Genomic DNA, 72089 nt, shown 5'->3' with positions numbered 1-72089 from the left:
GCCATGCACAGCCGCCCCCAGGACAGCCACAGCCACCCCAGCACAGCCACAGCCATGCACAGCCGCCCCCAGCACAGCCACGCACAGCCGCCCCCAGCACAGCCACACACAGCCGCCCCCAGCACAGCCACAGCCATGCACAGCCGCCCCCAGCACAGCCACGCACAGCCGCCCCCAGCACAGCCACAGCCACGCACAGCCGCCCCCAGCACAGCCGCCCCCAGCACAGCCACAGCCACGCACAGCCGCCCCCAGCACAGCCACGCACAGCCGCCCCCAGCACAGCCACAGCCGCCCCCAGCACAGCCACACACAGCCGCCCCAGCACAGCCAGAGCCACGCACAGCCGCCCTCATCACAGCCACGCACAGCCGCCCCAGCACAGCCACGCACAGCTGCCCCCAGCACAGCCACGCACAGCCGCCCCCAGCACAGCCACGCACAGCCGCCCCCAGCATAGCCACGCACAGCCGCACCCCAGCACAGCCGCCCCAGCACAGCCACGCACAGCCGCCCCAGCACAGCCACGCACAGCCACCCCAGCACAGCCACGCACAGCCGCCCCCAGCACAGCCACGCACAGCCGCCCCCAGCACAGCCACGCACAGCCGCCCCAGCACAGCCACAGCCACGCACAGCCGCCCCAGCACAGCCACGCACAGCCACCCCAGCACAGCCACGCACAGCCGCCCCCAGCACAGCCGCCCCAGCACAGCCACAGCTACAGCCACGCCTAGCCGCCCCTAGCACAGCCGCCCCAGCACAGCCACCTCCAGCACAGCCACAGCCACGCACAGCCGCCCCAGCACAGCCACGCACAGCCACCCCAGCACAGCCACGCACAGCCGCCCCCAGCACAGCCACAGCCACGCACAGCCGCCCCCAGCACAGCCGCCTCCAGCACAGCCACAGCCACGCACAGCTGCCCCCAGCACAGCCACAGCCATGCACAGCCGCCCCCAGCAAAGCCACAGCCATGCACAGCCGCCCCCAGCACAGCCACAGCCACGCACAGCCGCCCCAGCACAGCCACAGCCACGCACAGCCGCCCCCAGCACAGCCACGCACAGCCGCCCCCAGCACAGCCACGCACAGCCGCCCCCAGCACAGCCACGCACAGCCTCCCCCAGCACAGCCACAGCCGCCCCCAGCACAGCCACACACAGCCGCCCCCAGCACAGCCAGAGCCACGCACAGCCGCCCTCATCACAGCCATGCACAGCCGCCCCAGCACAGCCACGCACAGCTGCCCCCAGCACAGCCACGCACAGCCGCCCCCAGCACAGCCACGCACAGCCGCCCCCAGCACAGCCACAGCCACGCACAGCCGCCCCCAGCACAGCCGCCCCAGCACAGCTGCCCCCAGCACTGCCACGCACAGCTGCCCCCAGCACAGCCACGCACAGCCGCCCCCAGCACAGCACGCACAGCCGCCCCCAGCACGCACAGCCGCCCCCAGCACAGCCGCCCCAGCACAGCCACGCCTAGCCGCCCCCAGCACAGCCGCCTCCAGCACAGCCACAGCCACGCACAGCCACCCCAGCACAGCCACGCACAGCCGCCCCCAGCACAGCCACAGCCACGCACAGCCGCCCCCAGCACAGCCGCCTCCAGCACAGCCACAGCCACGCAGAGCCGCCCCCAGCACAGCCGCCTCCAGCACAGCCACAGCCACGCACAGCCGCCCCCAGCACAGCCACGCACAGCTGCCCCCAGCACAGCCACAGCCATGCACAGCCGCCCCCAGCACAGCCACAGCCATGCACAGCCGCCCCCAGGACAGCCACAGCCACCCCAGCACAGCCACAGCCATGCACAGCCGCCCCCAACACAGCCACGCACAGCCGCCCCCAGCACAGCCACACACAGCCGCCCCCAGCACAGCCACAGCCATGCACAGCCGCCCTCAGCACAGCCACGCACAGCCGCCCCCAGCACAGCCACAGCCGCCCCCAGCACAGCCACACACAGCCGCCCCCAGCACAGCCAGAGCCACGCACAGCCGCCCCCAGCACAGCCGCCCCCAGCACAGCCACAGCCACGCACAGCCGCCCCCAGCACAGCCACGCACAGCCGCCCCCAGCACAGCCACAGCCGCCCCCAGCACAGCCACACACAGCCGCCCCAGCACAGCCAGAGCCACGCACAGCCGCCCTCATCACAGCCACGCACAGCCGCCCCAGCACAGCCACGCACAGCTGCCCCCAGCACAGCCACGCACAGCCGCCCCCAGCACAGCCGCCCCCAGCACAGCCGCCCCCAGCACAGCCGCCCCCAGCACAGCCACGCACAGCCGCCCCCAGCACAGCCACGCACAGCCGCCCCCAGCCGCCCCCAGCACAGCCGCCCCCCAGCACAGCCACAGCCATGCACAGCCGCCCCCAGCACAGCCACGCACAGCTGCCCCCAGCACAGCCACGCACAGCCACCCCCAGCACGGCCAAGCACAGCCGCCTCCAGCACAGCCACGCACAGCCGCCCCCAGCACAGCCACGCACAGCCGCCCCCGCCACGCACAGCCGCCCCCAGCACAGCCACGCACAGCCGCCCCCAGCCCCCAGCACAGCCACGCTCAGCCGCCCCCAGCACAGCCACGCACAGCTGCCCCCAGCACAGCCGCTCCCAGCACAGCCACGCACAGCCGCACCCAGCACAGCCGCCCCCAGCACAGCCGCCCCCAGCACAGCCGCCCCCAGCACAGCCACACACAGCAGCCCCATGCACAGCCACGCACAGCCGCACCCATGCACAGCCACGCACAGCCTCCCCCAGCACAGCTACACACAGCGCCCCCAAAACAGCCACGCACAGCCGCCCCCAGCACAGCCACGCACAGCCGCCCCCAGCACAGCCACAGCCGCCCCCAGCACAGCCACACACAGCCGCCCCAGCACAGCCAGAGCCACGCACAGCCGCCCTCATCACAGCCACGCACAGCCGCCCCAGCACAGCCACGCACAGCTGCCCCCAGCACAGCCACGCACAGCCGCCCCCAGCCCCCAGCACAGCCACGCCTAGCCGCCCCCAGCACAGCCGCCTCCAGCACAGCCACAGCCACGCACAGCCACCCCAGCACAGCCACGCACAGCCGCCCCCAGCACAGCCACAGCCACGCACAGCCGCCCCCAGCACAGCCGCCTCCAGCACAGCCACAGCCACGCAGAGCCGCCCCCAGCACAGCCGCCTCCAGCACAGCCACAGCCACGCACAGCCGCCCCCAGCACAGCCACGCACAGCTGCCCCCAGCACAGCCACAGCCATGCACAGCCGCCCCCAGCACAGCCACAGCCATGCACAGCCGCCCCCAGGACAGCCACAGCCACCCCAGCACAGCCACAGCCATGCACAGCCGCCCCCAGCACAGCCACGCACAGCCGCCCCCAGCACAGCCACACACAGCCGCCCCCAGCACAGCCACAGCCATGCACAGCCGCCCCCAGCACAGCCACGCACAGCCGCCCCCAGCACAGCCACAGCCGCCCCCAGCACAGCCACAGCCACGCACAGCCGCCCCCAGCACAGCCGCCCCCAGCACAGCCACAGCCACGCACAGCCGCCCCCAGCACAGCCACGCACAGCCGCCCCCAGCACAGCCACAGCCGCCCCCAGCACAGCCACACACAGCCGCCCCAGCACAGCCAGAGCCACGCACAGCCGCCCTCATCACAGCCACGCACAGCCGCCCCAGCACAGCCACGCACAGCTGCCCCCAGCACAGCCACGCACAGCCGCCCCCAGCACAGCCACGCACAGCCGCCCCCAGCACAGCCACGCACAGCCGCCCCCAGCACAGCCGCCCCCAGCACAGCCACGCACAGCCGCCCCCAGCACAGCCACGCACAGCCGCCCCCAGCCGCCCCCAGCACAGCCGCCCCCCAGCACAGCCACAGCCATGCACAGCCGCCCCCAGCACAGCCACGCACAGCTGCCCCCAGCACAGCCACCCCCAGCACAGCCAAGCACAGCCGCCTCCAGCACAGCCACGCACAGCCGCCCCCAGCACAGCCACGCACAGCCGCCCCCAGCACAGCCACGCACAGCCGCCCCCAGCACAGCCACGCACAGCCGCCCCCAGCACAGCCACGCACAGCTGCCCCCAGCACAGCCACGCACAGCCGCACCCAGCACAGCCGCCCCCAGCACAGCCGCCCCCAGCACAGCCGCCCCCAGCACAGCCACACACAGCAGCCCCATGCACAGCCACGCACAGCCGCACCCATGCACAGCCACGCACAGCCTCCCCCAGCACAGCTACACACAGCGCCCCCAAAACAGCCACGCACAGCCGCCCCCAGCACAGCCACGCACAGCCGCCCCCAGCACAGCCACAGCCGCCCCCAGCACAGCCACACACAGCCGCCCCAGCACAGCCAGAGCCACGCACAGCCGCCCTCATCACAGCCACGCACAGCCGCCCCAGCACAGCCACGCACAGCTGCCCCCAGCACAGCCACGCACAGCCGCCCCCAGCACAGCCACGCACAGCCGCCCCCAGCACAGCCACGCACAGCCGCCCCCAGCACAGCCACGCACAGCCGCCCCCAGCACAGCCGCCCCCAGCACAGCCACGCACAGCCGCCCCCAGCACAGCCACGCACAGCCGCCCCCAGCACAGCCGCCCCCCAGCACAGCCACAGCCATGCACAGCCGCCCCCAGCACAGCCACGCACAGCTGCCCCCAGCACAGCCACGCACAGCCACCCCCAGCACAGCCAAGCACAGCCGCCTCCAGCACAGCCACGCACAGCCGCCCCCAGCACAGCCACGCACAGCCGCCCCCAGCACAGCCGCTCCCAGCACAGCCGCCCCCAGCACAGCCGCCCCCAGCACAGCCGCCCCCAGCACAGCCACACACAGCAGCCCCATGCACAGCCACGCACAGCCTCCCCCAGCACAGCTACACACAGCGCCCCCAAAACAGCCACGCACACACAGCCACCCCAGCACAGCCACGCACAGCCGCCGCCAGCACAGCCACGCACAGCCGCCCCCAGCACAGCCACAGCCACGCACAGCCGCCCCAGCACAGCCACGCACAGCCACCCCAGCACAGCCACGCACAGCCGCCTCCAGCACAGCTACACACAGCGCCCCCAAAACAGCCACGCACAGCCGCCCCCAGCACAGCCACACACAGCGCCCCCAATACAGCTGCCCCCAGCACAGCCACGCACAGCCACCCCAGCACAGCCACGCACAGCCGCCGCCAGCACAGCCACGCACAGCCGCCCCCAGAACAGCCGCCCCCAGCACAGCCACAGCCACGCAGAGCCGCCCCCAGCACAGCCGCCTCCAGCACAGCCACAGCCACGCACAGCTGCCCCCAGCACAGCCACAGCCATGCACAGCCGCCCCCAGCACAGCCACAGCCATGCACAGCCGCCCCCAGCACAGCCACAGCCACGCACAGCCGCCCCAGCACAGCCACAGCCACGCACAGCCGCCCCCAGCACAGCCACGCACAGCCGCCCCCAGCACAGCCACGCACAGCCGCCCCCAGCACAGCCACAGCCGCCCCCAGCACAGCCACACACAGCCGCCCCCAGCACAGCCAGAGCCACGCACAGCCGCCCTCATCACAGCCACGCACAGCCGCCCCAGCACAGCCATGCACAGCTGCCCCCAGCACAGCCACGCACAGCCGCCCCCAGCACAGCCACAGCCACGCACAGCCGCCCCCAGCACAGCCACAGCCACGCACAGCCGCCCCCAGCCGCCCCCAGCACAGCCGCCCCCAGCACAGCCGCCCCCAGCACAGCCACGCACAGCCGCCCCCAGCACAGCCGCCCCCAGCACAGCCACCCCCCAGCACAGCCACGCACAGCCGCCCCCCAGCACAGCCACAGCCATGCACAGCCGCCCCCAGCACAGCCACGCACAGCCGCCCCCAGCACAGCCACGCCCAGCCACCCCCAGCACAGCCACGCACAGCCGCCCCCAGCACAGCCAAGCACAGCCACGCACAGCCGCCTCCAGTACAGCCACGCACAGCCGCCCCCAGCACAGCCACGCACAGCCGCCCCCAGCACAGCCACCCCCAGCCCCCAGCACAGCCACGCACAGCCGCCCCCAGCACAGCCACGCACAGCCGCCCCCAGCACAGCCACGCACAGCCGCCCCCAGCACAGCCGCTCCCAGCACAGCCACGCACAGCCGCACCCAGCACAGCCATGCACAGCCACCCCCAGCATAGCCACGCACAGCCGCCCCCAGCACAGCCGCCCCCAGCACAGCCACACACAGCAGCCCCCAGCACAGCCACGCACAGCCGCCCCATGCACAGCCACGCACAGCAGCCCCATGCACAGCCACGCACAGCCTCCCCCAGCACAGCTACACACAGCGCCCCCAAAACAGCCACGCACAGCCGCCCCCAGCACAGCCACACACAGCGCCCCCAGCACAGCTGCCCCCAGCACAGCCACGCACGCACAGCCACCCCAGCACAGCCACGCACAGCCGCCCCCAGCACAGCCACGCACAGCCGCCCCCAGCACAGCCATGCACAGCCACCCCAGCACAGCCACAGCCACGCACAGCCGCCTCCAGCACAGCCGCCCCAGCACAGCCGCCCCAGCACAGCCACAGCCACGCACAGCCGCCCCCAGCACAGCCGCCCCCCAGCACAGCCACAGCCACGCACAGCCGCCCCCAGCACAGCCGCCCCAGCACAGCCACAGCCATGCACAGCCGCCCCCAGCACAGCCACGCACAGCCGCCCCCAGCACAGCCACAGCCGCCCCCAGCACAGCCACGCACAGCCGCCCCCAGCACAGCCGCCCCCAGCACAGCCACAGCCACGCACAGCCGCCCCCAGCACAGCCACGCACAGCCGCCCCCAGCACAGCCACAGCCGCCCCCAGCACAGCCACACACAGCCGCCCCAGCACAGCCAGAGCCACGCACAGCCGCCCTCATCACAGCCACGCACAGCCGCCCCAGCACAGCCACGCACAGCTGCCCCCAGCACAGCCACGCACAGCCGCCCCCAGCACAGCCACGCACAGCCGCCCCCAGCACAGCCACGCACAGCCGCCCCCAGCACAGCCGCCCCCAGCACAGCCACGCACAGCCGCCCCCAGCACAGCCACGCACAGCCGCCCCCAGCCGCCCCCAGCACAGCCGCCCCCCAGCACAGCCACAGCCATGCACAGCCGCCCCCAGCACAGCCACGCACAGCTGCCCCCAGCACAGCCACCCCCAGCACAGCCAAGCACAGCCGCCTCCAGCACAGCCACGCACAGCCGCCCCCAGCACAGCCACGCACAGCCGCCCCCAGCACAGCCACGCACAGCCGCCCCCAGCACAGCCACGCACAGCCGCCCCCAGCACAGCCACGCTCAGCCGCCCCCAGCACAGCCACGCACAGCTGCCCCCAGCACAGCCACGCACAGCCGCACCCAGCACAGCCGCCCCCAGCACAGCCGCCCCCAGCACAGCCGCCCCCAGCACAGCCACACACAGCAGCCCCATGCACAGCCACGCACAGCCGCACCCATGCACAGCCACGCACAGCCTCCCCCAGCACAGCTACACACAGCGCCCCCAAAACAGCCACGCACAGCCGCCCCCAGCACAGCCACGCACAGCCGCCCCCAGCACAGCCACAGCCGCCCCCAGCACAGCCACACACAGCCGCCCCAGCACAGCCAGAGCCACGCACAGCCGCCCTCATCACAGCCACGCACAGCCGCCCCAGCACAGCCACGCACAGCTGCCCCCAGCACAGCCACGCACAGCCGCCCCCAGCACAGCCACGCACAGCCGCCCCCAGCACAGCCACGCACAGCCGCCCCCAGCACAGCCACGCACAGCCGCCCCCAGCACAGCCGCCCCCAGCACAGCCACGCACAGCCGCCCCCAGCACAGCCACGCACAGCCGCCCCCAGCACAGCCGCCCCCCAGCACAGCCACAGCCATGCACAGCCGCCCCCAGCACAGCCACGCACAGCTGCCCCCAGCACAGCCACGCACAGCCACCCCCAGCACAGCCAAGCACAGCCGCCTCCAGCACAGCCACGCACAGCCGCCCCCAGCACAGCCACGCACAGCCGCCCCCAGCACAGCCGCTCCCAGCACAGCCGCCCCCAGCACAGCCGCCCCCAGCACAGCCGCCCCCAGCACAGCCACACACAGCAGCCCCATGCACAGCCACGCACAGCCTCCCCCAGCACAGCTACACACAGCGCCCCCAAAACAGCCACGCACACACAGCCACCCCAGCACAGCCACGCACAGCCGCCGCCAGCACAGCCACGCACAGCCGCCCCCAGCACAGCCACAGCCACGCACAGCCGCCCCAGCACAGCCACGCACAGCCACCCCAGCACAGCCACGCACAGCCGCCTCCAGCACAGCTACACACAGCGCCCCCAAAACAGCCACGCACAGCCGCCCCCAGCACAGCCACACACAGCGCCCCCAATACAGCTGCCCCCAGCACAGCCACGCACAGCCACCCCAGCACAGCCACGCACAGCCGCCGCCAGCACAGCCACGCACAGCCGCCCCCAGAACAGCCGCCCCCAGCACAGCCACAGCCACGCAGAGCCGCCCCCAGCACAGCCGCCTCCAGCACAGCCACAGCCACGCACAGCTGCCCCCAGCACAGCCACAGCCATGCACAGCCGCCCCCAGCACAGCCACAGCCATGCACAGCCGCCCCCAGCACAGCCACAGCCACGCACAGCCGCCCCAGCACAGCCACAGCCACGCACAGCCGCCCCCAGCACAGCCACGCACAGCCGCCCCCAGCACAGCCACGCACAGCCGCCCCCAGCACAGCCACAGCCGCCCCCAGCACAGCCACACACAGCCGCCCCCAGCACAGCCAGAGCCACGCACAGCCGCCCTCATCACAGCCACGCACAGCCGCCCCAGCACAGCCATGCACAGCTGCCCCCAGCACAGCCACGCACAGCCGCCCCCAGCACAGCCACAGCCACGCACAGCCGCCCCCAGCACAGCCACAGCCACGCACAGCCGCCCCCAGCCGCCCCCAGCACAGCCGCCCCCAGCACAGCCGCCCCCAGCACAGCCACGCACAGCCGCCCCCAGCACAGCCGCCCCCAGCACAGCCACCCCCCAGCACAGCCACGCACAGCCGCCCCCCAGCACAGCCACAGCCATGCACAGCCGCCCCCAGCACAGCCACGCACAGCCGCCCCCAGCACAGCCACGCCCAGCCACCCCCAGCACAGCCACGCACAGCCGCCCCCAGCACAGCCAAGCACAGCCACGCACAGCCGCCTCCAGTACAGCCACGCACAGCCGCCCCCAGCACAGCCACGCACAGCCGCCCCCAGCACAGCCACCCCCAGCCCCCAGCACAGCCACGCACAGCCGCCCCCAGCACAGCCACGCACAGCCGTCCCCAGCACAGCCACGCACAGCCGCCCCCAGCACAGCCGCTCCCAGCACAGCCACGCACAGCCGCACCCAGCACAGCCATGCACAGCCACCCCCAGCATAGCCACGCACAGCCGCCCCCAGCACAGCCGCCCCCAGCACAGCCACACACAGCAGCCCCCAGCACAGCCACGCACAGCCGCCCCATGCACAGCCACGCACAGCAGCCCCATGCACAGCCACGCACAGCCTCCCCCAGCACAGCTACACACAGCGCCCCCAAAACAGCCACGCACAGCCGCCCCCAGCACAGCCACACACAGCGCCCCCAGCACAGCTGCCCCCAGCACAGCCACGCACGCACAGCCACCCCAGCACAGCCACGCACAGCCGCCCCCAGCACAGCCACGCACAGCCGCCCCCAGCACAGCCATGCACAGCCACCCCAGCACAGCCACAGCCACGCACAGCCGCCTCCAGCACAGCCGCCCCAGCACAGCCGCCCCAGCACAGCCACAGCCACGCACAGCCGCCCCCCAGCACAGCCACAGCCACGCACAGCCGCCCCCAGCACAGCCGCCCCAGCACAGCCACAGCTACAGCCACGCCTAGCCGCCCCCAGCACAGCCGCCCCAGCACAGCCGCCTCCAGCACAGCCACAGCCACGCACAGCTGCCCCAGCACAGCCACGCACAGCCACCCCAGCACAGCCACGCACAGCCGCCCCCAGCACAGCCACAGCCACGCACAGCCGCCCCCAGCACAGCCACGCACAGCCGCCCCCAGCACAGCCACGCACAGCCGCCCCCAGCACAGCCACGCACAGCCGCCCCCAGCACAGCCACGCACAGCCGCCCCCAGCACAGCCACGCACAGCCGCCCCCAGCACAGCCACGCACAGCCGCCCCCAGCACAGCCACGCACAGCCGCCCCCAGCACAGCCACGCACAGCCGCCCCCAGCACAGCCACAGCCATGCACAGCCGCCCCCAGCACAGCCACGCACAGCCGCCCCCAGCACAGCCACGCACAGCGGCCCAAGCACAGCCACGCACAGCCGCCCCCAGCACAGCCACGCGCAGCCACCCCCAGCACAGCCACGCACAGCCGCCCCCAGCACAGCCACGCACAGCCGCCCCCAGCACAGCCACGCACAGCCGCCCCCAGCACAGCCACAGCCGCCCCCAGCACAGCCACACACAGCCGCCCCCAGCACAGCCAGAGCCACGCACAGCCGCCCTCATCACAGCCACGCACAGCCGCCCCAGCACAGCCACGCACAGCTGCCCCCAGCACAGCCACGCACAGCCGCCCCCAGCCGCCCCCACGCACAGCCGCCCCCAGCACAGCCACCGCCCAGCACAGCCACGCACAGCCGCCCCCCAGCACAGCCACAGCCATGCACAGCCGCCCCCAGCACAGCCACGCACAGCCACCCCAGCACAGCCACGCACAGCCGCCCCCAGCACAGCCACGCACAGCCACCCCCCAGCACAGCCATGCACAGCCGCCCCCAGCACAGCCACCCCCAGCACAGCCACGCACAGCCGCCCCCAGCACAGCCACGCACAGCCGCCCCCAGCACAGCCGCAGCCACGCACAGCCGCCCCCAGCACAGCCACGCACAGCCGCCCCCAGTACAGCCACGCACAGCCACCCCCGTCACGCACAGCCGCCCCCAGCACAGCCACTCACAGCCGCCCCCAGCCTCCAGCACAGCCACGCTCAGCCGCCCCCAGCACAGCCACGCACAGCCGCCCCCAGCACAGCCACGCACAGCCGCCCCCAGCACAGCCACGCACAGCCGCTCCCAGCACAGCCACGCACAGCCGCACCCAGCACAGCCACGCACAGCCGCACCCAGCACAGCCACGCACAGCCGCCCCCAGCACAGCCACACACAGCAGCCCCCAGCACAGCCACGCACAGCCGCCCCATGCACAGCCACGCACAGCCTCCCCCAGCACAGCCACACACAGCGCCCCCAAAACAGCCACGCACAGCCGCCCCCAGCACAGCCACGCACAGCCGCCCCCAGCACAGCCACGCACAGCCGCTCCCAGCACAGCCACGCACAGCCGCACCCAGCACAGCCACGCACAGCCGCACCCAGCACAGCCACGCACAGCCGCCCCCAGCACAGCCACACACAGCAGCCCCCAGCACAGCCACGCACAGCCGCCCCATGCACAGCCACGCACAGCCTCCCCCAGCACAGCCACACACAGCGCCCCCAAAACAGCCACGCACAGCCGCCCCCAGCACAGCCACGCACAGCGCCCCCAGCACAGCTGCCCCCAGCACAGCCACGCACAGCCGCCCCCAGCACAGCCACCCGCACTCGGGCAGTAGAGCCAGAGAGAGAAAGATGGGAGCAACATATGGCAGAATGGAAACAGGAACAGGCAGAATGGGTGCAGCACATTACAACAGAATGGGGGCACAGGATGGCAATAGCACATGACAGAATGGTTGCGCACCATGGGAGCAGCACATGACAGAATGGGGGTGCACGATGGGAGCAGCATATGACAGAATGGGGGCGCACACATGACAGGATGGGGGTGCAGGATGGGAGCACATGACAGGATGGGGACGCAGGATGGGAGCATATGACAGGATGGGGACGCAGGATGGAGCAGCACATGACAGGATGGGGGTGCAGAATGGGAGCAGCCCATGACAGAATGGGGGCGCAGGATGGGAGCAGCACATGACAGGATGGGGGTGCAGGATGGGAACAGCCCATGACAGAATGGGGGCGCAGGATGGGAGCAGCACATGACAGAATGGGGGTGCAGGATGGGAACAGCACATGACAGGACGCAGGCGCAGGATGGGAGCAGCACATGACAGGATGGGGACGCAGGATGGGAGCAGCACGTCAGGATGGGGACGCAGGATGGAGCAGCACATGACAGGATGGAGACCATATACTAATATAAATGCTCGCCACCCGGGCATAGAACGGGTTCAATAGCTAGTATATATATATATATATATATATATATATATATATATATGTGTATATACAGTAAATAAAGTAATTTCTCATCAGTTCCTTGCATATGATCGTTCCTTTTTGGTAGGTTGATTTTTGACCATTAGTATACTGTGCACTATGCACTTTATATACCGTAATTCTACTTACATTTACTTCCCCACAGGGTCTCTCTAGGCCTGACCATATGATTATATACATGTAGGATTACCACCTATGTATTTTTTTATTTAACTCCTATTATACGCTTGCATAGATCTTTATGCCTATAACTTGCTCATACGTGGCACTAAGGTGTTGCTACCCTTTGTATTTTATATATCTGTTTAGATTTCTATTATATTAATTTTGTTTGTCAAAAACTTGTAGTAAAGCTATATAATATTTTTGGCACTGCTCTGTTATCCATTTTTCCTTTGGTTATCTACTTAATATTTATGGATGAGCCCCCCCTTTCATAAATATGCCTTTTTTGGGGTTAATACGATAGAATGGGACCCGGATAGTCCGCCATACAGTATAGTGAGCCCCAAATAGTCCTCCATACAGTATTATGGGCCCCATATAGCTATCCATACAGTATTATGGGCCCACAGTCCTCCATACAGTATTATGGGCCCATATAGCCATCTATACAGTATTATGGGCCCCATATAGTGCTCCATACAGTATTATGGGCCCCATATAGCCATCCATACAGTATTATGGGCCCCATATAGCCATCCATACAGTATTATGGGCCCACAGTCCTCCATACAGTATTATGGGCCCACAGTCCTCCATACAGTATTATGGGCCCCATATAGCCATCCATACAGTATTATGGACCCACAGACCTCCATACAGTATTATGAGTCCCAAATAGTGCTCCATACATTATTATGGGTCCCATATTGTTCTCCATACAGGTCATTTACTGGCTACAGTGGTCGAGGCAAAACAGGGTTCCCCAGTTATACCCAGTTATAGGTTTCAGATGGATCTCTGATTATCGATTCAGAAACTATTCTGTTGTAATTCTTCCATTTTTATGAACAGCTGTATTCCTCTATATTATCCAAGACCCCGGAGGCTATTGATAATTATCTTGGCCAATTCATTACTGCCATTGTCTGATGAACAAAGGGAGGCCCTAGATGCAACTCTTGGGGTGGAGGAATCAGATTAAGCTTGCCCTGGACATGGAGGGACCCCCTTCTGAGTTACACAAAGAGCTTGGGAAGGTATTGTTCTAGCTGTTGGAGGTTTTTTGAGAAAGTGGAGGTGGTGTGAAGATGCAATAGTTCTGACAACGTGTCGGTATAGGTGACAGCTGTGAGCATAGAGCATAAAGCCCCCGTCTCACATAGCGAGATCGCTAGCGAGATCGCTGCTGAGTCACAAGTTTTGTGAAGCAACAGTGACCTCAGTAGCAATCTCGCTATGTGTGACACGTAGCAGCGACCAGGCCCCTGCTGTGAGATCGCTGGTCGTGTCGGAATGGCCTGGACCATTTTTTGATCGTCGAGGTCCCGCTGGGTAGCACACATCGCTGTGTTTGACACCTTACCAACGACCTCGTTGACAGGACGTCCCATTGAATCATCATGAAATAGCATCGTTGTACAGGTCGCTACAGTTCGCCGCATCGCTGCTGCGTCGTTGGGGAGATCGCACTGTGTGACATCTCACCAGCGACCACATAGCGACGCAGCAACGATCCCTGACAGGTCGTATCGTTGTCGGGATCGCTTAAGCGTCGCTAAGTGTGACGGGGCCTTTAGACACACAGCAGTTGTTGTGAGCCCTGATCTCTAATGTGGACTGAAGACCCCTCTACCAGGTTGGGGTGCTGGAGCCGATAGTCACGCCTTTGCTGGACTATCCGCTGACACTATGGCGGTTTTCTCCTCCCACTTTGGGGCGACTCCTAAGATTTCGCTCATCCCTTTAAAAATTAAACTGACCCAATATAAACAATTTATTTCCATTTATTGTTAGAAATGTACATATTATTATTCTTGTCGTCTATGTACAATATTTATATATATATTTATTACTCTAATCCTACAATAAACAGCGAGTAGCGATGATGATGAAGAGGATGATGCAGAGGATGATGATGAGGATAATGAAGATGATAAAGATGATGATGAGGATGAAGATGATAACAGCATAGTAAGAGAATATAGTTTGTCTATCTTAGCTAAACATCATGTCTACCAAGCCAGAACAGCGAGCGCCGGGCCACAGCTGCTGGGTCGTGGTACGTTCCGTTCGTGCCAAGTCCACTGGAGTATGATGGAAAAGTAGTGAAAGTCGGATTGTGAGGATTACAGGTAATTTAGCTTAACACCCATGCATTCTTCACCGCCATGAAATTCTGGATGCGTCTATTTATTACCAATCTGGCAAAATAGCACAAGGGAGACGATCATGGCTGCCAGCTGGAAGGGAGAGACAAAGTTATGATCATGGTTAGAAGGTAACGGTTGCACAAAACGGTAGGCGAGTGATTCTGCATGCAACAGAGCATGAACAAGCAGGAGGCGCAGGAAGATTTGCACTCGGAATTGTCCATAGTGTACATTTCGGGGCACCTACCTCCAGTCCGCAGATTCCTAGGGCGACACCTCCTACAATTTTTCCATTTTGTGACAGAAAGTGTTCGAAAGCCTTAAAGCAACCCTGGAAAATGGGAGAACGAAATTGGACATGTACAAATGGGAGTTTTGAGCATATAGAGTAATCCAGTCCCAAATAAAAGGATTCCCAACCTCTCTATGATCTCTGATGGATCTGAGCATACTCTACCCATTTATCTGAGACTCAGGTGAGATCCCATGTGATGAATGTCTGGTGAGGACAGACCTCACTCATCGGTCTGGAGGACTGTTACCGGTTACAGACAATGGAACAACTCTGTGACGAAGCTTTGGCCACTGATCCACTGGATCAAATTTAGCTGATAAATTAGTGGATCACCGGGTTTAGATACTAAATCAATGGATTACCAGTTATAGTTTCTATACGGCTGGGTCATTAAGTTAGTATCTTACCCACTGGATCTATAACTGTAGACTCTAAACCAATGGATCTTGACGAAAATATTGAACATGGGTGGCTCATGAAGGAAAGACTAAACTAGTGGATGACTAGGTAGAATTTAAACCAATAGATCACAAGGTAGATTGTAAAAAAAGTGGATTATGAGGAAAAGACTCTATACCAAAGGCTAATTAAGTAGACTAAACCACTAGGCCACCAAGGGTAGACTCTAAACCAGTGGTTCACAGGCCGTAGGCTCTAAATCAGTAGATAAAACCAGTAGGCTGCATTATATAGATCTTAAATGAGTGGATCACCAGATTGACTATAAACCTCGAAGCACAGACTCTAAACCAGTCGATCCCGACTTTAAACTGGTGGATCATGATGCATAGACTCTAAACCAGTGGATCATCCGGTAAACTCTTAAGAAGTGAATCACCAGACTGACCATAAACCAGTAGTATTCAAAGCATAGTCATTAAACCAGTGCATAACAGGGCGTAAACGCAAAACCAGTGGATCACTATGTAGACTCTAAACCAGTGGAACTTGACACATAGACTAAACCAGTGGATCACAAAGTGTAAACTTGAAACCCGGGTATAAGATTTACTGCTACAGGGCACAGTGGCTGTTCTTCTGGGGCTGTCATTATGGGCACTACGGGTGATGGGCTATAGAGGCACTGTGTGACTACAGAGGTCCTATACCCAAATATTCAGGATGTAGTAACGGTTCTGGATAATATTTCTGCTATAAAGACAGAAAACAAGAATTGAAACCTTCTACCTTGACATCAGAGCTGATATTGTAGCGCTGGCAGGGGCTGACGTAGGCGCAGCACACCGGAGGGTATTCCTGGTGATCTCGGTAGTATGTGGAGTTGCTGAAATCTTCATAACCATGAAATCCGCAGCATTTGAGCTGAAAAGAAAACAACAAAAAGTCTAAATATTATTCTGTGGTGACGCTGATAACTGATTACAGCTCAGGTTTCAGTTTTTGAGATCTAAAAGAAAAATTTTAAATAGACGCTGCTTCTTATATAAAAGATAACTTTAGTGCCACTTCCTATGTAGAAAAATATAACTTACTAGATGGTGGTCCGATTCTAACGCATCGGGTATTCTAGAATATGTATGTATGTATGTACGTCGCGCTGTGAGTGGGGGTTAAATTCTGCGCCAATATCGCTGATTGGTCGCGCCCCGGCTGGCCGATCACCAAAGCGTGGTTCAAATCTGGCGCCAATTCGCGGCCGGACTGCACCGGTCGCTGATTGGCCGGGCACGACCAATCACCTAAGCGGTGTTTAAATCCAGCGCCAATATCGCTGATTGCGGTGAGAAACTGCACAGTACATACATACAGTATATGGTCTGCGGAGCAGCGGTGTACACCTAATATTACCATAATGGGGTCACTGTATGGCGGTAATATTCGCCTTAGTACAGCGGTTTTGATTAATGATTATTATGCCGGTATTATCACTACTAGATATGCTGGCTATATTCATTACGTTGCAATATTATTATTATTATTTAGTCTTATAAAGCGGTATTATTGGAAATAGAGGTGGTACCCTGCTGGCAGGATAATCTGGAGAAGAGGACGGAGGCGGCATGGACCTGTGTGCTTACAAATGCCAGGGCTGAATTTTAATGAGGCTGAAGTCTGTTTCTTATTCGTCAGTTTCTTATTAGGCATTTTTTTTTCTTTTCTGTTTTTTTTTTATAGGTTTAACAAGAAAAAAAATAGTCATCACAATAATAACACACGATGCAGCGAGGAGCCTGATGTGAATACACTTAAAAAGAGCTATAAAAAAATCATAAAACAGGCACAAAAATGGGCATCAAAGTGAGCATCAAAGGGCGTTAATCAAAGGGTTAAATGACTTTGGGCCACTGATATCACAGTGCAGACATACAGAACAGGGAGCCCCACATCAAAACCAGGTATGTCCAGCCTGGCCCAAATGGGTTCTGGGCATCAGAACTGGCATCAAAGTTGGCAAACAGCCCATTTTCACAGATTTTAATAAGTAACTGATGTTTTAAGGGGTTAAATGACTTTGGGCCACTGATCTCACACTATGAATACACAGATAGTGATGCCCTGCATCAAACCCACGTCCCTCCAGCGTGGCCTTAAAAACATTACTTACTTATTCAAATCTGTGAAAATCGGCTTTTTGCCCACTTTGATACCAGTTCTGGTGCCCAGGACCCATTTGGGCCAGGCTGGAGGGACCTGGGTTTGATGCAGGGCATCACTATCTGTGTATTCATAGTGAGATCAGTGGCCCAAAGTCATTTAACCCCTTAAAAACACCGGTTACTTATTCAAACGGCCAAAATCGACTGTCTGCCCACTTTGATGCCAGTTCTGATGCCCAGAACCCATTTGGGCCAGGCTATAGGGACCTGGTTTTGATGTGGGGCGCCCTGCTCTGTATGTCTGCACTGTGATATCAGTGGCCCGAGGTCATTTAACCCTTTCAACGCCCTTCGGTGCCCATTTTTGTGCCAGTTTAAGGCTATGTGCACACGCTGCGGATTCTCTGCGGATCCGCAGCGTTTTTTGCGGTGCAGAAACGCTGCAGATCCGCAATTGATTTACAGTACAATGTAAATCAATGAGAAAAAAAAAATGCTCTGCACACTTTGCGGAAAATGCGCTGCGGAAACGCTGCGGTTTAAAAGAAGTAGCATGTCACTTTTTTTTTTGTGAATCTGCAGCGTTTTTGTACCCATTCCATTATAGAAAACCGCAGGAGTAAAAAAACCTCAGCAAATCCGCAAAAAAAAACGCAGCAAAAACGCACAAAAAACGCTGCGGAACCGCACAAAAAAAACGCGACAAATCCGCAGGTGCGTTTTCTGCCAGAAGAGGCAGAATCCGCACCAGAAATTCCTAAGGCTAATCCGCAACGTGTGCACATAGCCTTAATGTTTTTTTAGCTGTTTTTAAGTGTATTCACCTCAGGCACCTCACTGCATTCTATGTTATTATTGTGATGATTATTTTTTGCTGTTAAACCTATAAAAAAAACAGAATAGAAAAAAATTGCCGAATAAGAAACCAACTTCAACCTCTTGAATTTTAATTTTCTTCTGCCACGGACTCCATGCTGTGAGCTCCTGTGTTTGTAGCTCTCAGGGAGGGTTCACACTGGGAGGAGAAGGCCTGAAGACCTCCTGCCAAGGCCCAGCCTCCAAGGCCAACATGTGGCAGCAGTTACCAAGTAATTATGGAAGGAAAAGTGATTGCTGGCAGTATGAAGCTGTGTGGTGACACCTCCTGCAGGTGATCAGTGCAGGAAGAGGAGGACTTCTCTGGAGGAGCAGCCATGAAGGAGGATCTGACTGTCTCTGGATCTGAAGGCCTCATGCAATCTGGGAGCAACAAGAAAGCTGTGAAGATGGAGACCAAGGGAGAACTATCAGAGAGGCCTCATGGTGCCACTAGTGAAGGACAAACACTGGATCCACAACCTGGAGTTTCTGACCCCACAGCAGTAAGTCAGGAGCCGCAGAGACTTGTGCCCAGCAGAGACACAGCTGGAAGGATGACAGACCACCTGGTAAATCATGGCACCCAGCAGTCCTATGCAAGACCAGTGCTGCAGCAACAGCAGAGATCCGCAGCCGTTTCTGGTGTGACACCACAAGTCCCAGCAGTAAGTACTCGAGCAAAACTGTACACCGTCACGTAAGGGTATGTGAACGCGATGCGTTTAATGAGGTGGGGTTTTTTTATGCGCAGAAATGCTCCAAAAACGCAATGGAATACTAAAGCGAGGTAATGCAATGACAATCCTGACGTGTTGTGCTCGTGGTCCGTAAGTTTCCGTCCGTATTTGCAGCGTTTTGTTTTCGGCAGCATGTTACTACTTTTTAAGTTTCTGTAGTGTTTTTGACTCATTGACTTCGTCAGTCAAATCTGCAGCAAAAAACGCAGATGTAAAAAGGTTTAAGTATGTGCTGCAGAATCCGCCAAAAACTCTGCGAATTGTCAAAGGGAAATGATGTCAGAAGGAGAAAGTGTGCGGGCGGAGGATGTGCGCGTGTCAGTGTGCGGGCGGAGGATGTGCGCGTGTCAGTGTGCGGGCGGAGGATGTGCGCGTGTCAGTGTGCGGGTGGAGGATGTGCGCGTGTCAGTGTGTGGCCGGAGGATGTGCGCGTGTGGGCGGAGGATGTGCGCGAGTCAGTGTGTGGGCGGAGAATGTGCGTGTGGGCGGAGAATGTGCGTGTGGGCGGAGAATGTACGTGTGGGCGGAGAATGTGCACGTCTCTGTGTGGGCGGAGAATGTGCGCGTCTCTGTGTGTGGGCGGAGAATGTGTGCGTGTGTCTCTGGGTGGAGAATATGATCATGGGTGTGGGCGGAGAATATGCGTGTGTGCGGAGAATACGTGTCTCTGGGTGGAGAATATGTGCGTTTCTGTGTGTGTGCGGAGAATACGTGTCTGTGGGCGGAGAATATGTGCGTTTCTGTGTTTGGGCGGATAATGTGCGTGTGTCTGGAGAATAAGTGTGTGTGAGCGGAGAATGCGTGCGTCAGTGTGTGTGTACTCATGCGACGTGTGTACCCAGGTATCGTCTGATGGGACTAGTACTCCCATCTGGCTATGTGTTTTGTCAAATAACAGACGGCATGAGCCGATGATGGGAGAATAGTCTCATCATCCGGCGCCTGTGTTCAATTGTAAAAAGAAAAAAAAAAAATCAAAACATTTACATTCACATACAAAATACATACTCACCGAACACCTAATCCCCAATGCCCGTGTCTCCTGCAAACAATCAAAAATAATAAACCAACATATACTCACCTGTCCGCTGTAGTCAATTTAACCCCTTTACCCCCAAGGGTGGTTTGCACGTTAATGACCAGGCCAATTTTTACAATTCTGACCACTGTCCCTTTATGAGGTTATAACTCTGGAACATTTCAACGGATCCCGGTGATTCTGACAATGTTTTCTCGTGACATATTGTCCTTCATGTTACTGGTAAAATTTATCTGATATTACCTGAGTTTATTTGTGGGAAAAAATGGAAATTTGGCGAAAATTTCGCAATTTTCCAACTTTGATTTTTTATGCAAGTAAATCACAGATATGTCACACAAAATACTTAATAAGTAACATTTCCCACATGTCTACTTTACATCAGCACAATTTTGGAACAAAAGAAATTCTTAGGGAGTTATAAGGGTTAAAAGTTGACCAGCAATTTCTCATTTTTACAACACCATTTTTTTTTAGGCACCACATCTCATTTGAAGTCATTTTGAGGGGTCTATATGATAGAAAATACCCAAGTGTGACACCATTCTAAAAACTGCACCCCTCAAGGTGCTCAAAACCACATTCAAGAAGTTTATTAACCCTTCAGGTGTTTCACAGGAATTTTTGGAATGTATAAATAAAAATTAACATTTAACTTTTTTTCACAAAAAATTTAATTCAGCTCCAATTTGTTTTATTTTACCAAGAGTAACAGGAGAAAATGGACCCCAAAAGTTGTTGTACAATTTGTCCTGAGTACACTGATACCCCACATGTGGGGGTAAATCACTGTTTGGGCGCATGGGAGGGCTCGGAAGGGAAGGAGCGCCATTTGGAATGCAGACTTGGATGGAATGGTCTGCAGGCGTCACATTGTGTTTGCAGAGCCCCTTATGTACCTAAACAGTAGAAATCCCCCACAAGTGACCCCATATTGGAAACTAGACCCCCCAAGGAACTTATCTAGATGTGTTGTGAGAAATTTGAACCCCCAAGTGTTTCACTACAGTTTATAATGCAGAGCCGTGAAAATAAAAACTTTTTTTTTTCCACAAATTATTTTTTAGCCCCCAGTATTGGATTTTTCCAAGGGTAACAGTTGAAATTGGACCCCAAAAGTTGTTGTCCAATTTGTCCTGAGTACGCCGATACCCCATATGTTAGGGTAAACCCCTGTTTGGGCACACGGGAGAGCTCGGAAGGGAAGGAGCGCGGTTTTACTTTTTCAACGTAGAATTGGCTGGAATTGAGATCGGACGCCATGTCGCGTTTGGAGAGCCCCTGATGTGCCGAAACAGTGGAAACCCCCCAATTATAACTGAAACCCTAATCCAAACACACCCCTAACCCTAATTCCAACGGTAACCCTAACCACACCTCTAACCCTGACACACCCCTAATTCTAATCCCAACCCTATTCCCAACCGTAAATGTAATCCTAAAGGTACCTTCACACATAACGATATCGTTGCTTTTTGTGACGTAGCAACGATATCGTTAAGGAAATCGTTGTGTGACAGCGACCAACGATCAGGCCCCTGCTGGGAGATCGTTGGTCGCTGAGGAAAGTCCAGAACTTTATTTCGTCGCTGGACTCCCTGCAGACATCGCTGGATCGGCGTGTGTGACACCGATCCAGCGATGTCTTCACTGGTAACCAGGGTAAACATCGGGTTACTAAGCACAGGGCCGCGCTTAGTAACCCGATGTTTACCCTGGTTACCAGCGTAAAAGTAAAAAAAAAAAAAATACTACATACTTACCTACCGCTGTCTGTCCCCGGCGCTCTGCTTCTCTGCACTCCTCCTGTATTGGCTGTGAGCGTCAGTCAGCCGGAAAGCAGAGCGGTGACATCACCGCTCTGCTTTCCGGCCGCTGTGCTCACAGTCAGTGCAGAGAAGCACAGCGCCGGGGGACAGACAGCGGAAGGTAAGTATGTAGTGTTTGTTTTTTTTACTTTTACGCTGGTAACCAGGGTAAACATCGGGTTACTAAGCGCGGCCCTGTGCTTAGCAACCCGATGTTTACCCTGGTTACCCGGGGACCTCGGGATCTTTGGTCGCTGGAGAGCTGTCGGTACATCGTTGTCGGTATCGCTGCAGCGTCGCTGAGTGTTGAAGGTACCTTAACCCTAACTTTAGCCCCAACCCTAACCCTAGCCCTAACAGTAATGGGAAAAATGGAAATAAATACATTTTTTTTATTTTTCCCTAACTAAGGGGGTGATGAAGTGGGGGTTGATTTACTTTTATAGCGGGTTTTTTAGCGGATTTTTATGATTGGCAGCCGTTACACACTGAAAGACGCTTTTTATTGCAAAAAATATTTTTTGCATTACTACATTTTGAGAGCTATAATTTTTCCATATTTTGGTCCACAGAGTCATGTGAGGTCTTGTTTTTTGCGGGACGAGTTGACGTTGTTATTGGTAACATTTTCGAGCACGTGACCTTTTTTGATCGCTTTTTATTCCGATTTTTGTGAGGCAGAATGACCAAAAACCAGCTATTCATGAATTTCTTTTGGGGGGGGGGAGGGGGTAGGGCGTTTATACCGTTCCACGTTTGGTAAAATGGATAAAGCAGTTTTATTCTTCGGGTCAGTACGATTACAGCGATACCTCATTTATATCTTTATGTTTAGGCGCTTTTATACGATAACTTATTTTATAGAAAAAATAATTTTTGCATCGCTTTATTCTGAGGACTATAACTTTTTTATTTATTCGCTGATGATGCTGTATGGCGGCTCAATTTTTGCAGGACGAGATGACGTTTTCAGCGGTACCATGGTTATTTATATCCGTCTTTGATTGCATGTTATTCCACTTTTTGTTTGGCGGTATGATAATAAAGCATTGTTTTTTAGCCTTTTTTTTTTTTTTTATGGTGTTCACTGAAGGGGTTAACTAGTGGGACAATTTTATAGGTTGGGTCGTTACGGACGCGGCGATACTAAATGTGTACTTTTATTTATTTTTTTTTTATTTAGATAAAGAAATGTATCTATGGAAAAAATTTTTTTTTTTTCCCGGAATCTTTAAATTATTTTTTTTTTACACATGGGAATTTTTTTTTACACTATAACATTGCCCCAGGGGGGGGATCATCATGTTATAGCGCAAGATCGCTGATCTGACACTTTGCTGTGCACTGTGTCAGATCAGCGATCTGACATGCACTCATAGAGGCTTCCCGGCGCCTGCTCTGAGCAGGCGCTGTGAAGCCACCTCCCTGCAGGACCCGGATGCAGCCCCGTGGCCATTTTGGATCCGAGGCCTGCAGGAAGAAGGAGGTAGGAGACCTCGGAGCAACGCAAACACATCGCGTTTCTCCAGGGATCTCAGGGAAGCCCGCAGGGAGCCCCCTCCCTGCACGATGCTTCCCTATACTGCCGGAACACTGCGATCATGTTTGATCACAGTGTGCCGGGGGTTAATGTGCCGGGGACGGTCTGTGACCGCTCCGGGCACATAGTGCCGGATGTCAGCTGCGATAGTCAGCTGACACCCGGCCGTGATCAGCCGCGCTTCCCCCGTGAGCGCAGCCGATCGCTATGATGTACTATCCAGTCGGTGGTCATACGGGCCCACCCCACCTCGACGGGATAGTACGTCACATGTCAGAAAGGGGTTAATACACGTCGATCTCACCTGGCCGCTGGCGATACACTGACAGGAGATGATCGTTTCCCGCAGTTTATCACTCACCGCTGTGAGTTTACCGGAGTTCATCAGCTGATCAGCTCTGATGCCCTCACTTATGGCACCGCTGCGTGGGAAAGTTCTCACATAGCAATAGTGCTCTAAGAAGGGGTGGGATTCGGTCTGTTCTCCCCGGTTTGATGGAACCGCTTGTTAAAGCAGCTAGTTCCCCGAACTTGGGAGATTCAGAGTCGTGATCCAGTACTTATGCACACCTACCAACCGTCCTGGATCCAGTGGGGCAGTCACGATTCTGATTTTGACAGTCTGCCCCGCAGTCACGGGCGGGACATTAGTTTTCCCGCACTGCAATGTCAGCCTCATCCATTCCCTCCACCTGCAGAGCAGCACACCACATATATGGCTGCTCTGTGCGCACAGGACCTGTGACGAGGTCACTGGGGGGGAGGAGTCAGGGGGTCACATGATGGCCTCAGTGTATTCATGCAGGACTTTGGTGGTTGTCATGGTGCTGGATGAGGGTAAGTTTGTGTGGAGTCACAAGGTGTTCTGTGGATGTAGCAGAGCTGTGTGTGTATGAAGTGTACGGAGTGGAGCCGCATGTGTGTGTACGAGGTGTATGGAGCGGAGCCGCATGTGTGTGTATAGGGTGTATGGAGCGGAGTCATGTGTGTACGAAGCGGACGCTAGCTGTGTCGGATCGGAGCAGATATTGCTCCAAGCTCTGACACTGAATGGCACAGGAGACACGGACAGGTCTTTCAGTGGCGTACCGGAGCTGCAGCGACGTGAGCAGTCAGCGGCGCGGCGTGGCTGGATGACATCATTCAGCGCCGCGGAAGTGGAAGCTGTCGGCTGCTGTGAGGGAGCGTGTTGAAAGGTGTGTGTGTGTGTGTGTGTGTGTGTGTGTGTGTGTGGTGATGGAGAAGGCAGTGATGGTGGTGTGAGGGAAATGATGGGGGTGGGGTAACCATGTGTGGCCATTATACTCTACCCAGCATCATGTGGGCCAATTATATAGTATGGAGCACTGTGTGGCACCAGGGTATCTGGCTGAAGAGGTTGAACAAGGAAGTGACATCACAATTTATTTATTTTTTTAAATATCTTTATTTAGCTTTATGGATTTACAAAAACGCATTAAAAAACACAAGAGTAAAATTCCACTGCGTTTTTCTGCCAATAGATGCAGAAACCTTGCAGAAAAGTCTGCAAGCAAATATGCAACATGCGCACATAGCCTAAAGGTAATGGTGTAACAGCACATCATAACTCACATGTTATAATTGTGCAGGACAACGTGGCCTCTGATGTGCAGGACAACGTGGCCTCTGACGTGCAGGATAACCCAGCTGGTAAGTGCACAGGTATTAGTATAGAGGTTGATGATGAGTGTGCAGTACACACCAATTTGCAAACTTTCTCCCCCTTTCAGTTACGGGAGTGGTGGCCAGCGGTCAGCAGGAGGAGATTGGTGGTGGTTCTTCTGGAAATGAATGGAGCCATGGGTCACCTTTCTCGTCAGACACCAGTGATACCGTCCAGGCCTTAAAGAGGAGGAATGTCGTACAGTTCAGACACAGAGGTGCCAGAGAAGAGCTACCCAACCGGAGCTTTGTTATCCGAGAGCTCCTGTGTAACCAGATGGGCTTCAGGCCCACCAACATCTTTGCTCTGATAAGCCTCCCGGACCGGCAGGGCTATGATGTCAGCTTTAAGGTTAGGTCTCAGCTGCGCCATTTCTGGGCGAACTTCTTCAAGTTTCGAGACGTGGACGGTTGGAACAAGTTCAGATTTATCCCCATTTCTAAGTCGGATACAGTAAGCGTGACCATAAACTTGTGGAATGAAGCAGTGCCTCCTCAGTACATTGTCATCTGGCTGCAGAGACATTGTGACCTCATGTCAGATCTGACTAAGGACAGGGATGCGGACGGTATCTGGACCGGAGGGTGGAGGGTCCTGGTTAAACTGCGTCAGAGCCAAAATTTCACCCATCATCTGCCAGTTTCCTTTTATATTGGTAGAGAGAAAGGCATCTGTTTCTATGCAGGTCAGCCGAGGGAATGCTATAAGTGTGGTCGGACCGGTCACCTGGCGAGCGCCTGCGCCTACTCCGTGGTAAAGTGCAGCCTGTGTGGGGAGGTCGGGCATGCAAAAGCCAAGTGCTGGAATGTCCAGTGTATTTTGTGTGGTCAGATCGGCTGTTCCCAGAGGGATTATCCCGATTCCTGGCATAATGAGGACCTGCCGGTGGCGGCAGAGGACCTGGAGGAGGAGGAGGCGCTGCTGTTAGGGTCGGTACTTAGGCCAGAGCCTCAGAGCGAGAGTAGCGATTCAGCACAGGGGGCTAGGGAGTCATCAGAGGGGTCTTGGTCTCCTGCCTCAGTGTCCAACAGGGAAAATAATGAGAGCGCGCAGATTAAGAGAAGGAAAAAAAGATAAATCCAGTCGTAAGTCTGAGGGCGAGAGGTGCACAGACCAAAGGCCAGCCAAAAAGAAAGCAACTAGCGAAACAGTTGATGGTTCTCGAACATAGTCACCGTGTCTTAACCCAGTCCGAAACTGAGGAGGAGATGGATAGAAAGAGTTACGGAAGATAGAGGAGCAGGTTAACTTCTATCGAGACGATAATCCTCCTACAAGGGCAGAAAACCCTCTAGGGGAACGCCAGTCCGAATCCGACACTGGAAAAAGCAGTCCGCAAAATATCTCCGATGCAGATCTATGATGATGAAAACATCTGCTCTTTAATTTTTTTTTATTTGAGGGTTCACACTTTTTTTGGCTGAGTTTTTGGATCGGGAACCATGAGGTTTGATGGTGGAGTTGTAGAGTTCCAGGTTTAAAATTTCAGCCGAAAAGTGTGTTAGTGAGTATTTACCATGGTGACTGAATGTAGTGTCCATTGATTGAGTCTTTGGTTTAAAAGGGTTTTCCAGAATTCTAATAACCCCTTCTGAGTGCCTGTGTTTCCCCCCCAGTGCCGGTGCACTTGCAGCGGTGTTGGCACTGGCTCTCCCGAGGCTTGCTTCACATTATGTCACGCAATCACTGCAGCCAATCGGCGCTGGCTTCAGTCTCTTCTCCTTCGGACCAATCAAGTCATCCAGAGTAAGAGCAGCCGCAGCTCTCACTTCCTCCCAATGTCAATTACATTCGTACAAAAGAAATGTGAAGCCAGCGAGAATTGTCCGCAATGATCCCCAGGAGGGCCAGTTCAAATACCGCTGCAACATCGCCAGCACTGGAGGGGAGTATAGCTGTTATTATTATATAACTGGGGGGAAAAAAGGATTCAGAAAGGGTAGTTTGAGTAATGTACAATCCCTTTAAAGCTGCAAAATGGATTTTGCCATAAGTTTTGTTCTTTGACATTGTAATTTACAACAACATTATGTATACTGCGGTGCAGTAATATTGATGTGCACTAGATTTCAGTTTTGTGTTAAACAGGTTGACCCATTGTGCTCCCAGATCAGTTCATTGTTAACAAATAAACCACCCTTTATTATTTACCCTTCGGGAGTCTGGCACTCGGCTCCCCGTATTGTCCTGGTCTCTGATATTTGAGTGCAGTGGTGACGACATGTTGGCACCGCTGCAGCCAATCACCAAACTCAGCGGCTTTTACCATCTTGATCAGCAGAGCCATTGAGCTCCGTGATTGGCTGACTGCAGCGCCGTGAGCAGGACGTCATGTCTGCAGCCTATAAACAATTACTGGAGCGGCTGCCAAGACACATCCTGGACTCAAGAAGGTAAGGAAATAGCAAGTACACGTAGTCTTAAAGGGAACCATTCCTTCTAATGATGAAATATAGTTTAACTTACTGGTAATAAGATTTTTATTTTTACAATAAAAAAAAATCCTATTTAAAGGGATTGTCCAGTCAAAACGGATAAGTCTGAAGTCACACAGAGTGACTGCAGACTTATCAGTTTTCACCGAACAAAACCAAACATTACAACACTACTACCCCCTGTGTAAAAGACTATAACTACTATAATACTGCTCCCTATGTACAAGAATATAACTACTATAATACTGCCTCTATGTACAAGAATATAGCTACTATAATACTGCTCCTATGTACAAGAATCACTACTATAATACTGCCCCTATGTACAAGAATATAACTACTATAATACTGCCCCTATGTACAAGAATATAACTACTATAATACTGCCCCTATGTACAAGAATATAGCTACTATAATACTGCTCCTATGTACAAGAATATCACTACTATAATACTGCCCCTATGTACAAGAATATAACTACTATAATACTGCCCCCTATGTACAAGAATATCACTACTATGATACACCCGCTATGTACAAGAATATAACTACTATAATACACCCGCTATGTACAAGAATATAACTACTATAATAACGCTGTAATGTTGGATGATGGTGAACTGACCTACTGCTAGCCAGCAAGAGCAGTGTGTTGGTCACACTTAGCGCTAGCCGTCGCCCTGTCTCGCACCCTTAAGGGCCGGGTATAGTCTTCACCCGCCTCCTAGTCCTGGTAAGGTGGGACTTTAGCAGAGCCCTTTCCAGGTGGCGAGCAGCATAGCGGCTGGTGACCGGACACAAATCAGCAGACAAGGTAAACACACCGGAACTAAAAATTGCAGTGCAACTGCAGGAACTAAGGTGAATGATGATAAACCAAGCACAGGCACCAAAGCATGAACCTCCTCAGGAGCACAGCAACACTGACCTTAACCTTAACCCCCCACCAGAACTGGAATAATCAACAAAAGGAGAAATTGGGAGGTTTAAATCTGCCTCCCAGCAGTCAACTGACCATGCTGGGGTAACGCTCAATCACCACCCCCAGACCACAGACACTGGAGGAGGGGAGAGAAGACTGGAGTGAGCCTTCCACCATTTGACTGCCACAGCAGGTATGGTATCCCGTACCCGCTAGCAGCAGCAAACACAGAGGAGCCCCGTACAGCATAATCGCCGGGAGCAGCGGCGTCCAGTCTCCCAGCGATGCTAGGAGTGCGTCTCCTAAAATGCGATACCTGGACTAAGCAAGCACTTCTGCAAGCTCAGCCCCCCGGAGGGGACACTACGCCCCTCATGAAATCTGACCACGCTATAAACACGTTTACCAAGTCATGAGAGTAAGGCAAATGTGCCAGAGGGATGATATGGCACTAGTGGGAGAAACGATTAACGATATCCCAGGTAACTACCATCCCACCGGTGGTAGGTAGATTCGTGATAAAATCCACAGATGTGCGACCAGGGTGGGAGGAGTTTACCAACCTGAATGGACCGCGGCACCTTACTCCTGGCGCACACCTCGTAGGACTGAGCAAATGTCTCCACATCCTGACCCAAGGAGGGCCACCAATACCATTATTTCACCAAGTGCGTGGTACCCTTGATCCATGGGTGGCCAGCCAGGGCTGAATTGTGACAGGAGCCCAAGGTTAGCAAGCTCAAACAACTTACCCTGCAGGGTATCAGGAGGGGCCAAATGCTGTGACTTAATCTCCCATTCTACACTGGTAGTGGTGACCACCATACCAAGGGAAAACATAGACGGAACCTCCACTTGCTGAGCAGGGCATAAACTCTGGGTGTTTTTAGACCCAGGAATGTAGGTCCTAGAAAAATGAAATTGTGAAAAAAACAAGGCCCATCTAGCCTGTCTTGGTTCTTGTCATTTTCCAAATAGATTACATTTTTATGGTCAGTGAGCACCAAAAACCGATTTCTTGCTCCCGCCAACAAGTGCCGCCACTCCTCAAGAACCCATTTAATGACCAACAACTCCCAGTTGCCCACATCATAATTTAACTCCATGTCAGAAAATTTCTTAGAAAAAAAGGCCGAATGTGAGTGAGAGAAGCAGATTCATGGGACAACACAGCGTCGACTTCAGAGGCATCCACCTCCACCACAAATGGTCTATTGAGGTCCGACTGGACCAGAAAAGGGGCAGAGAAAGGCCTCCTTGAGGCTAGACAATGCCCCATCAGCCTCAATCCCCCACCCAACTATATCAACCTCCTTGCGAGTAAGGTCCGTAAGGAGTTCCACAATTTTGGAAAAATCCCATGATGAACCTTCTGCAGTAGTTGGCAAAACCCCAAAAACCTTTGAAGAGCCTTGAGGTTCTTGGGTTGCACCCAGTCCTGTATGACCTGTACCTTAGCAGGGTCCATACGGAAACAGTGGAGGACAAAACTACCAAGAAATTCAATCTCCTCCATCTCTAAAAAGCATTTGGGCAGATTTACTGCATATAAAAAAAATTATCCTCAAGCCTATTGAGAACAATGGGAGGACACATCCTTAGAGAAAATAAGAATATCAATATATAGACAATAATGAAACGCCCCAGAATATCTCTGAAGAGGTCGTTAAAGCCTGAAATACTGCAGGGGCATAACAGAGACCAAATGGTATTACCAAATATTCATAATGTCCATCGGGAGTGTTCAAAACGGTCTTCCACTCATCTCCTGACTTGAAGCAAACAAGATCATAGGCCCTCTTAAAATCCAGTTTAGTAAAGATCTTGGCCCCAATGAGTTGGTTAAACTAGGAAGAGGATACTGTTTTTTAACAGTAATCTTATTAAACTCCCAGTAGTCATTGCATGGTTTTAGACCTCTGTCTTTTTTAGCCACAAAAAAAGAACTCAGCTCATGAAGGAGACTTAGAAAGATGGATGAACCCTTTAGATACATTCTCTCTGACATAATCCCTCATCGCTACCCTCTCAGGTTCATACAATTTAAAGATCCTTCCCTTGGTTAGTGGGGCATTGGTCATAAGATGTATCTCAAAGTCATAGGGCTGATTGAGAGGCAAAACCGAGCTCCCTTTTCAGAGAATACCTCTGGAAACCAAGTACGAAGGAATTTGAGTGGTAGAACACTCAAGGCAAGGAATAGTGTGGCTCCATATGCCCCAACACTTCTCCCCTGACTCAATGACATCCCCAGTAACCCAGTCAATATGGTGATTGTTTTCTAAGCCAAGGAAGACACAGTACCACAGAAGCTGGAAGGGTTTGAAGAGCCAAGAATGTTATCTCTTGCTTATGGAAGCACCCCACCCGCAGGGATACTGTATAATCAGTACAAGTTTTTACACACTAAAGGAAGGGAGTTATCCAGTGAGGGAAGTTTAATGATCGATTCCAAAGCCAGGAGGGGAAGCATGACCTTTAGCTTCCCTCCCCCAATAAGTCAATATAATGTGGGAAAAAAGCACTTATTTAAATGGGTACCTATGTGCCTAGTTGGGGCCCCCTGATCCAACTAGAAGTGGTTGTTTATCAGATGCTCCAGACAAAGGCAGTCACATACGAGAGGTTTAGCTGACCCGCAGAATAGGCCACTTTTCCCAGTTACATCGGCTCCTCCCCAGATGACAAAGGTAGTTCCTGAGATGGCACTACTCTCCTACCAGAGGCTTTGTCCCACAACCAATCTCGTCTCCTTCTGTCCAGATGCACGGCCACTCTGCCAGAATCATGGCGGCCTCCAAATTTTGAGGTGGTTAGTGGTGCACCAACACATCCTTTATGGAATCTGCCAGTCCATCCAGGAAAATGTTCCGTAAGGATGTGTCATTCGACCCCTCCTCAACAGACCACCATCTGAATTGAGAACAAATATTTCTCCACCAGGAAGCTACCCTGAATAAGTGCTCTGAGGTTAGATTCAGCAATGGCAGCTCTATCTGGTTCATCATAAATGAGTCCCAGTGGCCTAAAATAATTCAATGGAATTCTGGGCCAGGAAATCATCCGCCAGAGTAAAGGCCCATGTCTGCGGATCCTTCTTGAGTAAGTTGATAACCAGTCCCACCTGAGACCTCCCGTTTCCTGAAGATATGGGTCTAAGCTGAAAATAGAACTTGCAATTCTCCAAAAAATTAAGAAATTGCATGCGATCTCAAAAAGAAAATCTGACAATGGAACTTTATGCATACAAATTTCCGAGACCCCATCACTGGGACCGGTACATGGGATATAGAAGCTACCCCAGGAGAGGGCGCTTTAGTACTTAACTGAGCCACGGCTTGGGTATGATGTCCTCCATTAGCATCCAAAGCCTGAAACAAGCCAAGAAGATTCCACATCTACTTCACCAGCTGACGGGCTGGATCCATTCAATCTGGGCTGATTATTATGTTATGCTGGGTGATGGTGAACTGACCTACTGCTAGCCAGCAAGAGCAGTGTGTTGGTCACACTTGGCACTAGCCATCGCACTGCCGTGCACCCTTGGGGGCCGGGTATACTCTTCACCCACCTCCCGGTTCTGGCAAGGGGGGGGGGGGTTAGCAGAGCCCTTCCCAGGCGGCAAGCAGCACGGCGGCTGTTGACAAGCAGCAGACAGGGCAAACACACCAGAACCAAGAAACCGCAGTGCAACTGCAGAAACTAAGGTGAACAATGATAAACCAAGCACAGGGGCCAAAGCATGAACCTCCTCAGAAGCACAGCAACACTGACCTTAACCACCCACCAGAACCGAGAATAATCAGCAATAAAAAGGAGGAAATGGCATGTTTAAATCTGCCTCCCAGCAATCCCCTGACCACGCTGGGCCCAATCTCTTCTCCCAGGCCACAGATACAGCAGATGAGGGGAGAGAAGACTGGAGGGAACCTCCCACCATCTGACTGCCCCAGCAGGTATAGCGTCCCACACCTGACCTGCTGGCAGCAGCTAACACCAGGGTACCAGGGGTCCCCGCACAGCATAATCACTGGGAGCAACGGCGTCCCGTCTCCCGGCGATGCTAAGAGTCCTAGAATGTGATATCCGGACTGAGCAAACACCCCCGCAAGCTCTGCCCTGGGAGGTGACACCCTGCCCCTCATGGCCAGATAAAGGTGACTGGTGACCCGCCGGAGAGCTGGAGCCCGCTCAGGAGCATGAGGGGCCCACTCAGGTATGGAGCTACCATTCCTGACAAAAGCACCTACGTACAAGACTATAATAGCCTAACACTGCTCTTTTCTAATCTTTAAGGTTTCCAATGACAGTGTTTGCTTTGGCACAGGACATTTTTTTTTAAGTAATCTTGCCTGCCATACATTGTTAGCTGACTGTATACATCATACCTGTATACACTTCTGTAGTCTATTGCAAAGTGCATGAGAAAAACAAGTGACTTTGCCATCTTCTATGTTTTCTATGCAATAAACCCCACTAATCCCAAACCATTCAGGTCTGGAAGAGTTGATCTTTTCAATGTTTTGGATATATCTTTCAAATCGATTTGACTATACGTGCACACAATGGCTACAGTGGGCAGTAAAGGGTATATTTGGGACTTTAGGTAATTGCATCTTGCCTGCCTGTTGTGCACAGCACCGTTCTTTCTTGGCACAGAGAGGTCACAGACCGCTCCTGCCAGGTATTCAGCTGCCTCTGCTGACGTGATGGGGCTTGACTTCAGACGTAATTCTCATTGACAGCCAGAGGGGATCCCGTGTCATGCTGTGATGGTCTTCAGTAAGGAAGAGGGGCCTCAAACTGTCCCTGGAGCTGTGACCCTAACTATCCCTGTCCTGGGGATACGCTTAAACGGAGAGAGGCCCGAGTCTCCGACCTTACTATGCTCATGTAAAAGCCCTAATTTGTCACCCCCTCTGCCCATAAGGCATGGGTTAGAAAGAAAAGGTAAACCAGACAAAAAGACAAGCACAACAGCACTAACCAACAATAGGGAGGAGGATAGGGACAGGGAGGAATAAACTGAATGGGAAAAGGGAACAGGAGATAAACACACGTACTACAGAACACAACTCCAAACTTCAATTATTTAGTTTTAGTACACAGCACAGGAAGATAAATCTTTCACCGGCAGGGACTAAACATCCAGAGCCTGTATTGTTGTGAATTCTGTTGTCGAACTCCCTCCTGTGGTCGTGAATGGTACTTCGGTGAGTTCTGTCCATGGACTCCCTCTGGTGGCTGTGAGTGGAGCTGCTGCTTCTGAGGTTCCTTACACAGGTGACGTGGTTTAGCCTTTGGTTGGCTGCTCTATTTAACTCCACTTAGATCGTTACTCCATGCCAGCTGTCAATGTTTCTGCATTGGTTCAGTTCGCTCTTGGATCTTTCTGGTGACCTGTCTACTCCAGCAGAAGCTAAGTTCCTGATAGTATCTAATTCGTTCATTGTTTTCTTGTCCAGCTGGATATCATGATTTTGTCTTGCTAGCTGGAAGCTCTGGGATGCAGAGTGGCATCTCCGCACCGTTAGTCGGTGCAGAGGTCTTTTTGCACACTCTGCGTGGTCTTTTGTAGTTTTTGTGCTGATCGCGAAGTTACCTTTCCTATCCTCTGTCTATTTAGTAAGTCTGGCCTCCCTTTGCTGAAACCTGTTTCATTTCTGCGTTTGTGACTTTCATCTTTACTCACAGTCAATATATGTGGGGGGCTGCCTTTTCCTTTGGGGAATTTCTCTGAGGCAAGGTAGGCTTTATTTTCTATCTCTAGGGCTAGCTAGCTCTTAGGCTGTGACGAGGCGCCTAGGTAGAGTCAGGAGCGCTCCACGGCTATTTCTAGTGTGTGTGATAGGATTAGGGATTGCGGTCAGCAGAGCTCCCACATCCCAGAGCTTGTCCTGTGTGAGTTTTAACTATCAGGTCATTCCAGGTGCTCCTAACCACCAGGTCATAACACTGTATATCAGTGGTCCCCAACTCCAGGCCTTGAGGGCCGCCAACAGTGCAGGTTTTCAGGATTTCCTTAGTATTGCACAGGGGTTAGAATCATCACCTGTGCAGATGATCACATTACCACCGATGCAATACTAAGGAAATCCTGAAAACCTGCACTGTTGGCGGCCCTCGAGGCCTGGAGTTGGGGACCACTGCTGTATATAGAGGGAGTAAAAGGTAAGCAGTTGCAGCTGAGAACAAGCAGGCTGTATGGTCTCAGCCAGCATGGAAAGAGTCCTTAACCCTCTCGGCACTGAAGGAAATGGAAATCCATTTAAATTAGGAAATGAATCATACCACCTCTAAAGAGAACTGCCATTCATTACCCAACCGATGTGACCGTCTAACTCCAAGTCTTCCAAGGGGACGTGACACCCTCGTGACAGTACCCTACCCCCTTCTACGATGGGCAACTGGACCCCCCCGACCAGGTTTATCTGGATGGGCTGCATGGAAGGACCACATTAGTTTACCGGCATTAACCTCAGATGCTGGTACCCACATCCTTTCCTCACTGACATTACAGGAAGACACAGTCTGCTACATCCAGATGCAACCTTGACCACCACCAAAAACTACGACAAAGGAGGTCCAAGGTTGCTTTACTACCTGGATGATGAGCAAGAGCGGAGCTATGATGTGCCCCTAAAACTTTGAGACGCAGATGCAATGGTACAAATAATTTCCCTGAAGGACAAGCATAGGCATCCCCCTGAGCCTTCAATACTACTCCCTCCAGCTCAGAACACATGGCAGAGACTACCACCCCCTCCTGTAAAATAGGGACAGCGTCACCTGAACAAGCACCCCCAGTGAAACTTCAAGACAAAGCATCAGCTTTGACGTTCTTAATCCCAGGGCGGAAAGTAACAATAAAGTTAAAACTGGTAAAAAACAAAGACCATCTAGATTGTCTAGGATTAAGATGTTTAGCGGATTCGAGGTATAACAGATTTTTAGGATCTGTAGTGACCGTGACAGGGTGAACTGCCCCCTCCAAAAAGTGACACCACTCCTCAAAAGTCAACTTGATGGCCAAAAGTTTTTTTTAGAGAATAAGGCACATGGATGCCACTTGCCAGGGGGCGACCATTGAGACAAAACAGCCTCAACCACCACCTCAGATGCATCAACCTCAATAATAAAGGGTTGGGAAACTTCGGGTTGAATGAGTAGAGGAGCAGTGGAAAAACATTTCTTCAAAAAAGGAAATGCTTGACTGGCGCAGTCGGACCACCTTCAGAAGTCCATACCTTTCTGTGCCACGTCAGTGAGGGGTTTGACAGTCGATGAGAAGTTTTTGATAAACTTTCGATAGGAGTTAGCAGACCCCAAAAAATCTGCAGGGCTTTCAGATTTTCTGACAGATCCCATTCCACAACTGCACAGACTATCAGGATCCATCCGAAAACCTGCAGCAGACACGAGGAAACCAAGGAACTGAACCTCTTGTATGTCGAATACACATTTTTCTAATTTGAAGTAGTTTATTATCCTGCAAAATCTGTATACCCGCTGGACGTGTACCTGATGTCATTTGAGATCAGGTCAGTATATTAAAATATCGTCAATACACCACTTAAAATCTACCACAAGGTGATTAAAAAAGTAGTTAACAAAATGTTGGAAAACGGCGGGGCCATTAGTCAAACTAAAGGGCATGACTAGGTTTTCATAATGGCCTTCAAGAGTCTTAAGGTACCGTTACACTAAACGACTTACCAACGATCACGACCAGCGATATGACCTGGCCGTGATCGTTGGTAAGTCGTTGTGTGGTCGCTGGGGAGCTGTCACACAGACAGCTCTCTCCAGCGACCAACGATCAGGAGAACGACTTCGGCATCATTGAAACTGTCTTTAACGATGCCGAAGACCCCGGGTAACCAGGGTAAATATCGGGTTACTAAGCGCAGGGCCGCGCTTAGTAACCCGATATTTACCCTGGTTACCATTGTAAAAGTAAAAAAAAAAACAAGTACATACTCACATTCCGATGTCTGTCACGTCCCCCGCCGTCAGCTTCCTGCACTGACTGTCAGCGCCAGCCGTAAAGCAGAGCACAGCGGTGAAGTCACCGATGTGCTCTGCTTTACGGCCGGCGCTGACAGTCAGTGCGGGAAGCTGACGGCGGGGGACGTGACAGACATCGGAATGTGAGTATGTACTGTTTTTTTTTTTTTTTTACTTTTACAATGGTAACCAGGGTAAATATCGGGTTACTAAGCGCGGCCCTGCGCTTAGTAACCCGATATTTACCCTGGTTACAAGGGAACACATCGCTGGATCGGCGTCACACACACCGATCCAGCGATGACAGCGGGTGATCAGCGGCCAAAAAAAGGTCCTGATCATTCCCCAGCGACCAACGCTCTCCCAGCAGGGGCCTGATCATTGGCCGCTGTCACACATAACGAGATCGTTAGCAGGATCGTTGCTACGTCACAAAAAGCTGACGTTGCAACGATATCGTTAACAAAATCGTTATGTGTGAAGGTACCTTTAAAGGCAGTCTTCCACTCATCCCCTCCATGATCCTAATGAGATTATAGGCTCCCCTGAAGTCCAACTTGGAGAACCATTTTGCCCCAACAATCTGATTAAATAAGTCAGAAATGAGTGGGAGGGAATATGGGTCTCAGATAGTAATTCGATTTAACTCTTGAAAATCTAAAACAGGGAGGCAGGCCCACATCTTTCCTTTTAACAAATAAGAACCCCACCTGTTATGATCCGGTGACCTTGGAGCAACATGAAAACATTCACTGGAGTAGGTGGTAACTATACTGACCGCAAATCCTGATCTTAACACCGCAACTAGAAGTAGCCGTGGGGTGAGCCTAAGAAATCCTAGACACCTCGTCACAGCCGGAGGACTAGATACCCCTCTAGATGGAAATAGGAATACTATCTTGCCTCAGAGCAGAACCCCAAAGGATAGGCAGCCCCCCACAAATATTGGCTGTGAGTAGGAGAGGAAAGACAAACACAGGCAGAAAACAGGATTTAGCACAAGAGGCCACTCTAGCTAAAATAGGAAAGGATAGAACAGAGTCCTGTGCGGTCAGTATTAAAACCCATCCAAAAATATCCACAGCAGATTATACAAAAAATTCCTCCATCTAACTAAAGACGTGGAACGTATATCTGCAACTCCAGAGACTCCTACACTCAGAGCAGGAATACAATCAAAAAACAAGCACACAGCTTGTGTGCCATAGAAAAATAAACAGACACTTATCTTTGCTGAATTGGCAGCTAAGCAGGAGAAGCCAGACAGGGATCCAACACTTCCCAAGAAACATTGACAACTGGCAAGGACTAATGAGTCCTGCAAACCTAAATACCCCAGTCAGAATTGCAATTAGCAGATACACCTGTCCAGGACTGCAGGCCAGGGACAACTGCATTACCACCTACAACCACCGGAGGAAGCCCAAAAGCAGAATTCACAACAGTACCCCTCCTTGAGGAGGGGTCACCGAACCCTCACCAGAGCCCCCAGGCCGATCAGGATGAGCCAGATGAAAGGCACGAACCAAATTAGCTGCATGGACATCAGAGGCAAAAACCCAAGAATTATCCTCCTGGCCATAACCCTTCCATTTGACAAGGTACTGAAGCTTCCGCCTCGAAAAACGGGAATCCAAAATCTTCTCAACAACATATTCCAACTCCCCATCAACCAACACAGGGGCCGGAGGATCAACAGAGGGAACAACGGGCTCCACATATTTCCGCAATAAAGATCTAAGGAAGACATTATGGATCGCAAAAGAGGCCGGAAGCGCCAGTCGAAAAGACACCGGATTAATAATCTCAGAAATCCTATAAGGACCAATAAACCGAGGCTTAAACTTAGGAGAAGAAACCTTCATAGGAACATGACGGGAAGACAACCAGACCAGATCCCCAACCCAAAGCCGGGAACCAACACACCGACTGCGGTTAGCAAAACGTTGAGCCTCCTCCTGAGACAACACCAAATTGTCCACCACATGAGCCCAAATCTGCTGCAACCTGTCAACCACAGAATCCACACCAGGACAGTCAGAAGGCTCAACCTGCCCAGAAGAAAAACGAGGATGAAAACCAAAATTACAAAAGAAAGGCGAAACCAAAGTAGCCGAACTAGCCCGATTATTAAGGGCAAACTCGGCCAATGGCAAGAAAGCCACCCAATCATCCTGATCAGCAGACACAAAGCATCTCAAATAGGTCTCCAAAGTCTGATTAGTTCGCTCGGTCTGACCATTTGACTGAGGATGAAACGCAGAAGAAAAAGACAAATCAATGCCCAGCCTAGCACAAAAGGCCCACCAAAACCTAGAAACAAACTTGGAACCTCTGTCGGACACAATATTCTCCGGAATACCATGCAAACGGACCACATGCTGAAACAACAACGGAACCAAATCCGAAGAGGAAGGCAATTTAGGCAAAGGCACCAAATGAACCATCTTGGAGAACCAGTCACAAACAACCCAGATAACCGACATCCTCTGGGAAACCGGAAGATCGGAAATAAAATCCATAGAAATATGCGTCCAGGGCCTCTCAGGGACCGGCAATGGCAAAAGCAACCCACTAGCACGGGAACAACAAGGCTTGGCCCGCGCACAAGTTCCACAGGACTGCACAAAAGAACACACATCATGCGACAAAGAAGGCCACCAAAAGGACCTACCAACCAAGTCTCTGGTACCAAAAATGCCAGTATGACCAGCCAACACGGAATAGTGAACCTCAGAAATCACTCTACTAGTCCATCTGTCAGGAACAAACAGTTTCCCCACCCACCGGACAGCAGTCAGGTTTGTCAGCCTGAAATTCCTGAAGAACCCGTCGTAAATCAGGGGAAATGGCAGAAAGGACCACCCCTTCTTTCAGAATACCGACCGGTTCTAAGACCTCAGGAGAATCAGGCAAAAAACTCCTAGAGAGGGCATCAGCCTTAATGTTCTTAGAACCCGGAAGGTACGAGACCACGAAATCAAAACGGGGGAAAAAACAAGGCCCATCAAGCCTGTCTAGGATTCAGCCGTTTGGCAGACTCGAGGTAAATCAAATTCTTATGATCGGTCAAGACCACAATACGGTGCTTAGCTCCCTCAAGCCAATGTCGCCACTCCTCAAACGCCCACTTCATAGCCAACAACTCCCGATTGCCGACATCATAATTGCGTTCAGCAGGCGAAAACTTACGGGAAAAGAAGGCACACGGTTTCATTAAGGAACCAACAGGATCCCTCTGAGACAAAACGGCCCCTGCCCCAATCTCAGAAGCGTCAATCTCAACCTGAAACGGAAGAGAAACATCCGGTTGACGCAACACCGGAGCAGAAGTAAATCGACGTTTAAGCTCCTGAAAGGCAGAGACAGCCGCAGAGGACCAATTCGCCACATCAGCGCCTTTCTTTGTCAAATCGGTCAAGGGTTTAACCACGCTGGAAAAATTAGCAATGAAGCGGCGATAAAATTTTGCAAAACCCAAAAATTTCTGAAGGCTCTTCACGGATGTGGGCTGAATCCAATCATGAATGGCCTGAACCTTAACCGGATCCATCTCTATAGACTAGGGAGAAAAAATAAGCCCAAAAAGGAAACCTTTTGCACCCCAAAGAGACACTTAGACCCTTTCACAAACAGGGCATTGTCACGAAGGATCTGAAATACCATCCTGACGTGTTGCACATGAGACTCCCAATCATCGGAAAAAATCAAAATATCGTCCAAATATACAATCAAGAATTTATCAATATAAGTCCGGAAAATATCATGCATGAAGGACTGAAAAACAGATGGAGCATTAGTGAGCCCGAATGGCATCACAAGGTATTCAAAATGGCCTTCGGGCGTGTTAAACGCAGTTTTCCATTCATCACCCTGCTTAATACGAACAAGATTATATGCCCCCGAAGGTCAATCTTCGTAAACCAACTAGCTCCCTTAATCCTAGCAAACAATCGGTAAGCAAAGGTAAAGGGTATTGAAACTTGACCGTGATTTTATTCAAGAGGCGATAATCAATACAGGGTCTCAAGGAACCATCTTTTTTAGCAACAAAAAAGAACCCCGCTCCCAACGGTGAAGAAGATGGCCGAATATGCCCTTTCTCCAAAGACTCCTTAATATAGCTCCGCATGGCGGTATGTTCAGGCACAGACAGGAAAAGTCGACCCTTAGGAAACTTACAGCCTGGAATCAAGTCAATAGCACAATCGCAGTCCCTGTGCGGTGGGAGGAAACTGGACTTGCGCTCATCGAATACATCCTGAAAATCAGACAAAAACTCTGGAATTTCAGAAGAGGAAGAAGAGGAGATTGACATCAAAGGAACATTATGAACCCCCTGACAACCCCAACTAGTCACAGACATGGACTTCCAATCCAACACAGGATTATGTACCTGCAACCACGGAAAACCCAGCACGATAGCATCATGCAAATTATGCAACACCAGAAATCGACAATCTTCCTGATGGGCTGGCGCCATGCGCATGGTCACCTGTGTCCAAAACTGGGGCTTATTTTTAGCCAAGGGTGTAGCATCAATGCCCCTTAAAGGAATAGGGTTCTGCAAAGGCTACAAGGGAAAACCACAACGCCTGGCAAACTCAAAGTCCATTAAGTTCAAGGCAGCGCCTGAATCCACAAACGCTATGACAGAAAATGATGACAATGAGCAGATCAAGGACACAGATAACAGAAATTTAGGTTGTACAGTACTGATGGTAAATGAACTAGCGATCCTCTTTGTCCGCTTAGGGCAGACTGAAATGACATGAGAAGCGTCGCCACAATAATAACACAACCTATTCTTACGTCTGAATCCTTGTCGTTCCGTCCTAGACAGAATCCTATCACACTGCATTGGCTCAGGAATTTGCTCTGAGGACAACGCCACAGCGCACACAGTTCTGCGCTCCCGCAAGCGCCGGTAAATCTGAATGGCCAGAGACATAGAATCACTCAGACCGGAAGGCGTGGGAAACCCCACCATAACATCTTTAACGGATTCAGAAAGACCCTTTCTGAAAATTGCCGCCAAAGCATCATTATTCCATTTAGTCAACACCGACCATTTTCTGAATTTCTGACAATACAATTCTGCTGCCTCTTGACCCTGAGACAAGGCCAACAAGGTCTTCTCAGCTTGATCCACATAATTAGGTTCATCATATAATAATCCTAAAGCCTGAAAAAAGGATTCTACATTAAGCAAAGCCGGATTCCCAGATTCCAGGGAAAACGCCCAATCCTGCGGGTCGCCACGCAGCAGGGAGATGACGATTTTAACCTGCTGAATGGAATCACCGGAGGATCGAGGTCTCAAAGCAAAAAACAGTTTACAGTTGTTTTTAAAACTCAAATTTGGACCTGTCACCAAAAAAACAAATCAGGAGTAGGAATCTTCGGTTCTAAAACAGGAGTCTGAACAATATAATCAGAAATACCCTGTACCCTAGCAGCAAGCTGGTCTCCACGAGAAGCCAATTCCTGAACATTCATGCTAGCACTAGGCTCCTCAGCCACCCAGAGATAAAGAGGGAAGAGAAGATAAAGCAGACTGAAGAAAAAAAAAATGGCTCAACACCTTTCTTCCCTTCTTCTGAGATGCATTTAACTCATTATTGGCCAGTTGTACTGTTATGATCTGGTGACCTTGGAGCAGCATGAAAACTTTCACTGAAGTAGGTGGTAACTATACTGACCGCAAATCCTGATCTTAACACCTCAACTAGAAGTAGCTGTGGGGTGTACCTAACAAAACCTAGACACCTCGACACAGCCGGAGGACTAAATACCCCTATAGATGGAAATAGGAATACTATCTTGCCTCAGAGCAGAACCCCAAAGGATAGGCAGCCCCCCACAAATATTGGCTGTGAGTAGGAGAGGAAAGACAAACACAGGCAGAAAACAGGATTTAGCACAAGAGGCCACTCTAGCTAAAATAGGAAAGGATAGAACAGAGTCCTGTGCGGTCAGTATTAAAACCCTTCCAAAAATATCCACAGCAGGTTATACAAAAAATTCCTCCATCTAACTAAAGACGTGGAACGTATATCTGCAACTCCAGAGACTCCTACACTCAGAGCAGGAATACAATCAAAAAACAAGCACACCGCTTGTGTGCCATAGAAAAGAAACAGACACTTATCTTTGCTGAATTGGCAGCTAAGCAGGAGAAGCCAGACAAGGATCCAACACTTCCCAAGAAACATTGACAACTGGCAAGGACTAATGAGTCCTGCAAACCTAAATACCCCAGTCAGAATTGCAATTAGCAGATACACCTGTCCAGGACTGCAGGCCAGGGACAACTGCATTACCACCTACAACCACCGGAGGAAGCCCAAAAGCAGAATTCACAACAGTACCCCCCCCTTGAGGAGGGGTCACCGAACCCTCACCAGAGCCCCCAGGCCAATCAGGATGAGCCAGATGAAAGACACGAACCAAATTAGCGGCATGGACATCAGAGGCAAAAACCCAAGAATTATCCTCCTGGCCATAACCCTTCCATTTGACAAGGTACTGAAGCTTCCGCCTCGAAAAACGGGAATCCAAAATCTTCTCAACAACATATTCCAACTCCCCATCAACCAACACAGGGGTTAGAGGATCAACAGAGGGAACAACGGGCTCCACATATTTCCGCAATAAAGATCTATGGAAGACATTATGGATCGCAAAAGAGGCCGGAAGCGCCAATCGAAAAGACACCGGATTAATAATCTCAGAAATCACTATGGGTCAAGTGGAGGGTCTAATATGTCCCTTAGCAAGACTCTCAGATGTAATCCTTCAGGGCCTGCCTTTCAGGACCAGACAGATTGTATAACCTGGTCTTGGGTAATTTTGCTCCAGGGAGCAAGTTTACGGGGCAATCATACACACAGTGTGGCGGCAGTTCCTGGCACCCCTTTTCTGAAAACACATCCACAAAATCACACAGAAAAGAGGGTATGGTTTTAGTGGTAACAGTAGAAATGATCGTACACAAGCAATTATTTTTGCAGAAATCACTCCCATTTGACTTTCTCTGGACTGCCAGTCAATAGCTGGATTATGGCCTAACACAATAGGAATAGGGAGACCTTCTAAGACATAAGACAGGCGCTCCCTGTAAAAAACCCCTATGTGCAGGTTCACATTATGTACTATTTGCATAAAATTTCCCTGACTGAAAGATGTAGAGTCAATCGCAAATATGGGTATGGGCTTCGCCACAGTAATACAGGGAAGACCAAGGTCCCGAGCAAACTGAGCATCCACCATATTGGCTCCCACCTCACTATCCAAGAGGATAGATATTTTCTCAGTTTTCATACCAATAACCAGTTTTGCAGGTAAGAAAAACTGGAAAACATATGTGGAGGAGATGTATACACCCAGTTTGTTCTCCTCCACACAACCTGGGGTTCGAAGTTTTACAATAGCTTTTTGTGTTTTGGTAAAGAAGGACAGACCCCAATGAAATGTCCATTCAGACCACAGGAAAAAAAACAACTCCATCTAACTGCATCGGTTCATCAGAGCACACAAGGACAACTTTGGTTTTAGGGAGTACCATGGGGACAGAGTCACAACTGGTCTATCCCTAAGGCATCTATGTGTATGGCCAGAGCCATGGCAACCTCCAGTGACTCTTGAGTTTCGTAAAACACTAGTGCGGCTTTTAATCTTTCCGACAGGCCCTCACAAAACTGATTCCTCAGAGCAGGATCGGTCCACCGGGTGTCAAGTGGCCCATCTCCTGAACTATGAGCAGAATTCCTCTGATGGTTGGTCTCCTTGCTGGAGCTTACGTAGCTTAGACTCAGCAAGGGAGACACGGTCCAGATCATCATACACAAGGCCGAAAGCCTCAAAAAAACATCAACCGACTGGAGAGACAGGGAGTCTGACGGAAGTGAAAAGGCCCAGGATTGAGGATCTCCTTGAAGGAGAGAAATATCAATCTCAACCTTTTACTCTTCACTCCCAGATGAACGGCAACAAAGCCTAAAGTAAAGCTTGTAGGCTTCACGGAACACCACAAATTTGTCCCATGCTACAGAAAACTTTTTTTTTTACCTCTTTCATGGTTGTATTCCACACTGTTGTCAGTTCGTTGGCACCTCCATAATCTTGCCGCAGAAATTTTACCGCCACATTGCCAACGTACTCAATGAAGATGTTAGACTGAGAAAGAAAAACGCGTGTTACACTTTATCCTCAAGACCAATCTGTTGTGTAGCGATGCTATTTGATGCACCTGATCCAAATTCAGCCTTTATGGCCGGTATGTGCCATAGTAGCCATGTAGAGAACCCTGAAGTCCGAAATGGGTGACTGTTATGAAGTATGGACTAGCGGAAAGTAGTCACATGATCAACTCACCAATGCTGAAATGGTATGGCAGACAGATGATAGTTATCCAAACACTGATTTTGTTGAAAATTGGACCACCACCATATACAGTGTTGAGCATAAAGAGTACACCCCCTTTTGATTTTAATCATTTTCTCAATAAATACAAGAACAATTTCCAAAATTTTGACAAGACTGAGATTCAAAGAACAATTTTTAACCCATATCATGAAAGTAAGGCTAATCATATAACTAGATGATTACAAAGGATGGAAGGTCTCATGTGATGAGAGGTTGGAAAATTTGGGTTTGTTTAGCTTAGAAAAAAAAGCCTCAGAGGAGATCTCATTTACGGTGGCATGTAAAAGTTTGTGCACCCCTGGTCAAAATTACTGTTATTGTGAACACTTAAGCAAGTTGAAGATGAAATTATTTTCTCAGTACACATAATATTGCAGGTTATAGTTAATCTAGTAATAAAAAAAAATTGGAGAAAGTAGGAACTTGATGGTCCTAGGTCTTTTTTTCAACCTATGTAACTTTCATTACAAAATCTTCAATTTTACTCAAATTAGTTGATGTAAAAAAAAAAGTATCCCCCAAATCAAAGCCTCCTACATGCATTGTGTATGACCTCCATGATTATTAAGGACAGCACTGAATCTTCTAGGTCTGGAATGAACAAGTTGGCGACATATTACATCTATCTTTTTCCATTCTTCAAGGACGAGCTCAACGGAGAGAGCGATGACAACTTGTGTCTTCAGAGTTCCCCATAGGTGATCGGTTGGGGTCAGATCAGGAGACACTTGGCCGCCGAGTCACTTTCATCCTCTTCTTCTTCAGAAATGCAACAGATGTGCGTGTTGATCATGGTCATGTTGGAAGAGTTTACGTCTATCAAGGGCACAGAGTGATGGCGGCATCTTTACTGTCACTAAAGTGCAGCACAGCTATGAATTCATGATACCATCAATGACATGTAGCCCCCCGAACACCCACTCACCAAGACCAACGTGACAATCTTAATTTTTAAAAGGGGTGTACTCTCTTATGTTCAGCACTGTATATGACCATGGTCCAATATCAACAAAAATCAGTGTTTGGCCAACTTTATGCTAAGCTCTATAGGTATGGCGGTCTCTATTCCCCCATGCTCGGGGCAGGATGGATTTTAATATAAAAAGGTGTTTAATGGAGTTTTATTCTACCTTCTGCATTCAAATGAACATGTGCACTTCATCAATTCTCGGGATATAATCTGTGTATGTGTGAAAGTTCTGCAGCAAAGAAGTGTAAAGACGGACTCTTACCAAAGAAGAGAAAGCCAAAACTACTACTGCTCCTGCAATTTCCGCAATGAAAATAATGAGGATGATGCTGAAAAACTAGAAAAAAACAACAAACCATTTACCAAGAAATCACATGTAATAGGGGGAGATATAGGGGGATATATGGAGTAATAGGGGGAGATATAGGGGGATATATGGAGTAATAGGGGGAGATATAGGGGGATATATGGAGTAATAGGAGGAGATATAGGGAGGATATATGGAGTAATAGGAGGAGATATAGGAGGATATATGGAGTAATAGGAGGAGATATAGGAGGATATATGGAGTAATAGGAGGAGATATAGGGAGGATATATGGAGTCATAGGAGGAGATATAGGAGGATATATGGAGTAATAGGAGGAGATATAGGGAGGATATATGGAGTAATAGGAGGAGATATAGGAGGATATATGGAGTAATAGGAGGAGATATAGGGAGGATATATGGAGTAATAGGAGGAGATATAGGAGGATATATGGAATAATAGGGGGAGATATAGGGGGATATATGGAGTAATAGAAGGAGATATAGGGGGATATATGAAGTAATAGGAGGAGATATAGGAACATATATGGCGTAATAGGAGGAGATATAGGGGGATATATGGAGTAATAGGAGGAGATATAGGAGGATATATGGAGTAATAGGAGGAGATATAGGGGGATATATGGAGTAATAGGAGAAGATATAGGAGGATATATGGGGTAATAGGAGGAGATATAGGGGGATATATGGAGTAATAGGAGGAGATATAGGAGGATATATGGAGTAATAGGGGGAGATATAGGAGGATATATGGAGTAATAGGAGGAGATATAGGAGGATATATGGAGTAATAGGAGGAGATATAGGAAGGATATATGGAGTAATAGGAGGAGATATAGGAGGATATATGAGTAATAGGGGGAGATATAGGAGGATATATGGAGTAATAGGAGGAGATATAGGGAGGATATATGAGTAATAGGGGGAGAGATAGGAGGATATATGGAGTAATAGGGGGAGATATAGGAGGATATATGGAGTAATGGGAGGAGATATAGGAGGATATATGAGTAATAGGAGGAGATATAGGAGGATATATGAGTAATAGGGGGAGATATAGGAGGATATATGGAGTAATAGGGGGAGATATAGGAGGACATATGGAGTAATAGGAGGAGATATAGGGGGACATATGGGGTAATAGGAGGAGATATAGGAGGATATATGGAGTAATAGGGGGAGATATAGGGGGATATATGGGGTAATAGGAGGAGATATAGGAGGATATATGGAGTAATAGGGGGAGATATAGGAGGATATATGGAGTAATAGGAGGAGCTATAGGGAGGATATATGGAGTAATAGGAGGATATATGGAGTAATAGGAGGAGATATAGGAGGATATATGGAGATATAGGGAGGATATATGGAGTAATAGGAGGAGATATAGGAGGATATATGGAGTAATAGGGGGAGATATAGGAGGATATATGGAGTAATAGGAGGAGATATAGGAGGATATATGAGTAATGGGGGAGATATAGGAGGATATATGGAGTAATAGGGGGGGATATATGGGGTAATAGGGGGAGATATAGGAGGATATATGGGGTAATAGGAGGAGATATAGGAGGATATATGGAGTCATAGGAGGAGATATAGGAGGATATATGGGGTAATAGGAGGAGATATAGGAGGATATATGGGGTAATAGGGGGAGATATAGGAGGATATATGGAGTCATAGGAGGAGATATAGGAGGATATATGGGGTAATAGGGGGAGATATAGGAGGATATATGGAGTCATAGGAGGAGATATAGGGAGGATATATGTAGTAATAGGAAGAGATATAGGGAGGATATATGGGGTAATAGGAGGAGATATAGGAGGATATATGGGGTAATAGGAGGAGATATAGGAGGATATATGGAGTCATAGGAGATATAGGAGGATATATGGAGTAATAGGAGGAGATATAGGAGGATATATGGAGTAATAGGAGGAGATATAGGAGGATATATGGAGTAATAGGAGGAGATATAGGAGGATATATGGGGTAATAGGAGGAGATATAGGGAGGATATATGGAGTAATAGGAGGAGATATAGGGAGGATATATGGGGTAATAGGAGGAGATATAGGGAGGATATATGGAGTAATAGGAGGAGATATAGGAGGATATATGGAGTAATAGGGGGAGATGTAGGGGGATATATGGGGTAATAGGAGGAGATATAGGAGGATATATGGGGTAATAAGAGGAGATATAGGAGGATATATGGAGTAATAGGGGGAGATATAGGGGGATATATGGAGTAATAGGAGGAGATATAGGAGGATATATGGAGTAATAGGAGGAGATATAGGAGGACATATGGAGTATTAGGAGGAGATATAGGGAGGATATATGGAGTAATAGGAGGAGATATAGGAGGATATATGGAGTAATAGGAGGAGATATAGGGAGGATATATGGGGTAATAGGAGGAGATATAGGAGGATATATGGAGTAATAGGAGGATATATAGGGGGGATATATGGAGTAATAGGAGGAGATATAGGGAGGATATATGGAGTAATAGGAGGAGATATAGGGAGATATATGGGGTAATAGGAGGAGATATAGGGGGATATATGGAGTAATAGGAGGAGATATAGGGGGATATATGGATTAATAGGAGGAAATATAGGGGGATATATGGGGTAATAGGAGGAGATATAGGGGGATATATGGAGTAATAGGAGGAGATATAGGGGGATATATGGGGTAATAGGAGGAGATATAGGGAGGATATATGGAGTAATAGGAGGAGATATAGGGAGGATATATGGAGTAATAGGAGGATATATAGGGAGATATATGGGGTAATAGGAGGAGATATAGGGGGATATATGGAGTAATAGGAGGAGATATAGGGGGATATATGGGGTAATAGGAGGAGATATAGGAGGATATATGGAGTAATAGGAGGAGATATAGGGAGGATATATGGAGTAATAGGAGGAGATATAGGAGGATATATGGAGTAATAGGAGGAGATATAGGAGGATATATGGAGTAATAGGAGGAGATATAGGATGATATATGGAGTAAAAGGAGGAGATATAGGGAGGATATATGGAGTAATAGGAGGAGATATAGGAGGATATATGGAGTAATAGGAGGAGATATAGGAGGATATATGGAGTAATAGGAGGAGACATAGGGAGGATATATGGAGTAATAGGAGGAGATATAGGAGGATATATGGGGTAATAGGAGGAGATATAGGGAGGATATATGGAGTAATAGGAGGAGATATAGGAGGATACAGTTAGGTCCATATATATTTGGACAGAGACAACATTTTTTTAATTTTGGTTATAGACATCACCACAATGAATTTTAAACAAAACAATTCAGATGCAGTTGAAGTTCAGACTTTCAGCTTTCATTTGAGGGTATCCACATTAAAATTGGATGAAGAGTTTAGGAGTTTCAGCTCTTTAACATGTGCCACCCTGTTTTTAAATGGACCAAAAGTAATTGGATAATTGACTCCAAGGCTATTTCATGGACAGGTGTGGGCAATCCCTTCGTTATGTCATTCTCAATTAAGCAGATAAATGGGCTGGCATTGATTTGAGGTGTGCTGCTTGCATTTGGAAGGTTTTGCTGTGAAGTAAACATGAGGTCAAAGGAGCTCTCCATGCAGGTGAAACAAGCCATCCTTAAGCTGCGAAACCAGAAAAAACCCATCCGAGAAATTGCTACAATATTAGGAGAGGCTAAATCTACAGTTTGGTACATCCTGAGAAAGAAAGAAAGCACTGGTGAACTCCTCAATGCAAAAAGACCTGGGCGCCCACAGAAGACAACAGTGGTGGATGATCGCAGAATAATCTCCATGGTGAAGAGAAACCCCTTCACAACAGCCAACCAAGTGAACAACACTCTCCAGGAGGTCGGCGTATCAATATCCAAATCTACCATAAAGAGAAGACTGGATGAAAGTAAATACAGAGGGTCCACTGCACGGTGCAGCCACTCATAAGCATCAAGAAGAAAAAGGCTAGACTGGACTTTGCTAAAAAACATCCAAAAAAGCCGGCACAGTTCTGGAAGAACATTCTTTGGACAGATGAAACCAAGATCAACCTCTACCAGAATGATGGAAAGAGAAAAGTATGGTGAAGGCGTGGTACAGCTCATGATCCAAAGCATACCGCATCCAGAGGCGTAGCTAGAGCTTTTGCCGCCCGGGGCTGATCCCGAGTTTGGCGCCCCCCCCCCCATCCCCCCCCCCCCAGCTCAATACACACAAAGGTTACCAATAATGGTTTTCCTGTTTTGTAGAACTTAAACTGGGCCTAATGGTGTCACCCCCACATGCCACACCTGTGACTTAATACCACCACACCATGACCAGGCCACATAGTGACCGAATAATACTACATACAAGGGACAAATACCACCGCACCATTTCCAGACCACATATTACCACCACATAGTGACTGAATACTACAATACTGATCAGTAATAAAAAAAAAACCACAATACTATCACCATAAGTGCCAGTATTCACAGGAGATCTGTACTTAGTATGCAGTGTCTGTGTAGAGGTAATACAGAGATCACTGGTGACATTATACACAGGACCTCTATATAGTATACAGTGTATAGTGTCAGTGTATAGGTAACACTGACTCACCAGTGACGTCTCTAGGTGAAGTCCTTCATCTTTCATCCAGCACAGACCGCCATCATTCCTTCCAGCCAGGACTCGTTTCTGCAGGAAATAACACAGTTATCTCGAGCTCCGCTTGCAGAACACATTACTTAATTTTTCACAACTTCTACATTACACCACATGAAGAAAAAAAGGTGATATAGTGTCACTCTGCACAGTAACAGGACCGCCCCCCCATTTAAAACAGTATACTCAAAAAATAAAATAAATACATCACTGCAGTAATAATATCCCTTAATTATCCCCTATGGTAATAATATTCCCCACCCTGGCCCCGTTTATCTCATTCCTGGCTCCAGCCATATGTTGTCGTATCCTGCCCTCATGAGTATCCATTCTACCCCATATGATCTCCCCATCCTGCCCCACCAGCCTCCATCGTATCCGTCCTGCCCCATGATCCAATCCTGCCCCGTGTCTCCAATCATGCCCCGTATCTACATTCTGCCCATGCCTCAAGTCCTGCCCCCAGTGTGTCCAGCATATTACCCCCATGTTGTCCAGCAATCTGCCCCAGTGTGTCCAGCATATTACCCCATGTTGTCCAGCAATCTGCCCCAGTGTGTCCAGCATATTACCCCCAGTGTGTCCAGCAATCTGCCCCAGTATGTCCAGCATATTACCCCCAGTGTGTCCAGCAATCTGCCCTCAGTGTGTCCAGCAATCTGCCCCAGTGTCCAGCAGTCTGCCCCAGTGTGTCCAGCATATTACCCCCAGTGTCCAGCATTGCCCCAGTGTGTCCAGTATATTACCCCCAGTGTGTCCAGCAATCTGCCCCAGTGTCCAGCATTGCCCCAGTGTGTCCAGAAGTCTGCCCCAGGGTCTCCAGCATTGCCTCAATGTGTCCAGAAATCTGCCCCAGGGTCTCCAGTATTGCCCCAGTGTGTCCAGCAATCTGCCCTAGGGTCTCCAGTATTGCCCCAGTGTGTCCAGCAATCTGCCCCATGGTCTCCTGTATTGCCCCAGTGTGTCCAGCATTCTGCCCCATGGTCTCCAGTATTGCCCCGGTGTGTCCAGCAATCTGCCCCATGGTCTCCAGTATTGCCCCAGTATGTCCAGAAATCTGCCCCAGGGTCTCCAGTATTGCCCCAGTGTGTCCAGCAATCTGCCCCAGGGTCTCCAGTATTGCCCCAGTGTGACCAGCAATCTGCCCCATAGTCTCCTGTATTGCCCCAGTGTGTCCAGCAATCTGCCCCAGGGTCTCCAGTATTGCCCCAGTGTGTCCAGCAATCTGCCCCATGGTCTCCAGTATTGCCCCAGTGTGTCCAGCAATCTGCCCCATGGTCTCCTGTATTGCCCCAGTGTGTCCAGCAATCTGCCCCATAGTCTCCTGTATTGCCCCAGTGTGTCCAGCAATCTGCCCCATGGTCTCCTGTATTGCCCCAGTGTGTCCAGCATTCTGCCCCATGGTCTCCAGTACTGCCCCAGTGTGTCCAGCAATCTGCCCCATGGTCTCCAGTATTGCCCCAGTGTGTCCAGCATTGCCCCAGCCCCAGACATAAAGAAAAAAAAAAAAAAGTAAAATCCTCACCTCTCCCGTTCCCAGCGCAGGTCCGGTGCAGTCAGCGTCTCTCCGGCTCTGCGACGCTCAGGACAGAGAGGCAGAGCGGCGCGCACAGTAGTGACGTCATCGCGCCCTCTGCTCTGAGACGTCGCAGAGTCAGAGGACGCTGCAGCTGCCGGCGCCGCAGGAACCAGGAGAGGTGAGTATAGAGCGGGGGGCGGGGGCGGGGGCGGGACCCGGGGGTGGGGGGAGCTGGCCCTGGTCGTGGCGGCGGACGGCGCCGCCCGAAGATTTAAAGGGGCGTCTTTTTTTTTTTTTTTTTTTTTTATCTTCTCCTGCAGCGCCGGCCGCCCCCAGCATTGTGCCGCCCGGGGCGGACCGCCCCCCCCCCACACCCCCCTTCCTACGCCACTGACCGCATCATGTGTAAAACACGGCGGAGGCAGTGTGATGGCTTGGGCATGCATGGCTGCCAGTGGCACTGGGTCACTAGTGTTTATTGATGATGTGACACAGGACAGAAGCAGCCGAATGAATTCTGAGGTATTCAGAGCCGCCATACTGTGTGCTCAGATCCAGCCAAATGCAGCCAAACTGATTGGTCGTCATTTCATACTACAGATGGACAATGACCCAAAACACAAAGCCAAAGCAACCCAGGAGTTTATTAAAGCAAAGAAGTGGAATATTCTAGAATGGCCAAGTCAGTCACCTGATCTCAACCCAATTGAGCATGCATTTCACTTGTAAAAGACTAAACTTCAGACAGAAAGGCCCAGAAACAAACAGCAACTGAAAACCACCGCAGTGAAGGCCTGGCAGAGCATCAAAAAGGAGGAAACACAGCGTCGGGTGATGTCCATAAGTTCAAGACTTCAGGCAGTCATTGTCAACAAAGGGTTTTCAACCAAGTACTAAAAATGAACATTTTATTTAAAATTATTGAATCTGTCCAATTACTTTTGATCCCTTTAAAAACAGGGTGGCACATGTTAAGGAGCTGAAACTCCTAAACCCTTCATCCAATTTTAATGTGGATACCCTCAAATGAAAGCTGAAAGTCTAAACTTCAACTGCATCTGAAATGTTTTGTTTAAAATTCATTGTGGTAATGTCTAAAACCAAAATTAGAAAAATTTTGTCTCTGTCCAAATATATATGGACCTAACTGTATATGGAGTAATAGGAGGAGATATATGAGGATATATGGAGTAATAGGAGGAGATATATGAGGATATATGGAGTAATAGGAGGAAATATAGGGGATATATGGAGTAATAGGAGGAGATATAGGAGGATATATGGAGTAATAGGAGGAGATATAGGAGGATATATGGGGTAATAGGAGGAGATATAGGGGATATATGGAGTAATAGGAGGAGATATAGGGAGGATATATGGAGTAATAGGAGGAGATATAGGGGGGATATATGGGGTAATAGGAGGAGATATAGGGGGGATATATGGAGTAATAGGAGGAGATATAGGGAGGATATATGGGGTAATAGGAGGAGATATAGGAGGATATATGGAGTAATAGGAGGATATATAGGGGGGATATATGGAGTAATAGGAGGAGATATAGGGAGGATATATGGAGTAATAGGAGGAGATATAGGGGGATATATGGGGTAATAGGAGGAGATATAGGGGGATATATGGAGTAATAGGAGGAGATATAGGGGGATATATGGGGTAATAGGAGGAGATATAGGAGGATATATGGGGTAATAGGAGGAGATATAGGAGGATATATGGAGTAATAGGAGGAGATATAGGAGGATATATGGAGTAATAGGGGGAGATATAGGAGGATATATGGAGTAATAGGAGGAGATATAGGGGGATATATGGGGTAATAGGGGGAGATATAGGGAGGATATATGGGGTAATAGGGGGAGATATGGGGGGGATATATGGAGTAATAGGAGAAGATATAGGGAGGATATATGGAGTAATAGGGGGAGATGTAGGGGGATATATGGAGTAATAGGAGGAGATATAGGGGGATATATGGAGTAATAGGAGGAGATATAGGAGGATATATGGGGTAATAGGGGGAGATATAGGAGGATATATGGAGTAATAGGAGGAGATATAGGAGGATATATGGGGTAATAGGAGGAGATATAGGAGGATATATGGAGTAATAAGAGGAGATATAGGGAGGATATATGGAGTAATAGGAGGAGATATAGGAGGATATATGGGGTAATAGGGGGAGATATAGGAGGATATATGGAGTAATAGGAGGAGATATAGGGGGATATATGGAGTAATAGGAGGAGATATAGGAGGATATATGGGGTAATAGGAGGAGATATAGGAGGATATATGGGGTAATAGGAGGAGATATAGGGAGATATATGGAGTAATAGGAGGAGATATAGGGGGATATATGGAGTAATAGGGGGAGATATAGGGAGGATATATGGAGTAATAGGAGGAGATATAGGAGGATATATGAGTAATAGGGGGAGATATAGGAGGATATATGGAGTAATAGGGGGAGATATAGGGAGGATATATGAGTAATAGGGGGAGATATAGGAGGATATATGGAGTCATAGGAGGAGATATAGGAGGATATATGAGTAATAGGGGGAGATATAGGAGGATATATGGAGTAATAGGGGGAGATATAGGGGGATATATGGAGTAATAGGAGGAGATATAGGAGGATATATGGGGTAATAGGAGGAGATATAGGAGGATATATGGGGTAATAGGAGGAGATATAGGGAGGATATATGGAGTAATAGGAGGAGATATAGGAGGATATATGGGGTAATAGGAGGAGATATAGGAGGATATATGGGGTAATAGGAGGAGATATAGGGAGGATATATGGAGTAATAGGAGGAGATATAGGAAGGATATATGGGGTAATAGGAGGAGATATAGGAGGATATATGGGGTAATAGGAGGAGATATAGGGAGGATATATGGAGTAATAGGAGGAGATATAGGAAGGATATATGGGGTAATAGGAGGAGATATAGGGAGGATATATGGAGTAATAGGAGGAGATATAGGAGGATATATGGGGTAATAGGAGGAGATATAGGAGGATATATGGAGTAATAGGGGGAGATATAGGGGGATATATGGAGTAATAGGGGGAGATATTGGGGGATATATGGAGTAATAGGAGGAGATATAGGAGGATATATGGAGTAATAGGAGGAGATATAGGGAGGATATATGGGGTAATAGGAGGAGATATAGGAGGATATATGGAGTAATAGGAGGAGATATAGGAGGATATATGGAGTAATAGGAGGAGATATAGGGAGGATATATGGAGTAATAGGAGGAGATATAGGAGGATATATGGAGTAATAGGGGGAGATGTAGGGGGATATATGGGGTAATAGGAGGAGATATAGGAGGATATATGGGGTAATAGGGGGAGATATAGGGAGGATATATGGAGTAATAGGAGGAGATATAGGAGGATATATGGAGTAATAGGGGGAGATGTAGGGGGATATATGGGGTAATAGGAGGAGATATAGGAGGATATATGGGGTAATAGGGGGAGATATAGGAGGACATATGGAGTAATAGGAGAAGATATAGGGGGATATATGGGGTAATAGGAGGAGATATAGGAGGATATATGGGGTAATAGGGGGAGATATAGGAGGACATATGGAGTATAGGAGGAGATATAGGGGGACATATGGAGTAATAGGAGGAGATATAGGGAGGATATATGGAGTAATAGGAGGAGATATAGGGAGGATATATGGAGTAATAGGGGGAGATATAGGAGGATATATGGAGTAATAGGAGGAGATATAGGAGGACATATGGAGTAATAGGAGGAGATATAGGGGGATATATGGAGTAATAGGAGGAGATATAGGAGGATACAGTTAGGTCCATATATATTTGGACAGAGACAACATTTTTTTAATTTTGGTTATAGACATCACCACAATGAATTTTAAACAAAACAATTCAGATGCAGTTGAAGTTCAGACTTTCAGCTTTCATTTGAGGGTATCCACATTAAAATTGGATGAAGAGTTTAGGAGTTTCAGCTCCTTAACATGTGCCACCCTGTTTTTAAATGGACCAAAAGTAATTGGACAATTGACTCCAAGGCTATTTTATGGACAGGTGTTGGCAATCCCTTCGTTATGTCATTCTCAATTAAGCAGATAAAAGGCCTGGAGTTGATTTGAGGTGTGGTGCTTGCATTTGGAAGGTTTTGCTGTGAAGTAAACATGCGGTCAAAGGAGCTCTCCATGCAGGTGAAACAAGCCATCCTAAAGCTGCGAAAACAGAAAAAACCCAACCGAGAAATTGCTACAATATTAGGAGAGGCTAAATCTACAATTTGGTACATCCTGAGAAAGAAAGAAAGCACTGGTGAACTACTCAATGCAAACAGACCTGGGCGCCCACGGAAGACAACAGTGGTGGATGATCGCAGAATAATCACCATGGTGAAGAGAAACCCCTTCACAACAGCCGACCAAGTGACCAACACTCTCCAGGAGGTCGGCGTATCAATATCCAAATCTACCATAAAGAGAAGACTGGATGAAAGTAAATACAGAGGGTTCACTGCACGGTGCAGCCACTCATAAGCATCAAGAAGAAAAAGGCTAGACTGGACTTTACAAAAAAACATCTAAAAAAGCCAGCACAGTTCTGGAAGAACATTCTTTGAACAGATGAAACCAAGATCAACCTCTACCAGAATGATGGAAAGAGAAAAGTATGGCGAAGGCGTGGTACAGCTCATGATCCAAAGCATACCACCTCATCTGTAAAACACGGCGGAGGCAGTGTGATGGCTTGGGCATGCATGGCTGCCAGTGGCACTGGGTCACTAGTGTTTATTGATGATGTGACACAGTACAGAAGCAGCTGAATGAATTCTGAGGTATTCAGAGCCATACTGTGTGCTCAGATCCAGCCAACTGCAGCCAAACGGATTGGTCGTTGTTTCATACTACAGATGGACAATGACCCAAAACATAAAGCCAAAGCAACCCAGGAGTTTATTAAAGCAAAGAAGTGGAATATTCTAGAATGGCCAAGTCAGTCACCTGATCTCAACCCAATTGAGCAGCATTTCACTTGTAAAAGACTAAACTTCAGACAGAAAGGCCCAGAAACAAACAGCAACTGAAAACCACCGCAGTGAAGGCCTGGCAGAGCATCAAAAAGGAGGAAATACAGCGTCTGGTGATGGCCATGAGTTCAAGACTTCAGGCAGTCATTGCCCACAAAGGGTTTTCAACCAAGTACTAAAAATGAACATTTTATTTAAAATTATTGAATCTGTCCAATTACTTTTGATCCCTTTAAAAACAGGGTGGCACATGTTAAGGAGCTGAAACTCCTAAACCCTTCATCCAATTTTAATGTGGATACCCTCAAATGAAAGCTGAAAGTCTGAACTTCAACTGCATCTGAATGGTTTTGTTTAAAATTCATTGTGGTAATGTCTAAAACCAAAATTAGAAAAATTTTGTCTCTGTCCAAATATATATGGACCTAACTGTATATGGAGTAATAGGAGGAGATATATGAGGATATATGGAGTAATAGGAGGAAATATAGGGGATATATGGAGTAATAGGAGGAGATATAGGAGGATATATGGAGTAATAGGAGGAGATATAGGAGGATATATGGAGTAATAGGGGGAGATATAGGGGGATATATGGAGTATTAGGAGGAGATATAGGGGGATATATGGAGTAATAGGAGGAGATATAGGAGGATATATGGAGTAATAGGAGGAGATATAGGGGGATATATGGGGTAATAGGGGGAGATATAGGAGGATATATGGAGTAATAGGAGGAGATATAGGAGGATATATGGAGTAATAGGAGGAGATATAGGGAGGATATGTGGAGTAATAGGAGGAGATATAGGAGGATATATGGAGTAATAGGAGGAGATATAGGGAGGATATATGGAGTAATAGGAGGAGATATAGGGGGGATATATGGGGTAATAGGGGGAGATATAGGGAGGATATATGGAGTAATAGGAGGAGGAGATATAGGGAGGATATATGGAGTAATAGGAGGAGATATAGGGGGATATATGGGGTAATAGGGGGAGATATAGGGAGGATATATGGAGTAATAGGAGGAGATATAGGGGGATATATGGGGTAATAGGGGGAGATATAGGGAGGATATATGGAGTAATAGGAGGAGATATAGGGAGGATATATGGAGTAATAGGAGGAGATATAGGGGGATATATGGGGTAATAGGGGGAGATATAGGGAGGATATATGGAGTAATAGGAGGAGATATAGGGGGATATATGGGGTAATAGGGGGAGATATAGGGAGGATATATGGAGTAATAGGAGGAGATATAGGGAGGATATATGGAGTAATAGGAGGAGATATAGGGGGATATATGGGGTAATAGGGGGAGATATAGGGAGGATATATGGAGTAATAGGAGGAGATATAGGGGGATATATGGGGTAATAGGGGGAGATATAGGGAGGATATATGGAGTAATAGGAGGAGATATAGGGGGATATATGGGGTAATAGGAGGAGATATAGGGAGGATATATGGAGTAATAGGAGGAGATATAGGAGGATATATGGAGTAATAGGAGGAGATATAGGGGGATATATGGAGTAATAGGAGGGGATATAGGAGGATATATGGAGTAATAGGAGGAGATATAGGGAGGATATATGGAGTAATAGGAGGAGATATAGGGGGATATATGGAGTAATAGGAGGAGATATAGGGGGATATATGGAGTAATAGGAGGAGATATAGGAGGCTATATGGGGTAATAGGAGGAGATATAGGAGGATATATGGAGTAATAGGAGGAGATATAGGAGGATATATGGAGTAATAGGAGGAGATATAGGAGGATATATGGAGTAATAGGAGGAGATATAGGAGGATATATGGAGTAATAGGAGGAGATATAGGAGGATATATGGAGTAATAGGAGGAGATATAGGAGGATATATGGAGTAATAGGAGGAGATATAGGGGGATATATGGAGTAATAGGAGGAGATATAGGGGGATATATGGAGTAATAGGGGGAGATATAGGAGGATATATGGAGTAATAGGAGGAGATATAGGGAGGATATATGGAGTAATAGGAGGAGATATAGGAGGATATATGGAGTAATAGGAGGAGATATAGGAGGATATATGGAGTAATAGGAGGAGATATAGGGAGGATATATGGAGTAATAGGAGGAGATATAGGAGGATATATGGAGTAATAGGAGGAGATATAGGAGGATATATGGAGTAATAGGAGGAGATATAGGGGGATATATGGAGTAATAGGAGGAGATATAGGGGGATATATGGAGTAATAGGAGGAGATATAGGAGGATATATGGAGTAATAGGAGGAGATATAGGGAGGATATATGGAGTAATAGGAGGAGATATAGGAGGATATATGGAGTAATAGGAGGAGATATAGGAGGATATATGGAGTAATAGGAGGAGATATAGGGAGGATATATGGAGTAATAGGAGGAGATATAAGAGGATATATGGAGTAATAGGAGGAGATATAGGGAGATATATGGAGTAATAGGAGGAGATATAGGAGGATATATGGAGTAATAGGAGGAGATATAGGAGGATATATGGAGTAATAGGAGGAGATATAGGGAGGATATATGGAGTAATAGGAGGAGATATAAGAGGATATATGGAGTAATAGGAGGAGATATAGGAGGATATATGGAGTAGTAGGAGGAGATATAGGGGGATATATGGGGTAATAGGGGGAGATATAGCAGTAGTTTTTTACTTACCAGCATTAGCATACACCTGCTTTCTTTCACAGCTCCGCAGCAGCCCAGGAACCCCATGAGTATCAGGAATCCTCCCACGGCCATACACAGATAACCGACATTTACCACCTGCATTAGTTGAGGTGCGGCTGAGCCCAGGATCCTGAGGAAGGACCCTCCGTCCACCTTCACCCAGATTCCTATACCCAGCACAGCGGTGCCCCCCAGCTGTAGGCAGATAAAATACATTTATACAATATTTTGTGATTTCTTGGAGCTAATACCCCACAGATGTCTGGATCAGGTTGTTTGAATGTGCAGAAGAGTCGTCAGCCATATTGGGGGAACCATGTAAAATATGATACTTACGAAGATGATGCCGTTGAATACAAACATCATAGTTTTTAGGAACGAAAAGCAGCTCATTTTGGGTTCTAAATGAAAAAAACAACAACACACAAAACAGTTGATTACAGATGGATCTATTGTGTAATTATTGCTCCTCATATCTCAGCTTCCTGGATTCTTGTGAGTGTGACATGGACCTGAATGGTTTTGGGGTTAACCAGAAGTCATTTCCAATCTGCTTTTTCTTTAGAAACAGCGCCACTCATGTCCATGGCCAGTGTGTGGTACTGCAGCTCAGCCCTCTTCACTTGAAGTGCAATACCAGGCACTGCCTGTAGACATGGGTGGCGCCCTTTTTCCGTGAGGTCATGGTGTCCCTGTCATGGCGCCTGGCTTACACTACACACAATAGCTCGGTATACTCCCTCCTCTGCAGGGAGCAGCTTATTGCTTCCAAGGAAACTATCATTGTATAAACACGAAGCCAAAAAACACAAAACGCGGCCAAAAGTGAAAACCTTCTCCGGGCCAGAGAATATGAAGGTCACTGAGCTGAAGTGGTATATATGGCACGCTGATATATACCCCTGCTCCACGGTGTGCCCCATTATAGAGGGAGAAGGCGGCATAGTGTCAGCGAGAAGGGACTGTGGGTGTTACGGGAGGCGCTGTTGGGTGCACTGGGGGCATTTTGCGTTTTACAGGGGTTCTGTGGCGCAAAATGAGGTACTGTGGTAGGTGATACTGGAGGCACTGTTGTGTGTACTGGGGCCATTGTGGCTGTTACTTGAGTACTCTGTCTCTTAATGAGGTACTGTTGTATATACTGGAGCCGTTGTGGGTGTTACTGGGGTACTATGGCTCTTAATGAGGTACTGTTGTATATACTGGAGCCGTTGTGGGTGTTACTGGGGTACTATGGCTCTTAATGAGGTACTGTTGTATATACTGGAGCCGTTGTGGGTGTTACTGGGGTACTATGGCTCTTAATGAGGTACTGTTGTATATACTGGAGCCGTTGTGGGTGTTACTGGGGTACTATGTCTCTTAATGAGGTACTGTTGTATATACTGGAGCCGTTGTGGGTGTTACTGGGGTACTATGTCTCTTAATGAGGTACTGTTGTATATACTGGAGCCGTTGTGGGTGTTACTGGGGTACTATGGCTCTTAATGAGGTACTGTTGTATTTACTGGAGCCGTTGTGGGTGTTACTGGGGTACTGTGGCTCTTAATGAGGTACTGTTGTATATACTGGAGCCCTTGTGGGTGTTACTGGGGTACTATGGCTCTTAGTGAGGTGCTGTCATTGTTATTGGAGGCACTGTTGTGTGCACTGGAGCCATTGTAGGTGTTACTGGGGTACTATGTCTCTTAATGAGGTACTGTTGTATATACTGGAGCCCTTGTGGGTGTTACTGGGGTACTATGGCTCTTAGTGAGGTGCTGTCATTGTTATTGGAGGCACTGTTGTGTGCACTGGAGCCATTGTGGGTGTTACTGGGGTACTATGTCTCTTAATGAGGTACTGTTGTATATACTGGAGCCGTTGTGGGTGTTACTGGGGTACTATGTCTCTTAATGAGGTACTGTTGTATATACTGGAGCCGTTGTGGGTGTTACTGGGGTACTATGGCTCTTAATGAGGTACTGTTGTATATACTGGAGCCGTTGTGGGTGTTACTGGGGTACTATGGCTCTTAATGAGGTACTGTTGTATATACTGGAGCCGTTGTGGGTGTTACTGGGGTACTATGGCTCTTAATGAGGTACTGTTGTATATACTGGAGCCGTTGTGGGTGTTACTGGGGTACTATGGCTCTTAGTGAGGTGCCGTCATCGTTACTGGAGGCACTGTTGTGTGTACTGGGGCCATTGTGATTGTTACTCGAGTAATGTGACTCTTAATGAGGTACTGTGGCTTTTACTGGAGGAAATGTTGCATGTACAGTGGCCGTGGTACTGTGAGTTGTGGGTGGTACCGAAGTACTATGGTTATTATTCCAGGCATTGTTGCGTGTACTGGCGGTAATTTAGGCGTTACTGGGGTACTGTGGCTATTAATGAGATATTGTGGCTGTTACTAGAGGCACTGTTGTATATACTGGGGTCGTTGTGGGTGTTACTGGGGCACTGTAGCTGTTACCGTGGTTTTCTAGCTCTTTATGAGGTACTATCATTGTAACTAGAGGCACTGTTGCTTGTACTAGGGCACTGTAGCCGTTACCAGAGTACTTCATTAAGAGCTAAACGACCATCATTGATGCTATAAGCACTTAATGAGTACTTAATGAGGTACTGTGATTGTTACTGGAGGCACTGTTAAATACACTGGGGCTATTGTGGGCGTTACTGGGATACTGTTCTAGTTACCTTAGTACCTCATCAAGAGCTAAACTACAATCATTGATACTGGAGGCACTGTGGGTATTACTGGGGTACTGTAGCTCTTAATGAGGTACTATCATTGTTACAAGAGGCACGGCTTGTAATGGGGCCACTGTGGCTGTTACTTGGGTACTATGGCTCTTAATGAGGTACTGTCATTGTTACCGGAGGCACTGTTGCTTGTACTGGGGCCATTGTGGGTATTACTGGGGTACTGTGGCTATTACTTTGGTACTCTAGCTCTTAATGACGTACTGTCCTTGTTACTGGAGACACTGTTGTATACACTGAGGACATTTTGGGTGTTACTGGGGTACTGTGGCTGTTACTTGGTACTGTGGCTCTTAATGAGGTACTGTTGTTGTTACTGGAGACACTGTTGTATATATACACTGAGGACATTTTGGGTGTTCCTAGGGTACTGTGGCTGTTACTTGGTACCGTGGCTCTTAATGAGGCACTATAATTGTTACTGGCGGCACGGCTTGTAATGGGGCCATTGTGGGTGTTCCTAGGGTACTGTGGCTGTTACCTGGGTATTGTGGCTCTTAATGAGGCACTATAATTGTTACTGGAGGCACGGCTTGTAATGGGGCCATTGTAGGTGTTACTGGAGATACTGCGGCTGTTGCTGGAGGTGCTGTTGTGTCTACTGGGTACATAGCTCAGGTGTAACTAGAAGCTTATTGTCTGGGGATAGAAGTTAATGTGGTGGCCATTGGGGCACCACGGCTCGTTCCTAGTCACCGTGGCTCGTTATGTGGGCACCGTAGCTCCGCCATTCCCAGGCGCTGTGACTGCGTGCACCATGTTAGGCTGAATCTGACCAAAGTCAAGTAAAACTTGTTAACTTGCAGTTTATGATTGACAGGTGCCACTAAATCATTGATAGCCTAGATTCTGAATGTGTAACCCATAGAGGAGCCTGGTGAATGTGTGACCTCAGCGATGCCTGGGCCACCGCGCCGTGCCACCTGCCGCAGTCTGCGTACTCGTCACAAGGTGTTGGAAAGGGCACATTGAAAAGGTTTCTGCTTTGTTTGCTTAAAAGATGAAGGATATGAAAATTTTTGCACTTGACACTTTTCTAAAAGGCAAATTACGACATAGATATGCAAAATGGCGAGTGATCGAGCCCAAAATGCGGCTTTTATTGCAGATACAGAGGGCTCTGTGTTCGGAGTCCTGGCAGAAGAGAGCGCTGTATTTATATGCTGAGCGGATGTGTGATATTACAACGCGCTTCTGGATTTTCCAGTTTTTGTGTAAATACTTATTGGAATATACCGGGATTTTGTCATCTTCATTATACGAATACAATTAGTATATTAATGTATACTCTTCTCCCTAACCTCCCCCACTCGTTTTACTCCATGTGTACACTACGTTCTCCTCTCTGTATCCATGTCCACTCATTTCACTATATACACACTATATATCTATTATATAATGTACATTCTTTTCTGTAACCTCCCCATTCATTTCACTCTATATGTGTGTACTCATCTCTCTAACCTCTCCCACACATTTCACTATATATCCTTCTCTGTAACCTCTCCCACTCATTTCACTATATACCCTTCTCTCTAACCTCTCCCACTCATTTCACTATATACTCTTCTCTCTAACCTCTCCCACACATTTCACTATATACCCTTCTCTCTAACCTCTCCCACACATTTCACTGTATACCCTTCTCTCTAACCTCTCCCACACATTTCACTACTCTTCTCTCTAACCTCTCCCACTCATTTCACTATATACTCTTCTCTCTAACCTCTCCCACTCATTTCACTACTCTTCTCTCTAACCTCTCCCACTCATTTCACTATATACTCTTCTCTCTAACCTCCCCCACTCATTTCACTACTCTTCTCTCTAACCTCTCCCACTCATTTCACTATATACTCTTCTCTCTAACCTCTCCCACTCATTTCACTACTCTTCTCTCTAACCTCTCCCACTCATTTCACTATATACTCTTCTCTCTAACCTCTCCCACTCATTTCACTACTCTTCTCTCTAACCTCTCCCACACATTTCACTATATACCCTTCTCTCTAACCTCTCCCACACATTTCACTGTATACCCTTCTCTCTAACCTCTCCCACACATTTCACTACTCTTCTCTCTAACCTCTCCCACTCATTTCACTATATACTCTTCTCTCTAACCTCTCCCACTCATTTCACTACTCTTCTCTCTAACCTCTCCCACTCATTTCACTATATACTCTTCTCTCTAACCTCTCCCACTCATTTCACTACTCTTCTCTCTAACCTCTCCCACTCATTTCACTATATACTCTTCTCTCTAACCTCTCCCACTCATTTCACTACTCTTCTCTCTAACCTCTCCCACTCATTTCACTATATACTCTTCTCTCTAACCTCTCCCACTCATTCCACTACTCTTCTCTCTAACCTCTCCCACTCATTTCACTATATACTCTTCTCTCTAACCTCTCCCACTCATTTCACTACTCTTCTCTCTAACCTCTCCCACTCATTTCACTATATACTCTTCTCTCTAACCTCTCCCACACATTTCACTCTATACCCTTCTCTCTAACCTCTCCCACACATTTCACTGTATACCCTTCTCTCTAACCTCTCCCACTCATTTCACTACTCTTCTCTCCAACCTCTCCCACACATTTTACTATATAACATATATTATGTTCTCCTCTCCAACTATGTCCACTCATTTCACTATATACTTTTCTCTCTAACCTCTCCCACACATTTCACTATATACCCTTCTCTCTAACCTCTCCCAAACAGGTCACTGTATACCCTTCTCTCTAACCTCTCCCACTCATTTCATTATAAACTCTTCGCTCTAACCTCTCCCACTCATTTCACTATATGCCCTTCTCTCTAACCTCTCCCACTCATTTCACTATATACTCTTCTCTCTAACCTCTCCCATTCATTTCACTATATACTCTTCTCTCTAACCTCTCCCACACATCTATATATATATAATTGTCTAAGGGTTTTTCCGTCTGTCTGTCTGTCTGTCTTTCTGTCTGTCCTGGAAATCCCGGCCTGGCGGCCTCGACCAATCAGCAACGGGCACAGCGACGATGATGTCATAAAGGACGTAGACATTTCACGTTTCTGATTCAGCGACGGGCACAGTATCGACGTAGATGTCATAATGGTTGCCTCGACCAATCAGCGACGGGCACAGTGTGCCGCGAATTCTGGAATCATCATTGTCCATATACTACGGGGACATGCATATTCTAGAATACCCGATGCGTTAGAATCGGGCCACAATCTAGTTTCACTATATACTCGTCTTAACGACTCAATCATTTAATTCCACCTATATACTATGTTCTCCTCTCTGTAGCCATGTCCACTAATTTCACTATACACACACTATTTCTAACCCCCCTATTCATTTCACTATACACACTGTATATTCTTGTCTTTAACCTCTTCTCTAACCTCTCCCACTCATTTCACTACACACACTATATACTCTCGCCAACCTCCCCCACACGTTAACAGATACAGTTACGGATTATCTCGTTTAATAAAATCGTTACATAAAAATGCAACAACAAAATAAAATACAGTATATAAAATGCATAACTTACTTTTAAAATGTTATATTATAGAATAAAACCAGAAAGTCAAAAGGGGGAAACTATAATTACATCGGTATTTTCTTAAAATACAAGATATACACTTGGGAGATAAGGGGATCAATACTGGACTGATGGAGGGGGACTTAGATTAGAGGGCGCAAAATACTCAAAATACTCCCCTCCACCCATCTGTAATCATTACATGCCATATGTGTCATACATCTCTCTCCCCATTCCTACTCATTTTATTCCATATAACCATCCCACTCATTTCCCGCCATACTCCCCTCAGAAACGTTCTCCTCTCACTTAACTCCATATATTCTGTATTTTTCCTCTTTTTAACCATCCAAACTCATTTCCCTCCATCTGAAAATCCCCTCTAATGGCACCGACATGGGTGCAATGGAGGGGTCCATAAAAAGAGGGCAGATCTATCCCTATTTTTCTATGTGCTTCATATCTCTAGGGAGCAACAGAGGGTAATGCCACCCTTGGAGGAGGGCAGAGGACGCAACCTGCCACGCTAGTGGGGTGGCATTATTTATAATATTACTTTGTATGGCAGCAGGCAGAGGAAACCCGCACTGGTTATCAGGACCGGTGTGAATGGGCACTTACCTGGTGGGATCTCTGTTTTCGGTGCCCTGCTCGCTGCCTGCTGCTGTCAGGTGACGGTGACTTGCTCTGATTCCTCTCGGAGGCTGCACACCTGAGCTGCTCACCTGGGAGGGACACGGCGGGCGCTGCCTGTGATCCTGGCACGCTCTGCCTACAGGAGGAGAGTAACCCATTATATTCTGGGGGCCACGTGTGGGGGGCTGCTACATGCGTTTTTCTAACATGATTTCTATTTCAAGGGGGTTGTCCAACATATGAAAAATAAAATGGAAGGCATGGGTGTGCTGAAAAAAAAAAAAAAAAGTGGCGTACTCGCCACCCCCGCGGATCCAGACCATGCCGCTCTGCATGGCTTGCCCTAGCTCTGTCTGCTCCGTTTATAAGTCAAAGGACTGCCGACTCCTGTGATTGGCTGAAGGGATCAGGTGACTAGAAGAGCGCGGCATCGGATGGTTCTCTTGCTGCCCATTATCACTCTATAAGGGGGCACTCGGTCCATTATCGCTGTATAAGGGGGCACTCGGGCCATTATCGCTGTATAAGGGGGCACTCGGGCCATTATCGCTGTATAAGGGGGCACTCGGGCCATTATCGCAGTATAAGGGGGCACTCGGGCCATTATCACTGTATAAAGGGGCACTCGGACCATTATCGCTGTATAAAGGGGCACTCGGACCATTATCGCTGTATAAAGGGGCACTCGGGCCATTATCGCTGTATAAAGGGGCACTCGGACCATTATCGCTGTATAAAGGGGCACTCGGGCCATTATCTCTGTATAAGGGGGCACTCGGGCCATTATCGCTCTATAAGGGGGCACTCGGACCATTATCGCTGTATAAAGGGGCACTCGGACCATTATCGCTGTATAAAGGGGCACTCGGGCCATTATCTCTGTATAAGGGGGCACTCGGTCCATTATCGCTGTATAAGGGGGCACTCGGGCCATTATCGCTGTATAAGGGGGCACTCGGGCCATTATCGCTGTATAAGGGGGCACTCGGGCCATTATCGCTGTATAAGGGGGCACTCGGGCCATTATCGCTGTATAAGGGGGCACTCGGGCCATTATCGCTGTATAAGGGGGCACTCGGGCCATTATCGCAGTATAAGGGGGCACTCGGGCCATTATCTCTGTATAAGGGGGCACTCGGGCCATTATCTCTGTATAAGGGGGCACTCGGGCCATTATCTCTGTATAAGGGGGCACTCGGGCCATTATCTCTGTATAAGGGGGCACTCGGGCCATTATCGCTGTATAAGGGGGCACTCGGGCCATTATCGCTGTATAAAGGGGCACTCGGGCCATTATCGCTGTATAAAGGGGCACTCGGGCCATTATCGCAGTATAAGGGGGCACTCGGGCCATTATCTCTGTATAAGGGGGCACTCGGGCCATTATCTCTGTATAAGGGGGCACTCGGGCCATTATCTCTGTATAAGGGGGCACTCGGGCCATTATCTCTGTATAAGGGGGCACTCGAGCCATTATCACTCTATAAGGGGGCACTCGAGCCATTATCACTCTATAAGGGGGCACTCGGGCCATTATCACTCTATAAGTGGGCACTCGGGCCATTATCACTCTATAAGTGGGCACTCGGGCCATTATCACTCTATAAGTGGGCACTCGGGTCATTATCGCTGTATAAGGGGGCACTCGGACTATTATCGCTGTATAAGGGGGCACTCGGGCCATTATCGCTGTATAAGGGGGCACTCGGACCATTATCGCTGTATAAGGGGGCACTCGGACCATTATCGCTGTATAAAGGGGCACTCGGGCCATTATCACTCTATAAGGGGGCACTCGGTCCATTATCGCTGTATAAGGGGGCACTCGGGCCATTATCGCTGTATAAGGGGGCACTCGGGCCATTATCGCTGTATAAGGGGGCACTCGGGCCATTATCGCTGTATAAGGGGGCACTCGGGCCATTATCGCTGTATAAGGGGGCACTCGGGCCATTATCGCAGTATAAGGGGGCACTCGGGCCATTATCGCTGTATAAAGGGGCACTCGGGCCATTATCGCTGTATAAAGGGGCACTCGGTCCATTATCGCTGTATAAGGGGGCACTCGGGCCATTATCGCTGTATAAGGGGGCACTCGGGCCATTATCGCAGTATAAGGGGGCACTCGGGCCATTATCGCTGTATAAAGGGGCACTCGGGCCATTATCGCTGTATAAAGGGGCACTCGGGCCATTATCGCAGTATAAGGGGGCACTCGGGCCATTATCTCTGTATAAGGGGGCACTCGGGCCATTATCTCTGTATAAGGGGGCACTCGGGCCATTATCTCTGTATAAGGGGGCACTCGGGCCATTATCTCTGTATAAGGGGGCACTCGAGCCATTATCACTCTATAAGGGGGCACTCGAGCCATTATCACTCTATAAGGGGGCACTCGGGCCATTATCACTCTATAAGTGGGCACTCGGGCCATTATCACTCTATAAGTGGGCACTCGGGCCATTATCACTCTATAAGTGGGCACTCGGGTCATTATCGCTGTATAAGGGGGCACTCGGACTATTATCGCTGTATAAGGGGGCACTCGGGCCATTATCGCTGTATAAGGGGGCACTCGGACCATTATCGCTGTATAAGGGGGCACTCGGACCATTATCGCTGTATAAGGGGGCACTCGGACCATTATCGCTGTATAAGGGGGCACTCGGACCATTATCGCTGTATAAGGGGGCACTCGGACCATTATCGCTGTATAAGGGGGAGATATAACTAAATAAATGAATGAATGAATGAATGAATGAATGAATGAAAACCCGGTGTCGGTTCCCCCCTATTTACTATAACCAGCCAGGCAAAACTCACAGCTGTCAGCTTTAGCTAGGCAGGTTGTCAAGAATAGAGGGGTCCCCCACATTTTAGGGACCTATCCATGTTTGAAGTGACTTTGGGGGTCCTGTATATTGGAAAAACCCCAAAAGCTATACTATTTTAAAAACCGCGCCCCCTGACCTACTGAAATCCTCTGTCAGGTAGTTTATTAACCCTTCAGGTGCTTTTCAGGAATTAATACAAAGTGACATGACCAGAAGGAATAAATGTATTTTTACCACCTAAATGTCAGTAACTCCTGAACAGGCCGCTGTAGCCGGCAGACTCTGAGGCCGATATTTGGCTGTGAATTGCCACGGGAAACATGAGGACCACACAATCATGATCTCAGGGTGCCGATGGGATAAAGAAGGAGAAGCCCCCACACTCTGTTACCCATTTATATGATGTATTCACTATTGACAGCAGCATCTAAGGGGTTAAGCAGATATGGACGGTGCCAACACTGATCGTGGCAAGTTGTCAGCTATAGTGTACAGCCGGCAGCTGCGGGATTGTCACCTGTATGGGAGGCTAGTCTCTTATATTGCAGGTCAGTAAAATGACGTATTGTGGGTCATAAAGGGGTTAATATGTTTTTTTTTTTACTCTGCTGCCGCCCAGTGGATTTATGGTGTATTACTCCAGATAGCATATTCGGTCTTCTGAGACACCTTGTGGTGATATTGGGTACTGTACCAATGAGGACACTTAGGCTGGTCACAAAAAAAAGCAGAAGCTCCAAATATTTTTGCTTTCAGAGTCACATTCACCCAAGAAATTCCCCTTTATAAAGTAATAGTGGCCCGAGTGCCCCCTTATAAAGTTATAATGGCCCGAGTGCCCCTTATACAGAGATAATGGCCCGAGTGCCCCCTTATACTGTGATAATGGCCCGAGTGCCCCTTATACAGCGACAATGGCCCGAGTGCCCCTTATACAGCGATAATGGCCCGAGTGCCCCTTATACAGCGACAATGGCCCGAGTGCCCCTTATACAGCGATAATGGTCCGAGTGCCCCTTATACAGTGATAATGGCTCGAGTGCCCCCTTATACTGTGATAATGGCCCGAGTGCCCCCATATACAGTGATAATGGCCCGAGTGCCCCCATATACAGTGATAATGGCCCGAGTGCCCCCATATACAGCGATAATGGATTGAGTGCCCCCTTATACAGCGATAATGGCCCGAGTGCCCCTTATACAGCGACAATGGCCCGAGTGCCCCTTATACAGTGATAATGGCTCGAGTGCCCCCTTATACTGTGATAATGGCCCGAGTGCCCCCATATACAGTGATAATGGCCCGAGTGCCCCCATATACAGTGATAATGGCCCGAGTGCCCCCATATACAGCGATAATGGATTGAGTGCCCCCTTATACAGTGATAATGGCCCGAGTGCCCCTTATACAGCGATAATGGCCCGAGTGCCCTATACAGTCATGGCCAAAAGTATTGACACCCCTGCAATTCTGTCAGATAATACTCAGTTTCTTCCTGAAGATGATTGCAATCACAAATTCTTTGGTATTATTATCTTCATTTAATTTGTCTTAAATGAAAAAGCACAAAAGAGAATGAAGCAAGAAGCAAAACATTGATCATTTCACACAAAACTCCAAAAATGAGCCAGACAAAAGTATTGGCACCCTCAGCCTAATACTTGGTTGCACAACCTTTAGCCAAAATAACTGCGACCAACCGCTTCCTGTAACCATCAATGAGTTTCTTACAATGCTCTGCTGGAATTTTAGACCATTCTTCTTTGGCAAACTGCTCCAGGTCCCTGATATTTGAAGGGTGCCTTCTCCAAACTGCCATTTCTAGATCTCTCCACAGGTGTTCTATGGGATTCAGGTCTGGACTCATTGCTGGCCACCTTAGAAGTCTCCAGTGCTTTCTCTCAAACCATTTGCTAGTGCTTTTTGAAGTGTGTTTTGGGTCATTGTCCTGCTGGAAGACCCATGACCTCTGAGGGAGCCCCAGCTTTCTCACACTGGGCCCTACATTATGCTGCAAAATTTGTTGGTAGTCTT

The 72089-nt window shown here is 49.9% G+C and overlaps 2 protein-coding genes across 3 annotated transcripts; one reads left to right on the top strand and one right to left on the bottom strand.

Annotated features, from left to right (window-relative positions):
• Positions 1 to 14302: 14302 nt before the first annotated feature.
• TSPAN16 (tetraspanin 16) lies at positions 14303 to 67356 on the bottom strand. Its single transcript, XM_069767160.1, has 8 exons — positions 67206 to 67356; positions 60617 to 60681; positions 60269 to 60475; positions 46227 to 46301; positions 44638 to 44745; positions 16168 to 16302; positions 14932 to 15015; positions 14303 to 14774 (listed from the first exon to the last, which is right to left on the bottom strand). Exons 2-8 carry the CDS (start codon positions 60671 to 60673, stop codon positions 14721 to 14723), a joined length of 720 nt encoding a protein of 239 aa, XP_069623261.1. The 5' UTR covers positions 60674 to 60681; positions 67206 to 67356; the 3' UTR covers positions 14303 to 14720.
• On the top strand, positions 18584 to 27353 carry LOC138677204 (zinc finger CCHC domain-containing protein 3-like). Of its 2 annotated transcripts, none has more exons than XM_069767158.1 (3): positions 18584 to 19060; positions 25130 to 25190; positions 25271 to 27353. In XM_069767158.1, exons 1-3 carry the CDS (start codon positions 18731 to 18733, stop codon positions 26278 to 26280), a joined length of 1401 nt encoding a protein of 466 aa, XP_069623259.1. In that variant the 5' UTR covers positions 18584 to 18730; the 3' UTR covers positions 26281 to 27353. The 2 variants fall into 2 exon arrangements, with proteins under 2 accessions (XP_069623259.1, XP_069623260.1); XM_069767159.1 differs by having other exon boundaries at positions 18645 to 19060; positions 25154 to 25190; positions 25271 to 26419.
• Positions 67357 to 72089: the final 4733 nt, after the last annotated feature.

The sequence above is a fragment of the Ranitomeya imitator genome, chromosome 4 (assembly GCF_032444005.1).
Source record: "Ranitomeya imitator isolate aRanImi1 chromosome 4, aRanImi1.pri, whole genome shotgun sequence".
NCBI classification, from domain to species: domain Eukaryota; kingdom Metazoa; phylum Chordata; class Amphibia; order Anura; family Dendrobatidae; genus Ranitomeya; species Ranitomeya imitator.
This window is presented reverse-complemented; position numbering and strand designations above follow the sequence as displayed.

Coding starts and splice junctions, on each gene's coding strand:
- LOC138677204 (XM_069767158.1), top strand. CDS start 18,731: ATGAAGGAGGATCTGACTGTCTCTGGATCTGAAGGCCTCATGCAATCT. Junction 19,061..25,129: donor TGACACCACAAGTCCCAGCA/GTAAGTACTCGA, acceptor ATAATTGTGCAG/GACAACGTGGCCTCTGATGT. Junction 25,191..25,270: donor CGTGCAGGATAACCCAGCTG/GTAAGTGCACAG, acceptor TCCCCCTTTCAG/TTACGGGAGTGGTGGCCAGC.
- TSPAN16 (XM_069767160.1), bottom strand. CDS start 60,673: ATGAGCTGCTTTTCGTTCCTAAAAACTATGATGTTTGTATTCAACGGC. Junction 46,302..60,268: donor GCAGGTGTATGCTAATGCTG/GTAAGTAAAAAA, acceptor GTTTTTTTCTAG/TTTTTCAGCATCATCCTCAT. Junction 44,746..46,226: donor TTTTGGCTTTCTCTTCTTTG/GTAAGAGTCCGT, acceptor TTTCTTTCTCAG/TCTAACATCTTCATTGAGTA.